This window comes from Pinus tabuliformis, chromosome 1_1 (genome assembly GCF_031772625.1).
Source record: "Pinus tabuliformis cultivar Carrire ecotype Pingquan chromosome 1_1, CPIR1, whole genome shotgun sequence".
Classification (NCBI taxonomy): Eukaryota; Viridiplantae; Streptophyta; class Pinopsida; order Pinales; family Pinaceae; genus Pinus; species Pinus tabuliformis.
The window spans coordinates 692,329,025-692,401,113 of record NC_142297.1 but is presented as its reverse complement, the minus strand read 5'-3'; the positions used below and the strand labels follow the sequence as shown (position 1 = coordinate 692,401,113).

General features: G+C 37.8%; 2 protein-coding genes across 2 annotated transcripts; both read right to left on the bottom strand.

Moving 5' to 3' along the window:
• Nucleotides 1–37,580: 37,580 nt before the first annotated feature.
• LOC149215308 (uncharacterized) lies at nucleotides 37,581–39,322 on the bottom strand. The gene has a single exon (XM_089391073.1). It carries the CDS (start codon nucleotides 39,099–39,101, stop codon nucleotides 37,611–37,613), a length of 1,491 nt encoding a protein of 496 aa, XP_089247199.1. The 5' UTR covers nucleotides 39,102–39,322; the 3' UTR covers nucleotides 37,581–37,610.
• Nucleotides 39,323–39,710: 388 nt separating this feature from the next.
• On the bottom strand, nucleotides 39,711–40,463 carry LOC149215307 (receptor-like protein EIX1). Its single transcript, XM_089389689.1, has one exon. The coding sequence runs from the start codon at nucleotides 40,461–40,463 to the stop codon at nucleotides 39,711–39,713; it is 753 nt and encodes a 250-aa protein (XP_089245815.1).
• Nucleotides 40,464–72,089: the final 31,626 nt, after the last annotated feature.

Here is a 72,089-nt window from a genome sequence, read left to right as displayed (position 1 = left end):
AAATTTCGTAAGAAGTTACAGAAAGAGGACAGACTGTAGTATTCTGTGCATATTTTTCAAATCCGAAGGTCGAAACAGTGACACATGGCACATCGTGCAAGTTCACTCTATTGAAACCTTATATAATCAGGTCATCTTAGGAGATTGGGCATAACTCTTTATTGGAGAATCAAATTTTGATCAGCCTTGTGGGGTTAGAAAGAGGACTCAGAGGGCTACTGCAGGAGATAATTTCAGAACTTTGAGATCTGAAAGTACAGAGTTACAGCGATTTCAAGATCGAGCTCCTGAAATCAAGAAAAGGCTCAAGAAGTGAATGATCACATCAAGAAAGAAGAAATGAATCCAACCATATATTGTAATGCATTGGACAGAATTAGAACTTCTCAAGCTATCACGATAGAAGGACATATCAAGAAGAAAAATGTTCAAGAAGTGAAAGATCACATTGAGCATCAAGAAATGAATCCGACCATATCTTGTAAAGCATTGGAAGAAATTACCACTCCTCAAAATCTCAAGATAGAAGGACATATCACTAAGAAAAAGGTTCAAGCAGTGAAATATCACATTGAGCATCAACAAAAAGTTCTCAAACTTTTAAAGGATAACACCACTTTGGTGGAGAATTGAATGAAACAAAAAGTAAATTAACACCATGGTGAAAAACGTTTTGATGTAGGTGATTGGGTATTTTTACTGCTACATCTCAAGCAAGCTATTTATGAGAAGGAAATGTTGGCAATACTACATGCACATGAGAAATGGTGACCTTACCCAACTCGAAGACACTTCAAGGTAAAAATGGATCATGATAGTCTTAAATGCTTTTTAGAACAAATATTATCTTTAGAAGAACAGAAAAAATGGGTCACAGAAAAGGGAAGAAAAAATTTGATGCAGATGCACTCTCAAGAAAGGATGAGGATGTGAAAGCATTGTCTTGTGCTATTTCGATTATCCAACCAGATTGGATAAACGAAGCAAGGGATGAATGGAAGAAGGATGAAGAAGTGTGGCCACTAATTCAAAAGTTGCAAAATATCTCAATTCAAACAATATTGCCAGAACTTGAAGAGGAAGGAAAAATCATATTGGAACCTGGGGCAGTCACAGAAACAAGAACCCAATAGCTATGAAATCGATCAATTTTAGAGAATCTAATCAAGTGGAAGAACTTACCCGCTGAAGATTCCACATGGGAGGACAAGAATTTTATATAGAAGCATCAAGAACTACTCAAGCGTTGAGGACAACACTTTTTGAAGGAGAGGGGAATGTTAGGCCCCTATACTACTAGTGTTACCCCTTATTGTTATTAGTACAACCCCCTTATTATATTGTTGTACCCATGTAGTGCCCATATCGTTATTATTGTGCCCCATACAAGCCCACTATTGTTATTATTGTGCCCTTACATTATTATTTTTATGTCGACTCTAATTATATTATGACCCCTTAGACTCCTATATAGAGAAAGGAGGTCTTGTCATTTGTATCGTCCAAGAATTGTTCATTTTTGTAATATAAAGGAGGTTGCCCCCTCTAAGCGGCTTATTTATAAGGTGTTGATCTATATTTTCTATCTTTTTGTGAGTTGGTTTCATGACAGATAATAAAGAGACTAAACAACAAAAAATTAATTTTTTTGATGATGAAGAAACTCATGTATTTCTAACGAAAGAAGAGAATGACAGGTTCGATGAATGTTTAGAAGAAAGGGATAGTAAGCAATTGATGTTTGGCTTGGAAATATATCAGCAAGTGTACAATAATGTTGCTGTTGATTTCCAGAGACAATATAACCTCATAGGTAAAAATATATTTGTCATGAAACCTCCTCCAATGAAAGTTGCAATTGAGCATAAACAAACTGGGCCCAAGAAAGGAGAGGAACCTAAGAAAACAATGGAATTAAAGAAAGATACATCTAAGAAGGGTGATGAAATAAAAAAACAAGGAAATTTCAAGGATTTAGAAAACTTTCAGCCTTCTTTCAATTTGGAAAATGAGATAGGAAAGGTTAAAATCTCAATTCCTTTTGTTGAATTGTTGAAGAATATGAAGTATAAAGGAGATATTATAAAGATGATAAAGGGCTCATGAGTTGATCAAACATTGAATATCAATAATCGTGATTCTTTGAATATCCAAGACAATTCAACAACATTCTTATTTGTCCTCATGCTACTGAGATAAATGAAGATGTGTCTCCCTTCTATGTTAGCTTTAAAATTCATGATATGGTTTTACATAATGCAATGCTTGATTCAAAGGATTCCCACAATTTTATGGCCAAGATTATTATGGATAATCTAGGGCTAGATATCACTAGACCTTATAAAGATTTATTTCATTTGATTCAAGAAAGGTGTAGTATTTAGAGCTGATTAAAGATCAAGTTGTGAACTTGACTCAAATTCCAACAAAGAGTATTGTGATGGATGTCGTGGTGGAAGATATACCACTAAGGTTCATAATGTTACTTTCTCGTTCTTGGGCATCCAATGTGGGTGGTAATTTTCAAATGGACATGTCCTATGACTCCATCCCTATTTTTGGAGAAACATGGAGACTTGATAGGGAGTTCAAATGAAATACGTGGCAAGTAGTTGTAACAACCCTAGTAAAAATCCATGTAAAAAAAATATAAGACCACGGTTTATGGGAAACTTATTCCAAGCTGAATGGTGGGAAAAACATACTAGTGGGTGTTCATTCAATTATTATGGCTAAAGGAAATGGCAAAGGCTTTGGAAAGGCATGAGGCATTTATTGGCATTTTAGTTATGAAAATAATGGAAATTAGGAGAAAATGAAGGTGAAATGTCACGAGGTGCATGTGAGGAGAATATTGAAGGAAACTAGTGGAAAATGAAGAAAATAGAGGCCTCATTAATAAAAAATGCTTCTGCGGATAAGTGGGTAGGCTTGGTTAGTGTAAGATTGGTCAATTTAGTTTTGGAGCTCTCTCTCTATTCTCTCTCCTTCTCATTCTTTAACACTTAGAGTTTTCTTCGCGCACTCTTGGAGAGTGTGGCATACTTGGAGTTTTGGATCAAGAAGGAATGGGAAGAGCAAGAAAGGAAAATAGGACATCCGGATCAACAGCTACAATGGGTTTTTCTTGCAGGTACTAAGTTGCATGTATGTTGTACTCATTAGTTTTGGCATGTATGGCACATGCATGTGGATTCTTCGTTATGATCCATCATCGGCATGGATAATTACCTGGATTGACAGTGTATTTTCCTATCTTTGCCATTTCCTGGATAGCCATGGTGTCGTGGGTTCATTTCTTTGTTTTTCTAGTTGGTTCTCATGTTTCCTTAGCTTGGGTTGAGTTACTAGTTCCTAGAAGCCCTGGTTGGAAAAATGCTCTAGAATCCCTGTAATAGCTTGGGTTGAGTTACTACTCCTAGAAGCCTTGGTTGGACAAAAGCTATGGAAGCCCTCATTGGGTTGAGTTAATAGGTCTAAAAGCCCTGGTTGGAAAAACGCTCTGGAAGCCCAGTGGCGGTTGTGGGTTGAGTTACTAGTCTTGGAATCCTTGGTTGGAACAAATTATCTAGGGCCCTAGAAGGCTTAGGTAGAGACCAATTTGATGATGGTTTTATGATGTCCAATTGTGAGGTGGAATCATTGTTTAATGGGTTGAGGTGGTTTGGCCTCTGGAAGCCCTAGATGGTTTTGATTGATTTGTTTTATGAGATCCAACATTCATTCTTCAAATATGGCAGTGGGGTGACTGATTGAAGAGAGATTTGGCTCGGCCATGTCTATGGTTGGGTGGAACATGGTAGTCCCATATGGGGTTGGCTTTTTCATAATTAATATGAGGTCATTTATCCTTGTTATCTCATGATTATTATACCAGTTTATATGTGGATTATATGGTTTTTGTTTCCTTGGTATTTCCGTTGTTATTATGTTGGTTATGAATATGTATTATGACAATGGTTATGTATGGCTCTCCTCATGTTTTTACTTGTAAATGAATGAACAATGTATCTATGACCTAATTGATGAAACTGCAGCTAATGTTATAAGGAAACAATGAATTATAGCGAATCTCAAATAAGTATGAGACCCTTATGCTTAGATATGTTATTTAAACCTGTAGATTGCATTTATGCCAAGTGTTTGACAGAATGTCAGTCCCGGTTGAGGATGGACATGCCTATCCATGGAGTAAGTTTTTGGTTTATTAGCCTTTTCAGCATGTGTTTAATGGATTCCAAAAGTTAATCAAAGTTTTGTGCAGTGGCCGGAATTCTAGGCTTGAAAAGTGCCTTAAATTCCCCGAACTCTAGCACAGGTCTGTTGGAAATAGTCCCTCGATGCAGGCATGCAGGGTTGTGGGATCACCCAGAGCTCTCTGGACACTAGAATGCCCATAGCATGGGAGCATCCAAAGGTTTAATACCTTAAAAACTCAGTGGGACCCAGGGGCTAGTTATCAGAAAGGTTGGGATGGCTCCTAGGGATCCTATTGCTAATGTTGAAGGTTTGTATGATGTGTTTCCATCAATTCTACTTCCTTAACATGACTTAGGAGGTTGAATCATATCATAGTAACTTCTCGTCACATGTTTACCCCTGTTGGCAGGTTACTTTGGTAGATGTGGGAGGAGAGTGTTACAAAGTGGTATCAAAGCATGGTTCACCCCTCGGAATAGATGGGTGGTGTGTTGGTTATACATTCATGTCGGCTGCATATGTGTTGCTCATTCTTGTAGTCCATGTGCTTGTTGCATGTTCATGGTGTTGATCATGGTTGTAGTGATGTTTCCATTTGAAGGTTGATGGTGTTGTTGTGGGATGTGTCGTTATGAGTGTATGGTTGTATATGCATTTGTTATACATGTCGGTGTCTATGTGATTGCATTTTCATGGTGAAGATTGTTTGCATGAGGTCACTGTATGAAATTAGGTCATCATGATGCTATTGGTATGTTATGATGCTAATGTGCTAGTTGATATAGAGAAGGAGATGTAGATCATCAAAGTGAGTTTCTAGTACTAGACATTGGGGTAAAAGAAGATCGTCATACAGGTTTTGCATGTTTGGCATGTAGGTATGTAGGTTAAGGATTGTGTATGTCTTTCATTCTATTGACTCTATGGTTACATATGAGATAGATGCTAGTTTATTAGTATAGTCATATGCACATGTCATATAGTCATGATGATAGTAACCTGTGGTTGTATGCATTACTATTGTTGTTTTATGTTAGATAACTTGATGATTATGTTATATGTTGTTGATGAGAACGTTATGGGTTAACTTGTTGTTGTTATATGATAGTTAGATTATTGATTAGGTTATATGTTGTTAATGAATATGATATATAACTTGTTGTTGTTATATGATAGTTAGTTTGATGATTATGTTATATGTTGTTGATGAGAATGATGTATAACTTGTTGTTGGTATATGCTAGTAACTTGATGATTAGGGTTATTACATTAAGATCTTGATGTTATATGTATCATACTAAGTTGGATTGGTCTATGTGAATGGTTAGGGTTATGACATTCAAGTACGAGTTAATATGGTGTGATATTATGTCATACTAATCTAAACTGACTGTGCAAATCTAATTATTATGTATGAATGATAAATGTTTAAGATATTTCAATGTTGACATGTTAGCTAGTGACTATTATGGATATCATGACCTTATTTGTTGTTGAGTTGATATGTTGTGAAGTTATATCGTGCTCATCTAGATTGATTGTGCAGACAAGATTACCTCCCCTAAGATACATTAAGGTATGAACTTTCTTATGTTGTCTACTTGTAGGTTTTAACCCTGTAAAGAAATTACCTGCATGCGAATTCTTAAACAAAGAAAATAAACAATGCGAGAGCATAACCCATAAAACACATATGCACAAAGATTTTTCCCTGGATCCCAAAACAGGGACTACCAGCTTGATTTTTCATTATGTTCCTTTCAATGTTACAATACATATTTATACATGCCGAAGCATCCAATACCATGGACCGAAAAACTATCGCGTCCAATACCATGTGCGAAAAACATGCACGAAACCATAGGTAGGTTCGCCCAACCTAATATAGGGTCCAAAATTTTTTTTTCCCGGGGCGCTGCCCCGGACCCCGTAGAGGGGGGCTACCCGCCCCCCTCTAACCCCCCGTTTAACTACAATGGTTAGTCGTGGAAAGAATATAACACAACCCAACAATCTCCCACTTGTTGTTTTCTTTCCACAGGGGGCCACAGAAGAGCTTAGTCATTTTTCTAGCCCTGAAACACCCATTGTTTCTCTACACCAAGAGAACTTCTCAGAGCTCACAGATTTTGTCAATGCATCTGCAGTATTCTTCAAAGTGTCCACCTTTACCAGCAACACCTTTTTGTCTTTTATCGTATCCCTCACAAAGTGATACTGAACATCAATGTGCTTTTTCTTTGAATGATAAGCAGGGTTCTTTGCCAAGAAAATTGCACTTTGGCTGTCACAGTCTATTCTTATAGCTCCCTGTACTAACCCCATACTTGAACACAATCTCTGCAACCAAACTGCTTCCTTGCTTGCATGAGTGGCTGCCATGTATTCTGCCTCTGTAGTTGATAGTGCCACTACAGATTGTTTCTTACTCATCCAACTGACTGCACCTCCAAATAGGTTAAACACATACCCACTTGTAGATCTTCTCTGATCCAGATCTCCAGCCCAGTCTGCATCAACAAAACCATGAATATCCAACACTCTGTCCAATCCTGGTCTTCCTTGGTAGCACAAACCATAATCACTAGTGCCACACAAATACCTGAAAACCCGCTTCACTGCTGTCCAGTGCTCCTTCCCAGGTTTTGACATAAACCTGCTCAATACTCCCACTGCATGTGCAATGTCTGGTCTAGTACAGACCATTGCATACATTAGGCTACCGACTGCACTTGCATATGGAACACGGGACATGTCCTCTTCCTCTTCTTGTGTCTTGGGACACTGTTCAGCAGATAACCTCACACCTACAGGAATAGGAACCTTCACCGGTTTACTATCCTGCATATTAAACCTCTGCAGTATTGCCTCGACATACTTCCTCTGGTTTAACCAGAGCTTCCTCTTTGCCCGATCTCTTTTAATTTCCATGCCCAAAATATAGTTTGCAGCACCAAGATCTTTCATGTCAAATTTGGAGGACAATTGGGTCTTCAAATCCTGGATAATTTCTTTGTCATTTCCAACCAGCAACATATCATCCACATACAAGACCAGATAAATAACACGGTCACCAATTAATTTAAAATACACACAATGATCTGCTTTGCTTCTGGTGAAGCCAAGTCCCCGTATAAATGTATCAAATTTCTGATACCACATCCTTGGTGACTGTTTTAACCCATACAGAGATTTCTTTAACTTGCATACCAGTTCTTTCTTACCCTTCACCGCAAAGCCTTCAGGTTGCCTCATGTAGATTTCCTCTTCCAAATCCCCGTGAAGAAATGTTGTCTTCACATCCATCTGTTCTACCTCAAAATCAAAAGCAGCAGAAACAGATAAAAGTAATCTAATAGAAGCTACCTTGGCAACAGGAGAAAAAATATCACCAAAATCAATTCCCGGCACCTGGGAATAACCTTTTGCTACCAACCGAGCTTTGTATTTCTCCACCTTTCCTTCTGCATTAGTCTTCTTCTTGAACAACCATTTGCTGCCAATGGGTTTCCTTCCAGCCGGCAACTCTACCAGATCCCAAGCCTCATTTTTGTGCAAAGATGCCATTTCATCAACCATGGCCTCTTTCCAGAGTTTTCCATCCTCTGAATCCACTGCTTCCTTCACAGTTCTGGGATCATCATCAGTAACAGACAAAGCAAAATTTGAACTGAAAGCAGATGGACTATACCTTTCTGGCTGCCTTCTTTCTCGACCTGATCTTCTCACAGCCGGAGTTTGTGGCTCTTCATCTTCTGATTCCTCCTCTGCTGCAGAGTCTGATTCTTCCTCCTTTGGCTCAAACTCTATCTTCTTAAGTTCCTTTGGTTGGACTTCAGATTGAATAACATCTTTTACCTCTCTGAACACCACATCTCGGCTATACACAACCTTCCGTGTGACTGGGTTCCAAAGCTTATAACCCTTTAAACCATCCTTATACCCAATAAAGATGCACTTTTCAGATTTACTATCCAACTTGGTTCGTTTCTCCTTTGGAACATGTACATATGCATCACATCCAAATACCCTTAGATGTGAAAGAGAGGGTTTCTTACCAGTCCATACTTCTTGTGGAGTCTTATCCTCCAACACTGATGAGGGTGATCCGTTGATCAGGTAACGTGCAGTATCCACCGCCTCTGCCCAGAATTCCTGTCCTAACCCGGCACCACTGAGCATGCTTCTTGCCCTTTCCATCAACGTCTTGTTCATTCTTTCTGCGACTCCATTTTGCTGAGGTGTATATGGAGTAGTCTTCTGCCGTGCTATACCACACTTCTTACAAAATTCTTCAAATTCCTTGCTGCAAAATTCTCCACCATTATCTGTCCTCAGCACCTTTATCTTCTTCTCTGTCTGATTTTCCACCAGAGCCTTAAAATCTTTAAACCTGTCAAAGACTTCAGATTTCTTCTTAAGGAAATATATCCATGTATTCCTTGAGAAGTCATCTATGATTGATACATAGTACACAAACTTACCCAGTGATGGAACCTTCACAGGTCCAAACACATCACTATGCACAAGCTCTAATATCTGTTTTGTCCTCTTACCACCAGAGGGGAAACTCACTCGATTCTGCTTCCCATACACACAATTTTCACAGAAATCAAAATCCAGAGAGCTATCATTCATACCTTCTACCATACCTTTACTATGAAGTATTCGAAGGCCCTTCTCTCCAATATGTCCAAGCCTTTGATGCCACAACATGGTCTTCTCTCCAGAGACCACTAGATTTTCTACTCCATTTTCAGGAACCATAGAACTATTGCACCCATCTACAACACTGCTACCTTGCAGTTTGTACAGAGTTCCAGTCCGAACTCCCCGCATCAATATTAGTGCTCCTCGAACCATCTTGCAGGTATCTTTCTCGAACACCATCTTTACACCTGCATCATCCAACTTGCTTACAGAAATCAGATTTCTGGCCAATGCAGGAATATGTAGAACACCCGGAAGTGTTCTAACCCTTCCACCTTGCAACTTCAACTTTACTTTTCCCCGACCAATGATTCTAGCCTTCCTATCATCTCCTAAGAAGATATCACCACCATCGTATTTCTCATACTCGCAGAACCACTCTCTATGGGGAGTGAAGTGAAAGGATGCACCTGAGTCAATCAACCATGCCTCATGATCTACATGTGTACTTGAAGAAGCCAAGTACACATCCCCACCTTCATCTGAGGTGGTTTTCGCCTCTGCAGAAGGAGCATCATCAGATCCCTTTCCTTTATCAGGAGCTTTAGATTTACAATCCCTTCTGAAGTGCCCTTCCTTTCCGCATTTCCAGCACACCACCTTTGTAGGTTTTCCTGGAGATTTAGATCTCCCTCTAGATTTAGATCTCCCACTCGATGACTTATTTTTGTTTCTGTTCTGGGACCGTCCTCGTACAAACAAGGCATCACCATTCTGGTTGTCCATATTCTTCCGCCTCATCTCCTCTGTCAGCAAGGCTGAGACTATTTCATCAAACTGCAAAGCAGTTGCATTGCTACCTATTGCAATAACCAGACTATCCCACGAATCTGGTAGAGAACACAATAGACTGATGCACTTATCTTCATCTGAAATTTTAATATCAATAGATAATAATTGACTTACCACAGTATTAAATGCATTCAGATGCTCTGTCACCGAGTCTCCATCTTTCATCCTCATGTTATACAGCTTTTTCCGCAGGAACAGTTTATTCACCAGAGACTTAGATTGGTACAAAGTCCCTAACTTGACCCAAAAATCCTTTGCCGTAGCTTCCCCTGATACATTCAACAATACTGAATCTGAGACACACAATCGTATTGTGCTCTTTTCCTTCCGATCCAATTTCTTCCATTCTTCATCGGTCACTCCCGATGGTTTAGTACCCGGATCTACCGCGATCCACTGATCTTTAGATATCATTTTTGGGATTCAACTGCGTTAAGTAAGTCATTCAAACGTATGACCATTTCCATGAGAGGTAGTCGTAACTGACTAATTTCTCATGATTTTTGAATAGTTCACTTAGCACTCATTGCATCCACTGATCTTTATCGACCAACAGATCCTCCATCTTGAGTTTCCACAACTCAAAACTCTGACCATTGAACTTCTCAATCTCGATCTTTCCACTGCTCGCCATCTTCTTTCACCACCAGAATCGATCTCGCAGATCTCCCACTGAACAGGGTCTACCACAGGCCCGAGCGAAACCCCTCAGCAACAAAGGCGTCCCCTTGAAGCCAAAACAGCTCCGATACCATGTAGGTTTTAACCCTGTACAGAAATTACCTGCATACGAATTCTTAAACAAAGAAAATAAACAATGCGTGAGCATAACCCATAAAACACATATGCACAAAGATTTTTCCCTGGATCCCAAAACAGGGACTACCAGCTTGATTTTTCATTATGTTCCTTTCAATGTTACAATACATATTTATACATGCCGAAGCATCCAATACCATGGACCGAAAAACCATCGCGTCCAATACCATGTGCGAAAAACATGCACAAAACCATAGGTAGGTTCGCCCAACCTAATATAGGGTCCAAAAAAATTTTTTCCCGGGGCGCTGCCCCGGACCCCGTAGAGGGGGGCTACCTGCCCCCCTCTAACCCCCCGTTTAACTACGATGGTTAGTCGTGGAAAGAATATAACACAACCCAACAATCTCCCACTTGTTGTTTTCTTTCCACAGGGGGCCACAGAAGAGCTTAGTCATTTTTCCAGCCCTGAAACACCCATTGTTTCTCTACACCAAGAGAACTTCTCAGAGCTCACAGATTTTGTCAATGAATCTGCAGTATTCTTCAAAGTGTCCACCTTTACCAGCAACACCTTTTTGTCTTTTATCGTATCCCTCACAAAGTGATACTGAACATCAATGTGCTTTTTCTTTGAATGATAAGCAGGGTTCTTTGCCAAGAAAATTGCACTTTGGCTGTCACAGTCTATTCTTATAGCTCCCTGTACTAACCCCATACTTGAACACAATCTCTGCAACCAAACTGCTTCCTTGCTTGCATGAGTGGCTGCCATGTATTCTGCCTCTGTAGTTGATAGTGCCACTACAGATTGTTTCTTACTCATCCAACTGACTGCACCTCCAAATAGGTTAAACACATACCCACTTGTAGATCTTCTCTGATCCAGATCTCCAGCCCAGTCTGCATCAACAAAACCATGAATATCCAACACTCTGTCCAATCCTGGTCTTCCTTGGTAGCACAAACCATAATCACTAGTGCCACACAAATACCTGAAAACCCGCTTCACTGCTGTCCAGTGCTCCTTCCCAGGTTTTGACATAAACCTGCTCAATACTCCCACTGCATGTGCAATGTCTGGTCTAGTACAGACCATTGCATACATTAGGCTACCGACTGCACTTGCATATGGAACACGGGACATGTCCTCTTCCTCTTCTTGTGTCTTGGGACACTGTTCAGCAGATAACCTCACACCTACAGGAATAGGAACCTTCACCGGTTTACTATCCTGCATATTAAACCTCTGCAGTATTGCCTCGACATACTTCCTCTAGTTTAACCAGAGCTTCCTCTTTGCCCGATCTCTTTTAATTTCCATGCCCAAAATATAGTTTGCAGCACCAAGATCTTTCATGTCAAATTTGGAGGACAATTGGGTCTTCAAATCCTGGATAATTTCTTTGTCATTTCCAACCAGCAACATATCATCCACATACAAGACCAGATAAATAACACGGTCACCAATTAATTTAAAATACACACAATGATCTGCTTTGCTTCTGGTGAAGCCAAGTCCCCGTATAAATGTATCAAATTTCTGATACCACATCCTTGGTGACTGTTTTAACCCATACAGAGATTTCTTTAACTTGCATACCAGTTCTTTCTTACCCTTCACCGCAAAGCCTTCAGGTTGCCTCATGTAGATTTCCTCTTCCAAATCCCCGTGAAGAAATGCTGTCTTCACATCCATCTGTTCTACCTCAAAATCAAAAGCAGCAGCAACAGATAAAAGTAATCTAATAGAAGCTACCTTGGCAACAGGAGAAAAAATATCACCAAAATCAATTCCCGGCACCTGGGAATAACCTTTTGCTACCAACCGAGCTTTGTATTTCTCCACCTTTCCTTCTGCATTAGTCTTCTTCTTGAACAACCATTTGCTGCCAATGGGTTTCCTTCCAGCCGGCAACTCTACCAGATCCCAAGCCTCATTTTTGTGCAAAGATGCCATTTCATCAACCATGGCCTCTTTCCAGAGTTTTCCATCCTCTGAATCCACTGCTTCCTTCACAGTTCTGGGATCATCATCAGTAACAGACAAAGCAAAATTTGAACTGAAAGCAGATGGACTATACCTTTCTGGCTGCTTTCTTTCTCGACTTGATCTTCTCACAGCTGGAGTTTGTGGCTCTTCATCTTCTGATTCCTCCTCTGCTGCAGAGTCTGATTCTTCCTCCTTTGGCTCAAACTCTATCTTCTTAGGTTCCTTTGGTTGGACTTCAGATTGAATAACATCTTTTACCTCTCTGAACACCACATCTCGGCTATACACAACCTTCCGTGTGACTGGGTTCCAAAGCTTATAACCCTTTAAACCATCCTTATACCCAATAAAGATGCACTTTTCAGATTTACTATCCAACTTGGTTCGTTTCTCCTTTGGAACATGTACATATGCATCACATCCAAATACCCTTAGATGTGAAAGAGAGGGTTTCTTACCAGTCCATACTTCTTGTGGAGTCTTATCCTCCAACACTGATGAGGGTGATCCGTTGATCAGGTAACGTGCAGTATCCACCGCCTCTGCCCAGAATTCCTGTCCTAACCCGGCACCACTGAGCATGCTTCTTGCCCTTTCCATCAACGTCTTGTTCATTCTTTCTGCGACTCCATTTTGCTGAGGTGTATATGGAGTAGTCTTCTGCCGTGCTATACCACACTTCTTACAAAATTCTTCAAATTCCTTGCTGCAAAATTCTCCACCATTATCTGTCCTCAGCACCTTTATCTTCTTCTCTGTCTGATTTTCCACCAGAGCCTTAAAATCTTTAAACCTGTCAAAGACTTCAGATTTCTTCTTAAGGAAATATATCCATGTATTCCTTGAGAAGTCATCTATGAATGATACATAGTACACAAACTTACCCAGTGATGGAACCTTCACAGGTCCAAACACATCACTATGCACAAGCTCTAATATCTGTTTTGTCCTCTTACCACCAGAGGGGAAACTCACTCGATTCTGCTTCCCATACACACAATTTTCACAGAAATCAAAATCAAGAGAGCTATCATTCATACCTTCTACCATACCTTTACTATGAAGTATTCGAAGGCCCTTCTCTCCAATATGTCCAAGCCTTTGATGCCACAACATGGTCTTCTCTCCAGAGACCACTAGATTTTCTACTCCATTTTCAGGAACCATAGAACTATTGCACCCATCTACAACACTGCTACCTTGCAGTTTGTACAGAGTTCCAGTCCGAACTCCCCGCATCAATATTAGTGCTCCTCGAACCATCTTGCAGGTATCTTTCTCGAACACCATCTTTACACCTGCATCATCCAACTTGCTTACAGAAATCAGATTTCTGGCCAATGCAGGAATATGTAGAACACCCGGAAGTGTTCTAACCCTTCCACCTTGCAACTTCAACTTTACTTTTCCCCGACCAATGATTCTAGCCTTCCTATCATCTCCTAAGAAGACATCACCACCATCGTATTTCTCATACTCGCAGAACCACTCTCTATGGGGAGTGAAGTGAAAGGATGCACCTGAGTCAATCAACCATGCCTCATGATCTACATGTGTACTTGAAGAAGCCAAGTACACATCCCCACCTTCATCTGAGGTGGTTTTCGCCTCTGCAGAAGGAGCATCATCAGATCCCTTTCCTTTATCAGGAGCTTTAGATTTACAATCCCTTCTGAAGTGCCCTTCCTTTCCGCATTTCTAGCACACCACCTTTGTAGGTTTTCCTGGAGATTTAGATCTCCCTCTAGATTTAGATCTCCCACTCGATGACTTATTTTTGTTTCTGTTCTGGGACCGTCCTCGTACAGACAAGGCATCACCATTCTGGTTGTCCATATTCTTCCGCCTCATCTCCTCCGTTAGCAAGGCTGAGACTATTTCATCAAACTGCAAAGCAGTTGCATTGCTACCTATTGCAATAACCAGACTATCCCACGAATCTGGTAGAGAACACAATAGACTGATGCACTTATCTTCATCTGAAATTTTAATATCAACAGATAATAATTGACTTACCACAGTATTAAATGCATTCAGATGCTCTGTCACCGAGTCTCCATCTTTCATCCTCATGTTATACAGCTTTTTCCGCAGGAACAGTTTATTCACCAGAGACATAGATTGGTACAAAGTCCCTAACTTGACCCAAAAATCCTTTGCCGTAGCTTCCCCTGATACATTCAACAATACTGAATCTGAGACACACAATCGTATTGTGCTCTTTGCCTTCCGATCCAATTTCTTCCATTCTTCATCGGTCACTCCCGATGGTTTAGTACCCGGATCTACCGCGATCCACTGATCTTTATCGACCAACAGATCCTCCATCTTGAGTTTCCACAACTCAAAACTCTGACCATTGAACTTCTCAATCTCGATCTTTCCACTGCTCGCCATCTTCTTTCACCACCAGAATCGATCTCGCAGATCTCCCACTGAACAGGGTCTACCACAGGCCCGAGCGAAACCCCTCAGCAACAAAGGCGTCCCCTTGAAGCCAAAATAGCTCCGATACCAATTGTAGGTTTTAACCCTGTACAGAAATTACCTGCATACGAATTCTTAAACAAAGAAAATAAACAATGCGAGAGCATAACCCATAAAACACATATGCACAGAGATTTTTCCCTGGATCCCAAAACTGGGACTACCAGCTTGATTTTTCATTATGTTCCTTTCAATGTTACAATACATGTTTATACATGCCGAAGCATCCAATACCATGGACCGAAAAACCATCGCGTCCAATACCATGTGCGAAAAACATGCACAAAACCATAGGTAGGTTCGCCCAACCTAATATAGGGTCCAAAAAAAAAATTTCCCGGGGAGCTGCCCCGGACCCCGTAGAGGGGGGCTACCCACCCCCCTCAAACCCCCCGGAGGTTAGTCGTGGAAAGAATATAACACAACCCAACACTACTTTGTGCTTGATTGTTTGATTATGGCGTCTATTTGGTGTTTGACTGTTTGGTGTCTATTATGTGGTCTAGTTGATTTATTTAACATGGTATGTTTGCAATTTGGTTGAATGTTTGATTAATTGCATAATATGAGTATGTTCCAATGATATTGTTTTAGGATGATTGTACTAATACATATGTGTTGAGATAGTTGATATGTACTTGAGTGTAATAGGTGATAGTTGTAGCATTATGTCTAATGACTATGAATTGACTATGGATTGTGACATGATTGTTAGTCTTAGTAAAGGTTGATTTCAAATTGATAGATATGATTGTCTTGATATTTGGAACGTGTGGTTGACATGTGTGAGGAATTGTAGGAAACATGCTTGGTATTAACATGACAAGGTAATAGTTGATGTGTTTAAATAACTAACAGTTGGGTGATGTGACAATACATAGTAAGCCTCAATTGTAAAAAGGTAAAAAGGTAAAAGAAAGGAATTGAACAATAATTCCTTTGGCTATGTTTGGAAACCCTAGTTCCAAACGAATGAGTGATTTGTATACAAGAAGTATTCTTAACCTTAATCTTGTCTGACATTATGTGGATATGTGCTATAATCATGAACATGTACTTGGCAGGTATATTAGCTAGTCTCTCGTTACAAGTGGATCTGTCAAGGGAATTGGAGTCCCTTGAGAAATGGCGTGTATGTGTTCAGTTTCAAGCAACATGTTTGGCACAACAACGTGAGGTAACTAGTAGGTTGTTATGTTTATTTATGCACTGACAGTTACATGTTTATGGTAGTATGATGCAGGGGATTGCATGGAAAAAGAGATTATGAAATCTTGAAGAAGGCTCAGGTTGAGCTTTCCCTTGGAGGCTTTGGGAACCTTGGGGATGAAGTCATGGTGTTTGTTACTAGTCTTGTGCTTTTAGTCTTTTGGTGAATTTTTGTGCTTGATTGTGACTTTGTTTGTGTCTTGTGCATGACCATGCCACTTTGTTTGTGGTGTCGTATTGTTGTTGGCTTTACATTATTATCTTGTTGTTTTCTTCTTAGTCTTTCCCTTATTTTTTTAAGAGTCTTGGGAATTGGTTAAGGAAGGAGGAATTTAATGTAGCTCGAGGAGAGTTGTGTGGTACCTGACAAGCGTTGTAAGGTTTGGATGAAGCTTAGTGCATGTATAATGGAAATTAAAGACAAGAGTATGAAAACCAATTAGACTAGTTGGATCCATTAGTGTAAATGGATGATGGCAGGGAAGTGATGGGAAAGGTAATCAAGAAAGGTAAAGGAAATGGATTTGAGATGTTGGATGCGTTGGCTATGTGGGAACAATCATTCTCAATGCTATGCGTGGTGTGCACAAAAAAATGAAGTTCTCTTAACTGTGACCTTATGATATCTGGTAATTATGTTGTGATCACGATTGTGTTGATGTTTATATATGTATACATGTATGTGTGTCATTGTCTGACTAGATCATTATTGTTTTATGTTGATGTTAATATGGATATATGTGTATGTATGTATGTCGTTGTCTGACAATATCATGATTGTTTAATACTAATATTTATATGTATATATGTGTATGTATGTATGTTGGTGTCTGACAGGGTCGTTAGGAATCATTCTCGTGGAGGAATGATTGCTTATGCAGGTGAATGACATGAAGAGGTTCCTGGTTTATGAGGAATCAAGTGGCAGAGTAGTCCTGACAAATCTACGAGGTTAGTATCATGTTGTTATGAGTTGATATTATGTGATTATACTATGTCTATCTTATGGACATGCTATACCAAGGGATACATCAGTGAAATGAAAGCACTGTGCATTGCGGAATGCTGGGACAAGCATGGATAAGGTATTGGAAGAAATGTTGCTTGATAGAGACAGTGTGGTTTTGGATGTGTGGTACTAATGTTGTGCATATTTTGTATATGTTGTACATGTTGCATCTGCGAGGTTGTGCGCATGCGGTGCTATGTATATATGGTGTGTGTACATGTTGTTTTTGCAATGTTACTTATAGAGTGGTACAGATAGTGTTGTGCGAATATTACATATGCAGCGTTGAGTATATATGGCGCTATGTACAAGTTGGATATGTAGTGCTATGTACATTTTATACAATGTACATGTTGGATATGCGGTGTTGTATGCATATGGTTGTGTGCACATGTTGGATATGTGGTGTTGTATACATATGATGATATGTACATATTGTATATGCAATGCTATGTACATATGGTGTTTTGTGCATGTTGTACAAGTGGTAATATGTACATATGGTATTTTGTGCATGATCTTACAAGTAGTGTTGTGAGTATGTGATGCCATGTACATGTTGTACATATGGTGTTTTGTGTAGGTGGGGTTGTGTACATGTGCATATGGTGTTGTGTACATGTGGTATCGTATACATGTCATGCATGTGGTGTTGTGTAAGTATGGTTTTGTTTACACGTTGTACAGATGGTATGATGTATATGTGGCATTATGTACACGTTGTGCAAGTGGTGTCGTGTACATGTGATGTTGTGTACAAATTGTGCAGGTGGTGCTTTCTATAGGTAGTACTCTGTACATGTTGTACATATTCTACTGGTGTACATGTGGTATTGTGTGCATGTCATACATGTTATGTTGCATGCATACAATACTATGTACGTGCATTATGTAGTTGTGGTATCGTGACATGTGTACTTGTTGTGTTGTACTCTATGTAGTACATATATTGTGTTGTGTTGTATGCCAGGTGTAGGTACATGTATTGTGTGGTCTTGTACATTGGGTATAGATGATGTATTGCGTTGTAAATCGGGTGTAGGTGTGTGTATCATGTGGTGGCATACATTGGATGTAAGCATATATATTGTGTTTTGTTGTACACTGGATGTATACGTATGTGTGGTATGTCAGGTGTAGGTGCATGTATTTCATGGTGGTGTATGTCATGTGTGGTTGTATGTGTGTGATGCACACTATGTGTATGTGCACATGGTTTAGGAGAAGGCACTGGATGTTTTTCTAGTGTGCAACCTATCTAGTGTGCGTATGAAATAAGGACAAAGGTAGAAGCTAAGGATTGATTAAAGGATAAGTATTAGTATTTTAGTTTAGTTTTATTATGCATGAGATTTATGATTCTGGTCTATGCTGATTACATGTGATCTATGATTCTGGTTTATGATGATTGCATGTGATTTATGATTTTGATCTATGATGGTTATGTTTTGAGCTACCTTGATGTGGTATGTTTATACATGATGATTTGGTCAAAGATGCTAGTTTGACTTGTTGTGATAGGATGCATTTAGGATTGCAAGTGTACCTTATTAATGAGCTACCAATGAGGTACGATTTGAATTTATTTTAAATCTAATGGAAATTATTGGATTGGTACAAGAAGCATAGAAATTTTCGGTTGGGTGGTTGAAGTCGACTGCAATAACTAACAACAACAATGAAAGGAATTGGAAGAAGCAACAATATGTTGGTAAATAATTTAGTAGCAAGGTCATTGTGGGACACTGGTACCCAATAGTGTCCATTTATTTCCATGAGCATGCTATGATTGGTACGATGGTTTGATGCAGTGACATGCCTTGTTTTTTGTATCTTCTAATGCGAGGAAGCCTTTGCCAAGGGATGGACTACCTGAGATGGGGGTGCCAGCGGAACATGGAAGGTGCATGATTGCATGGAAAGGGGGTGAATAGATTGCCCAAGGGATATTGTAGCATAGAAGGGAAGGTCGGGGATTGATTTGTTTTTGTTCATTAGCATTACCAAATGGAATCAGATGCACATTTGGAGTGTGACATGGAACAGTGAGCCAGTAACTATTCACTGAGAGGAAAAGTGGCACAAGATTATAGCACTGGACATTGGATGCAGATTTGACTTTGATAGTGGATTATGGAATTCTTGGGAAGGAGGTGAATCCTGGTATTATTTTGAGGGTGGATGTGTGATCCTCTGGATTCCCTTGTTGCGGATGTAGGCATTGTATCCTTTTATTTCCTGGTTGATAAAATGTGCATATGTGTATATTATTGTAAATACTATATTGAGATGGATTTATAAAGCTCCATAGACAATATGATTATTTGATGGGTGAAGCAAATGTGTATGTGTACATGTGGTTATTTTTAATACCGCAATGAGTTGTGTTATAAAGCTCCAGTAAACGTTATGTTTGTCATGTTTTAGCAGAAAGTCATTGTAAATACTAAAACAAGTTGTGTTATAAAGCTCCATGGGTAGTATGTTTTGTTTTCAATAGCCTTGTTGGTTATAGGTGTCATCAAACACCGAGGAGGGTGTTCCCCCAAGGGGGAGGGTTCTGTAATAACCCTGGTAAAAAATCCATGTAAACAAAATATAATACCACGGTTGATGGGACACTTATTATAACCTGAATAGTGGGCGAAACATCCTAGTGGGTGTTCATTCGGTTATTATGGCTAAAGGAAATTGGAAAAGGAAACGAGAATGGATTTGGAAAGGCATGAGGCATTGACATTTTATTTATGAAAATAATGGAAATTAGGAGAAAAGGAAAGTGAAAGGTCATAGGTTGCATGTGAGGAGGAAATTGAAGGAAAATAATGGAAAATGAATAAAATAGAGGCCTCATTAATAAAAATTCTTTTGGGGATCAGTCGGTAGGCTTGGTTAGTGTAAACTTGGTCAGTTTAGTTTTGTTGCTCTCTTTATTCTCTCTCTTTCTCATTCTTGGACACTTAGAGTTTTCTTGGAGCACTCTTGGAGAGTGTGGCATACTTGGAGTTTTGGAGCAAGAAGGAAAGGGAAGAGAAGGAAAGCACAAGAGGACATTAGGATTAGCATCTACAACATGTTTTTATTCCAGGTATCAATTTGCATGTATGTTTTCCTCACTAGTTTTGGAATGCATGGCACATGCATGTGGATTCTTGGTTATGATCTATCATTGGCATGGAGTATTTCCTAGATTGACAGTGCATTTTCCTAGTCTTGTCATTTCCTAGATAGAAATGGTGTTGTGGGTTCATTTCTTTATTTTTTTGGTCAGTTCTCGTGTTTCCTTAGCTTGGGTTGAGTTACTAGTTCCTGGAAGCCTTGGTTGGACAAATGCTCTAGAAGCCATGTAACATCTTGGGTTGAGTTACTAGTCCTGGAAGCCTTCGTTGGACAAACAATCTGGAAGCCCTTGGTGGGTTGAGTTACTAGTCCTAGAAGATTTCGTTGGACAAACGCTTTGGAAGCCCGTCGCCAGTTGTGGCTTGAGTTACTAGTCCTGGAAGCCTTGGTTTGAACAAAAGCTCTAGAGACCTGGAAGGTTTGGGTAGAGACAAATCTTATGATAGTTTTGTGATTTCCGGCCATGAGGTGGAATCATTGTTTAATGGGTTGAGGTGGCTTGACCTCTAGAAGCCCTGGATGTTTATGATTGATGTGTTTTATGATATCCCACATTCATGCTTGGAATATGACATGAGGGTGACTAGTTAAAGAGAGATTTGGCTTAGCCATGTCTACGGTCAAGTGGAACATGGTAGTCCCATACCGAGTTGTCTTTTGCATCATTAATATGAGGTTATTTCTCATTGTTATCTCATGAGTATTATAATGGTTTATATGTGGATTGTATGGTTGTTATTTCCTTGGTATTTATGTTGTTATTATGTTGGTTATGAATAAGTATTATGACAATGGCTATGTATGGCTATCATCATGTTTTTACTTGTAAATGAATGAAAAATGTATCTATGACTTAATGGATGAAACTTAAGCTAAAGTGATAAGGAAACAATTCCTTATAGTGAATCTTAGATAAGTATGAGACCCATACGCTCAAATATGTTATTTAAACCTGTAGATTGCATTGATGCCAAGTGTTTGATAGAATGTTAGTCTCGGTTGGGGATAGTAAGGCCTAGTCCTAGAGTTAGTTTTTGGTTTATTAGTATTGTAATCATGTGTTTAATGGATTCCAAAAGTTATAGAAAGTTCTGGGAAGTGGTCGAAATTCTAGGCTTGAAAAGTGCCTTAACTTCCCCAGACTCTGGCACAAGTTTGCTAGAAATAGTCCCTGGATGTGGGCATACAAGCTTCTGGGAGAATCCAGAGTTCTCTAGACACTCGCATGCCCATAGCATGGGAGTGTCCAGAGGTTTAATACCTTAAAAACTCAGTGGGACCGAGGACCTGGTTAGCAGAAAGGTTGGGATGGTTCCTAGGTATCCTATTGTTGATGTTGAAGGTCTGTATGGTGTGTTTCCATTAGTTCGACTTCCTTAACATGACTTAGGAGGTCAAATCATATCATAATAACTTCTCATCACATGTTTACCCCGATTGGTCAGTTACTTGGGGTAGATGTGGGAGGAGGGTGATGCAGTAGTAACACTGAACCATAAAATCATCCTATTTATGTTGTAGATATTGATTTGCGATAAAAAAATTTATATAATGATTTAAATTTGGAGGAAGAAAATCAATAGTAAGTGGAAGATCAAGTTCATATAGAAAATGAGCAAGTAGCTGACATACATGAGACATGGAGAATGCGTTTTGATGGGTCTGTTTGCAAAGAGGGATTAGGAGTTGGTACATGGATCATTACACCAGATGGAGATTTCAAGTTATATTTTGAATTCTCTAATAACTTAATTGAATATGAGGCTTTACTCATCGATTTGAACATACTCAAGGAGAAAAGAGCTAAAAGGATCCACATTTTTGGGGACTTAGAGCTAATTATAAATCGAGTTAAAGGCATATATCAGACAAACAACCCAAGGATGAGAGCTTACATAAATGAAGTTTAGGACTTATTTGATCATTTCTTTGTTGAACCCAAAATTTCAGTAGTTTCTAGACAAGAAAATTCTATTACTGATTCACTAGCTAATACAAGTATGTTCAAAAATTCCTATTTATCCAAGTAAGAAATATCAGATAGAAATGAGATATAGACCTTCCATTCCAAACAACCTTTAACACTAGTAGGTATTTGAAGATGATCAACTTAAAAATCTTTTTTATAAGTGATAGATAAATTTCCTTATAGTCCTATTTATGAAGATAGAGATTTAGATAACCAGGCTGATACATATGATTTTTTAAATGTTATAGTGACCCGAAAATAATTTAGCTAAGCAATAATTTTTTTCCTAGTGGATTAGTGCCCTTGGAAAAATTATTTGACAACAATGATGTGGTTGTTAAACTAAAGATGAAGCCTGATAGTAATGAATTACATGACTGTAATTTAGGCACATAAAAAGACCCAAAAGTTGTCAAAATTTTCAATTCTTTAAATGAGGAGTAAAGGGAGAAATATGCTACTTTATCGAAAGAATTGTCTAATGTCTTTGCATGGAAATATGAATATTTAAGTGTTTATGAAAAAAGTATAATTCAACACACTATACCCTTAAAGGAAAATAAAAATCCTTTCAAGAAAAAAAAGAGAAGAATAAATCCAAAGTTGTTGCCATTAATAGAGAAAGAGCTGAAAACATTGTTGGATGGTAAAATTATAATTTCTCTGTGATTTTCAAAATGGATTGTTAACCTTGTACGAGTGAGGAAAAAGAATGGGTATATTCGACTATGTGTGGACTTTAGAAATCTAAAGAAAGTGTCATTAAAGGATAATTAGTCACTGCCTAAGATGGAGCACATTTTGCAAAGCGTTGTTGGTTCAAAGAGGATTTCAATATTATATGGTTTCTCAGGGTACAATCAGATATTGGTGCATCCGAAAGACCAAGAAAAGACAACCTTCACTATGCCATGGGGAATGTTCATGTACTCTAAAATTCGTTTTGGATTAATGAACGCGGGAGCTACATTTCAAATGGAAATGGACATATCCTTTGTAGGGGAAAGGAAAGAGTTTATGGTATTCTATCTAGATGATATCAGAGTATATTGAGTATTTGATTTGAAGCACTTAAAACATCTTACCCAAGTATTTTTGAAATGCAGAAAATTTGGTATTTCACTGAATCCCAAAAAATCCCATTTTTCTATGAAAGAGGGTAAGTTATTGGGTCATATAGTATCTAAATATGGCATCCAAATTGATACAAAGAAGGTTGAAGCAATACAAAAGCCTGAGTTACCCAAAATTAAAAAGGAGGTTCAGTCATTTTTGGGCAGAGTAAATTGTTTGTGGAGATTCATTAAAAAATTTGTTGAAATCTTAATGGTAATTAACAACATGTTAAATAAGAATAGTGAAGTCAAGTGGACACTTGTAGCCAAGCAATCTTTTGAAGAAATCAAATCAGAAATAACTAAAGCCCCATTCTTATCAACCCATATTTCTCAAAATAATTCGCAGTCTTTTCATTGGCTTCAAAACACACTATTTTAGGAATCCTGTTGCAGAAAATAAGGATAATTAGGAACATCCCATTTCATTTGTTAGTAGAACTTTAAGAGATGCAGAGTTAAAATACAACATTATGTAAAAACAAGCCTTTGCATTGGTAAAAGAACTAACATATTTCAGGGTACATGCTATTCACTCTCATGTAATAGCATTTTCTCCCAACGTTGTTGTAAAGGACGTCCTAAGTCAGCTTCACAACGATGGTCAAAGAGGCAAGTGGATAGCACTATTATAGGAGTATGACCTAGAGATTTAACCAAGAAATTTAATCAAAGTTCAAGGTCTAGAAAAACTGATGATTGAAACCAATTGTGACACTTTGGGCATAATGTTTCCTCAATCTTTTCCAATGATTCAGAAGAAAGGTTAGTTCTTAAGGTATCTAATGAACTTAGAAATTTCCCCCAGTATAATGACATAATATATGTTCTGTAAAATTTGGAAGCCCCACCAGGGATGAATGAAACTGGAGCACGGTCATTGAAGCTTAAAAGTGCCAAGTTCTATTGTTTTGATGGCTACTTATTTTGGAAATATCCAGCAGGGATCCTTTTGAATTGCCTCATTGAAACTAAATACAAAAGATGGTAGAAAATTTTCATCAAGGAGTGTGGAGGGAATCACTACTGGAAAGCCAAAATAAATAAAATCCTTAGAGCAGGTTATTATTGGCCAAATCTTTTTTCATACGTACATAAACAAGTAGTAGCATGTTCAAGTGTCAATTTTTTTAAGCAAAAACAAAACTGTTATCATTACCTCTGAAGCTAATATCAGTACAAACTCGTTTTCAACAATGGGGGTTGGAATTTATTGGATAAATTCATCCACATTCTTGATGACAACATAAATGGATATTAATTGCTAAATGTTACTTCAATAAATGGATTAAAGCTATACCAACAAGACAAACTACTAATAATGTGGTGATTCTGTTTTTAGAGAGTATATTTTAAATAGTTGGTTTCCCTAGTGGGATAATAACAGATAATGTTTAGTCTTTTAAATCTCATAAAATCGTCAAATTTTGTGAGAATTAGCATGTTACCTTAGGTCATTCAACAACCTGTTAACCCCAACACAATGGACTGGTTGAATCATCTAATAAAAGTTTAGTCATAATCATTAAGAAACTGTTAGAAGAAAACTAAAAGGCTTGTCATACCAAGTTGAAGTTCGCATTGTGGGAAGATAGGATCAACATCAAAAATTCCATTGGCACATCACCATTCTAGTTAGTCTTTGGAACATAAGTATTTTCCCCAGTTTCCTTGAGTATAGTCATGATGGGATTATTGCAGAAACATGATGCAGAAACTGATGATTTTCAAAGGAGGACTAATCAAATTAATAAAGTTTAGGAGCTAAGAGAGAAAGTATATAATAATTCTCAATTGTTCCAGGACAAAATCAAGCATATCCATGATAAAAAGGTCAAGGAGGATGATTTTAAGATTGAAGATTTAGTCTTGAAGTGGGATGTCAGTTTTGAGGAAAAGGGGAAGCACGGGAAGTTCGATCATTTATGGAAGGGGCCATATAGAATTGTTTCTTTTAGAGGTAAGAATTCTTTCATTTTGGAAGATATAAATGGAGTTATGTTGAGTGGAGGTCCAGTAAATGAATGCTTCCTAAAACATTTCTTGGTTTGAGAAATATCAGTTTTCATAGTTCATTGTACATATCCGCGTTCAGAAAAGTTTACAGGATTGGATGGTAACTTTGAAGGATTTGAAGCCCAAGGTGAATGCCATAAGATTATGATTAGTGGTTGTGACAATTTAAATAAATTTTAGTTTCATTTTTTCAGTTAACCAATCAATAGTGTTTATTTTTTAGAATAAAACATATTGATATTTTTAAGATTCTTCGTAGGATATTGTCAAAGTTTTTCAATTCAATGGGTCAGGCATAGGGTCTATGTGTTCTTTACTTCCTCATGGGGAGAAAATATCCCCATTGAAGCCAACTGTTAGCCCCAAGTTTATACTTCCCTAAAGGTTCATAGGTTATCCTTTTCAGTCAATTATGCAAGGGGTGTAAGGGCCTATAATATTTTTTGTGTAAATTTCTATATAAGCCTAAGGACATGTCAAAACAAGTAATTTCATCTAACACTAAGTTTTCCCTAAAATTTTTGCAACGAAATAAGCATATTAGAAGCCTTCAATTGGAGCTATGAAATATTTTCATAGCACTGCACTACGAAATATTTTCGTAGCACTCACAGAAAAAAATTAAACTTATGTTTTCAAGTTGCCAACCTTTTCATTTCAAATGCCTAAGTGGTTTTTCACAAATTTCTATCCCTTTTTATCCTTGATGTGACATTTAGCAGCATTTTGAAGTCCAATAAATAAGTCTAAGATAAAACCCTAAAAACATCGAGTTTTCCCTAAACAGTAATTTCTAGCAAACCCACAAAATCATTCGCAACATATAGGAAGGTTGTGGAAGGGTTTACAATGTCTACCCAGGGGGATTCAAGGTTTTGGAAAGGTTTACAATGTCCATTCAAGTATATTCCAGGTTGTGGAAGGGTTTACAACGTTCTGCTAGGGGGATTCAAGGTTGAGGAAGGATTTACAATGTCAGATCATTTGCATGATGACAAGATCAAGCCATGTGAAACATTTTGATCTAGAGGAATATATTTTTAGGTTTATCTAGAAATGTTGTCATTGTTCCGAAATGAAGGCTAGGAATCAATCTTTCATCGCTTCAATGGACATAACCTGAGTTGGTATCATGACTTTATATATTCTTTTGATGGAAGAATATCCTGAACAAGAACCCGACAGTTTCTAGTCACTGAAGAATCCATTTTAGAGGTCGAGGGTTTGCCTACTGAGGGAGAAATATGATTTAAAAAGCATAGACTACATAATGTTGATTTGAACTTATGCAGGAATGCAAAAAAAAACATAAATACGCATATACACAAAGACACAGTAGAAATAAAACTTCATTTCATTAATATTAAAGAACTGAAATATGCTTACATATAGAAATAAAAATAAACTAGCTCAGACGATGGTAGCTTATCTTTGAGAAGAGATGTGGTGGCTACATGCTTCTAAATTGTGTTACAATGAGGCTCAAAGGCATATTTATTATTTAGAAACAATGGAAAACCATAAACATCCAAAAATGTAAACCTAAGAGATGAAGCGCCAAAACTGTGGGCCCCGTTTGGGTAAATTGGTACATCAAATTCTCGGGGTCGTAACTTTGGCATATGATCTCCGTTTGGCTATCATAATACCTCATTTCGAAGATCTTGGAGAGGAGGCTAAATGAAAAGGAAGTAGTCTAATTTGGGACCTTTCTGGTCTCTCTATTTTCCCTGAAAACATCTTTCAGTCCCTCAAAACGGCTTCAAAAGTTTAGGAACCAAAAAGTTGCCAAAAATAGTAAGTTGTGCTACAATTAAGGAAATTGAAAAGAAACAAAGGTGGGGGTCCAAGTTGAATAGGATGGTGGCCACCAATATCCATGCAGTGTTGAGTGTCTCCATGAGATGGGGAAACTTCTGTTGAACTTGGTCCTTGGTGAGCCACTTGCCTTGGTGCAGGAGTTGGCCAGCTTTGACAACCCGATATAGTTGGATATTCTGCCGGCGAGTGTTCTTGATATGCATGTCCATAATCCAATCAGTTGTGGCCTATTCCATGCAAACTAGGTTTAAATTTGTTGGTGTGTTGTTGTTCTGCAATGTCTGATGTGTCTAGTAATGGTGTAAAGTATGGTCGAAGGTGGTCCACGTTGAACACTAGGTGCAAGTCAAGGAATCGTGGAATGTTGAGCTTGAAAGCATTATCTCCTGCAACCTTAGTGATGGTGTAAGGGCCATATCGTAGTGGGAAAATATTGCGGTGGGGCCCAACGAGGTGCTCCTTCTGCAAATGTAACCAAACTTTGTCGCCGACCTAGAACTTGTTTGGTACCTGATGTTGATCATGACATTGCTTGTACTTAGCATTGACTTTGTCCAATATGTCATGGACCTGCTGGCGAATGTTTTGAATGCAATCAATGAAGCTTTTAACCATGTCAGCTTCAAACTAGACAAGGGACGAATCTGCCTGAGTAGCTGCAAATGGTATGGCCACATCAATGGGACATAGTGGCTGGAATCCCAACCCCACCTGAAAGGGGCTATGGCTAGTTGAGCTATGGAGAGCTCTATTGTAGCTATCTTGGACATAGGGGAGGCTTTCATCCCATGTTTGTGGATGCTTCGAGTTGTACATACTCATAATGTTTATGATCATCTTGTTGAAAACCTCTATTTGGCCATTAGTTTAGAGGTGGAAAGTCATGGAATTAGTGAGCTTGGTATCCAACATCGACCAGAGACTTGACCAAAATGCACTTAGGAACCTGCTATCTCAATCTAATATAATGGACTATGGGATCCAAAAATGTACCCACACTTATTCAAATAAGATCTTAGCAATGGCTTCTGTTGTGATACTCTTCTTGCAGGATGCCCGAATGGCCATCTTAGAGAATCTATCGACGACCACAAAAACACAGTCATTTCCATGCTTAATAGAAGGATGGTCTGACATGTAATCCATGGATATGGATTCCCAAGGTTGACTATGAGTAGGCAGAGGAGTATATAAGCCTTGCTTCTTGATGTTACGTTTGGCAAGGCGCATGCAGTGTGGGATCTGATGTACTTCCCAACATCTCGTCAAAGGTTCAGCCAATAAAAATATTTCTACAACACTACCATTGATTTCTCTGCCTCAAAATGTCCAGTGACTTGAATGTAGTGTGCCTCCCAAATAATCTTAGCATGCTCACTTGAAGGAACACGGATGTGTCCCAAGTGGCATAACAGTGCATCCTGGAGGTAAAAATTTAAAACTTTCTTACCTTCAAGGAGTGTCTGGATGTGCTGCCAAATTCTGGATCGCTCTTGTAAATATCTGGCCACCCCACAGTCTCGTTCCCACAACAGTTGAGCACAGTGGTCAGCACCATGATTGATGGTTGGCTAAGGAAGTCTGCAACATTGTCTGTCATGCCCTTCTTTTACTTAATGTTCAAATGGAATTGTTGCATGTATGTGGAAAATTTACGATGGCGGTCATTCTACAACTTCCCTTGTGTTTGTATGAACTACAGGGTTTGGTGTTTTTTCTGGATGATCGTTTCCTTCCCCATAATGTAATGCTTACATTTTCGAAAAGCCTACATAATGGAATACATTTCTTTTTCATAAGTGGGATACTTTCAGACTGTGTCTGAAAGTGTCTCACTGTAATATTCCACTGGATTCCTCTTCTTAGTAAGAAATACACCAATAGCATAGTCAGAGGCATCTGTCTCAATCTCAAATGGTTGTTGTAGGTCTGGTAATGTGAGCACTGGTGTAGAGCAGAGGTGATGCTTCTAGGAAAATGCCTTATGTTGGGATTCATACCAAAAGAAATTTGCTTTCGCTCTGCCCTTGGTGACTTGACATAAAGGCCAAGTGATATGAGAAAACCCCAACATGAACCTGCGATAGAAATTGGCAAGACCTGTAATGTTATGGAACTCTGTTACAGTGGTTGGGGTTGGCCAATCCTGAATGACTTGTATCTTGTTTGGGTTCACATGCACACCATGCTCATCAATGATGTACCCCAAATATTGAACCTATGTCATGCCAAAATTGCATTTCTCCAAATTGGAACATAGCGTGTGTTTTCACAGGGTTTGAAGGACCTGTCGAATATGGTGGAGGTTCTCTTCCAACAAACATAAACAATGGCCCAATATAATTCCTTAAAACTTTATTTTAAAGCAAAGACTTCAAACACACTTTTCCTGACTTTAGAAACAGAGGTTCTCTCCGGGCTTGGCTCCTTCGACGATGTGTGGAACCCATACACTTCATCCATTCTAGTGATTCACCATTTATACTTTCCACACTGCTCAAATTAACGGCAACCACAATAGTGGTCACCTTACACTACTCAAGAACAACAATCAACAATTGCAAATTGCTCCACAAGACAAACTCCACTGCACTGCAATCTTTCTATCACAGCCTCTACTAGGCACAAACCCACATAGTCAACACCATCCAGCACCGAATGCTCCAACACTAGCTTTCATCTACGGGTTCATACTCAGCCTTGACATGCACAGGAGGTCAACAGGCTGGTTGAAAACTGCACTCTTTCACACTCCTGAATTTGCGGCTCTATAGTGCCTCGCAATAGTTTAACAAAGATGCTACCACACTCCACAATATTTCTCTGGTCAACGCTCAGCTTAATATGCCAACAACAATCACAAAGAGCTTCACACCAAATTTCAATGCTGCACACACTAATAAATACTCCACACTCCTTTCACCGAGCCCTCACGTCTCTGGGCTCACACGTTCATAGCTTTGGCTCTTAGTCAAACAACAACCACAATCGAAACCCTCGGTTCCAATACCATGACAGACACTATGAATACTGTATCAAAGAGTTTGTCGATTGCATTACAAAACAAATAAATTTATACAAAACCCAACCGGTAAATCTACAGAAGTTTTACGGACGGTCACTAACTTTCTATCTAATTTCGCCCGTTGAGAATTGGATAATCCAACACTCCCCGTTAATGGCGGTGTAGAAGGATAATTCAACGCTCTCCATGTGTTTCGTGGCATGTGCTTAACACTAGCGATGTGTCTGTTTACTAACACCTGCGGGTTTTGGTGTAACGGAAATCGTGACTCCAATAAGTGGTATCAGAGCCAAATGTCTCGAGTTCGAAACACACCTGGCTCGCGTTGGGGGGGAGATTGTTGGGAATTGGATAATCCAACGTTTTCCATTAATGGCGGTGTAGAAGGATAATTCAACGCTCCCCGTGTGTTTCATGGCATGTGCTTAACACTAGCGATGTGTCTGTTTACTAACACCTGCGGGTTTTTGTGTAATTACAATTGTGACTCCAACACCGCTGACTATCACCATCGTATCAGAGCTAGGGTCGAATATCCACTGTGTAAGCCACTTAGTGCCTTATTACGTCTGGAGCTGTTGAAAGATCTGTCCAGGAAATAGCTAAGGAACGTTGGAACTAAAAGGTCGTGGATCTATGTTGAAACGTGTTGCTGGAGTTTGAAACATGGAGATCCGTGGAGTTTGGAGTTGAAACGTGGTGTTCGTAAGTTTTTTTTCACATCAAGCTTGCACATATACGTCAAGTTTTTTCTCATACCCACATATGTGTGTGTGAAATGTGAAAAGGTTAAAACATTATATATGTTTTTATATTTATTATGAAACATATATAATTATATGTTGGAACTTTGAAAAGTATATTTTAAAAGGAGCATGAATTTTGAAAATGGTATTTTAAAAGGAGAAAGGTCACTATTACTAAATTTTAAAGAGTAATAATTAAAGTTTTATTTTTAAGTGGAGTTTTTGTGTTTTGGGGCGTGAATTTGATTGAAAATGGAGACAGCAGTTACAAATATGGAGAAGTTGAGCGGGGCTAATTTTGCCCTATGGAAATCACAGATGGAAGATATACTGATTTTAAAGGATCAGTATTTGTCGATTGAAGGCACAACAAAGAAACCCTCATCGATGACAAATGAAGAGTGGAATAAGCTAGATAGAAAGGCAATTGCAACAATCCTCCAATATTTAGCAAAGAATGTTTATTTCAATGTGTCTGGAGAACAGACGGCTGAAGGATTATGGAAGAAGCTCCATGATCTATATGAGAAGAACACAACATCAAACAAAGTGTTCTTGATGAAGAAGCTTTATAATCTCAAAATGAAGGAGGGTGCTTCAGTTGCTGAGCACTTGAATGCATTTAATATTATTACTAATCAACTTGCATTTGTTAAAATCATTTTAGATGATGAAATTAGAGCCATATTGCTGATGTGTTCTATGTCAGACAGTTGGGAAAATTTAATTGTAGCTATGAACACTTCAGCAACTACAAGGACCCTAAAGTTTGATGATGTCAGCAGTAGTTTAATGAATGAGGAGCTGTGACGCAAGTCAATTGCGGAAAACCAGGGAGGAGAGGCTCTAGCTCTAGATGATCGTGGTAAGAGAATGGATCAAGGCCAGCAAGGGCAATCAAGATCGAGAGGCCAATCAAAATCAAGGAGGGGAAGAATCATCTGATTTCATTGTGGCAAACCCGGGCACATGAAGAAAGAATGTCGATTTTGGAAGAAAGGACAAAAGGATCAGAGACCGTCTAGTACAAATCACAAGTGATCTAGCACAAATGAAGGTGAGACTACTACTGTAGCCACAGATGGTGATGTGTTGTTTACTATTTCAGTAGAGGATGCATGTGTATATACATCTAGTAGTAGCTTTGACTGGATCTTTGACTCTATGGAATCTCACCATGTAACCCCATGCAAAGATAGTTTTGTTTCATATAATCCTAGTGATTATGGTAGAGTGCATTTGGGAAATAATTATTTTTGCAGTATGGTTGGAGTGGGAGATGTCCAGATCAAGATGAAAGAAGGACAAGATATATTGTTGAAACAAGTCAAGCATGTACCAGAAATTCGCATGATTTTAATCTATATGGGACGACTGGATGATGAAGGCTATTCCACAAGCTTTAGAAAAAGGAGGTTGGAAAATTAGCAAAGGAGCATTGGTCGTGGCCAAAGGACCCAAGACATGAACATTATACACATTGAAGAAACTAATAGGAAAATCAGATTTGGTTGTTGTCACAAAAGAAGGAAATTCAGCAGATTTGTGGCATAAGCATTTGGGTCACATGAGTGAGAAGGGTTTAAAAATCCTTGTTGGTAAAAATTTATTGCCAAGTTTGAAATCCTACAATCTTGATCTTTGTGAGCATTTTATATATGGTAGACAAAGAAGGGTTTCATTCCTTAGAGGTGGCCATGACATAAAGAAAAATTTGTTAGAATTGGTACACTCAGATGTGTTTGGGCCTGTTAACATCAAATCATTAGGAGGATCATCATATTTTGTAACATTTATAGATGATGCATCCAGGAACGTTTGGGCATATCCTATGAAAAATAAAAGTGAAGTGTTTGGAATATTTAAAAAATTCCATGTTGCTATTGAAAGAGAGACTAACAAATTGCTGAAGTGTTTAAGAACAGATAATGGTGGAGACTTATGCTCAAATGCATTTAAGGAATATTGTAACAGGTTTGGCATAAAGCATGAGAAGATTGTGCCTGGTACTCCTCAACAGAATGGTGTCGTAGAAAGGATGAATCGCACCATTATGGAAAAGGTGCGAAGTATGTTGCCAATTCTAGTTCAGAGAAGAATTTTTGGGCTGAAGCAGTCAGGACCGCTTGCTACCTCATAAATAGATCTCCAACTACAACCTTGGATGGAGGTATCCCTAAAGAAGTTTGGACTGGTAAGAATTTGAATTATTCTCACTTGAAAATATTTGGATGTGAAGCATTCGTACATATTCCCAAATAAAATAGAACTAAGCTAGATGAAAAATCTATGAAATGCATATTTCTGGGATATGCAGAAGAAGATGTTTGTTATTGTCTATGGGATCCACTCAAACATAAAATTATTAGAAGTAGGGATGTTATATTTAATGAGTCAGAAATGTTCAAGAGGACTGTAGGTGAGTTGGAGGTCAAGAAGGTTATTGATAGGTTTGAAGAGCAGCAGGAAAAATACCATCAATACAAGAAAATGAACAACAAATTCAGGAGCATGAAGAACAACAAGTGGAAAATGATGAACAACAACAAGAAGGAATCTTGCAGGAACCTTTACAGGAGATTCAATCTGATAATGCACAACCACAGTTGGTTCGCAGATCTTCTAGGCCCCATAAGCCTTCACAAAGGTATCCTCCTTCAAACTATATTTTGTTAACTGATGAAGGTGAATCTAATTGCTTTTAAGAAGCTTGTAAAGTCAAGCACAATAAAGAATAGAAGAAAGAAATGGAAGAAGAAATGAACTCTTTGTAGGAAATAAAACTTGGGAGTTGGTAAACCTCCCAAAAGGTAGAAAGGCTCTACAAAAAAAATGTGTGTACAAGAGTAAGCATGAAGGTGATGAAAAGAAGGAGAGGTATAAAGCAAGGTTGGTGGTGAAAGGTTTTGCCCAAAAAGAAGGTATTGACTTCAATGAAATGTTCTCACCTGTTGTTAAAATGTCATCCATTGGAGTCATTCTTGGTCTAGTTGTTGTTTGAGACCTAGAATGTGAATAGTTAGATGTAGAAACTGCATTCCTTCATGGTGAATTGAAGGAAGAAATTTATATGGAGCAGCCAGAAGGCTTCATAGAAAAAGGCAAAGAAGGCCTTGTTTGTAGGTTGAAAAAGAGTCTCTATGGGTTGAACAGGCACCTCGACATTCATTCATGTTGGAACATGGTTTTCAAAGGTTGGAAGCTGACCATTGTTTCTATATCAAGAGGTATGATCCAGGAAAGTATATCATATTATTGTTATATGTGGATGACATGTTGATTGTTGGGCATGATAAGAATAAGATCAATAGGTTGAAGAAATATTTGGGTAGCAAATTTGCAATGAAGGATTTTGGACCAACACAACAGATATTGGGCATGCGGATTATGCGTGACAGGAAAAAAAAAGGTTGTGGTTGTCACAAGAAAAATATATCAAGAAGGTGCTTGACAAGTTTAATATGAAGGATGCCAAGCCAGTTGGTACACCCCTTGCAGACCACTTCAAGCTGAATACTGAATTATGTCCTAGTAATGACAAAGAGAAAGAAGAAATGAGCAATATTCCTTATGCTTCAGCAGTTGGCAGTTTGATGTATGCCATGGTATGCACACGACCAGACATTGCATATTCAGTGGGAGTAGTGAGTAGGTTCCTTGCCAATCCAGGCAAACAACATTGGCAAGCAGTAAAATGGATTTTAAGGTATCTCAAGAGTACTAGTCATTATTGTTTATGTTTTGGTCATGATAAAACTGTGCTTGAAGGATTTACAGATGCGGATATGGCTGGAGATATGGACACCAGAAAGTCCACCACAGGTTATTTGTATGCATTTGCGAGTGCAACAGTATCTTGGGTGTCAGGCTACAAAGAATAGTAGCCCTCTCTACAACAGAAGCATAGTACATAGCTGCAACAGAAGCTTGTAAAGAGATGTTTTGGATGCAGTGATTCCTAGGAGAGATAGGAATAAAGCAGGACAAGTATGTGTTATATTGTGATAGTCAGAGTGCCATTCACTTGGCGAAAAACCCAACATTTCATTCAAAAACCAAGCACATTGACTTAAAGTACCGTTGGATCCAGCATGTGTTGGAAGAAGAACAATTATCCTTGGAAAAGATCCATACAGATAAGAACCCTGCTGATATGCTTACTAAGATTCTACTACGAAATAAACATGAGTTATGTGGAGGCATGGTAGGACTCAATGTGACTTGATGACTCTTATTTGGCTTCAAGTGGGAGAATGTTAAGTGTGAAGCCAAATTCATGCAGGATTCTGGATTCTTCTACACCGCCAATAGTTTCTAGAATCACATGCAAGATTCTTCTTCTACACCGCTAATAGTTTCTAGAATCACATGCAAGATTCTAGATCCTTCTACACCGCTAGTAGTTTCTAGAATCACATGCAGGATTCTAGATCCTTTTACATTGCCATTAGTTTCTAGATCTCCATTCAGGATTCTAGATCCTTCTTCAGCCTCTATAAATTTGTAATTTCTCTGGCCAAGGAAAGCAAGCAAGCCAAGGCCCAAGCCTGTTATGTAATGCTAAGTGATTTCTGTTATCCAGTGATTGTTTTATCTATTCGTTTTTTCTGACTGAGTAATCTTGTTGTTTCTCCATTTGTCTGTCTCTGTGAATTATTCTCTGCTATTGCCGTGTCTCTATGAATTATTCTCTCCTATTGCCATCTAAGTCTCTCAGTCTGAATCCAACACAAACGTGATTATTATTCTAATAGTGCATGCTATTACTTCAACTCACTTAACTAGCATCCAAAAATACCTTAAACGTTAGGCTTTCAAACATACGAGTAATTTCTACGATAAAGGGAATTTGAAAGAGTACTAAATGATAATGAAGACGCTGTTACAAAACTATGGCAGGTTGTTAACATGCCAGCGGCCACTATCCAACACTACTTCCATCCAAACCTAAATATGATTCACACAAAGACTTCAGACCATAAATATCAATGGATGGTAATAAGCGAAGAACATACAAATAAATGGAAATTTTCACTTCAACTCACTTAACTAGCCTCCAAAAAGACATTAAACGTTACGCTTTCAAACATACCAGTAATTTTTATGATGAAGGGAATTTGAAAGAGTACTAAATGATAATGAGGAAGCTATTACAAAACTATGGCACGTTTCTAACATGCCAGCAGCCACTATCCAACACCACTTCCATCCAAAACCTAAATATGATTCAAACAAAGACTTCAAACCATAAACATCAATGGATGGTAATAAGCGAAGAACATACAAATAAATGAAAATATTTATGCAAACATTGAAATCATATATTCCTTCAACAAATCTATCATTTGCACAATAGATTTGAAGATATGCTGTACTACTTTAGAAATAGCATTGGCCAAAATGTTCTTGTAACAGTGATTGTTGAATTCGAAAGCTCCAACTGGTTAAATAAAATACATAGAGAGACTAATCCACGACTCCTATGCTCATGCTAAGCAGCATAGCCTTAGAGGGAACTCCACGGGATTCATCAACGTTGAAGCCCGGAGATTAGATCTAAATTTCATTTTCGAGAAAAACGAAACAGAAAAGGTGGCCATAATCATATTGTTTTAATCTTCGCAGCAAATGCAGAAAGCCAGCTTGTACAATTTAGCAAAATAACTGTTTTAATCTTAGCAACAAAAGCAGAAAGCCAGGTTGTACAATTTAGCTAAATAACTGTTTTAATTTTCACAACTGGCTATAATTTTTGATATAGTTAAAAACAGAAAAACATTTCATTTTAGAATATGAGGCTTTCAGAGACAATATGGAAAGTTATACAGATAAGTTGGCAGCTAACTCTTGGGATAATTTATTTAGCGAGGAGTTTGTCCAGAAGCTGGGAGCATTTATTTTGAAGTTTCCCAGAAAAAAGGCGCCGAATACATCAAGCAGATGAAGAAGCAATCTGTCCCATATACTATCTTTACCCTGATAAACTTTAAAATAATTTATTTCTTTCTTTCTTTCTTCAAAACAATCACAACTTTATGGGTTTTTAACTTTATGGGTTTTTAGATATGAAAGTGGATAATTTTTAACAAATTTACAACCCAACATTGAGCAATGAACCAAAAAATCTATCCATTTACATGAACGTTCCTCGTCGTTTGAAACTATACAATTTACATGAACGTTCCTCCTCGTGTGAAACTATAAAAACGAAATAATAGCACTCGAATTTTATTCAAAAAACTACTCTGCAACCGTTGAATTTAAATTGATGGCAAATTTCGACATATTTTGAAATCTATTGATTTACATTTATTTGCATGAAAGTTTTTAGCAGTTTGAAACTATAAAAACTAAATAAATGCACTTCAATCTTATGTGCAAGGACTGCTTTACAACTCTTAAAGTTAAATTGATGGCAGATTTCCAAATATTTTGGAATATGATAAATAAAATTAAGATAAAATTAACTTTACCCTTATTCATGAACTCCTAGAAAATTTCCGAAATCTACACTACAGGGTTATTCATATATTCTATAAAATTTCCGAAATCTACACTATAGAGTTATTCATATATTCTATAAAATTTCCGAAATGTACGATAGAGAATATATGTAAAAACAGCTAACAGCAACTCCTGTCATATGCCAGACGCTTCCATTAAACAGTTTATAAACCTGTCAGCAACATGAAAGTATTGCATGGCCAATCGTCTGCTCAGAGCTAATGCTCCGATCACACTGCCAAACCCAATTGCGATTCCAAAACCCATTCCAGCTTCCCACGATTCCCACCAACGAACAAGAGTCTGCTCATGACTATGGTCAGGCTCACCTGATGCTTGATCGCTGCAGTTTCTCTTAAGCGGAGAACCGCACAGCTCCGGGTTACCAGAGAACGAGGTTACCCCAAATGTGTCCAAATGTCGTATATATGGAATCCTTCCTGATAGGTTGTTATTTGATAGGTTAAAAGCGCCAAGGAAGCTAAGGTTTGCAAGTGTAGCAGGTATTCTTCCCTCTAACTGGTTGCATGACATATCTAAACTTTCTAAATTTACCATTCTCCCAATTTCTTCTGGAATGTTTCCCGTAAGATGATTATGGGACAGATTCAAAGTCTGCAGACCCCGCAGATCTCCAATTTCCACGGGGATGTCACCAGAAAGGATGTTTGCCGAGAGATCCAGAGAAGTCACAGACGTGAGGAAGTATTTGTACTCCATTTCCTGACCCTTGTCAATCACGTGAACTATATCTTCATAGTACTGTCCATACCTCAGCTCAGGCTGCGCGGGTCTGTACTCGGGGAAATTTTTGTCGATCATTACTGATATGTTTGAAAGATGTGGCGGTATCGTACCTGACAGACGGTTCATTCCTAGATCAAGAATTTGGAGCTGCTGAAGGCATCCAATTTGGATGGGTATTCTACCTTCCAAATTGTTTGATCTGAGAACAAGTATGCGGAGTTCAGAAAGATCCACAATCCATTCGGGCACTTTGCCTGAGAGCTTGTTTCTGCTCAAATCCAAAATTTGTAATTTTTTACAATTTTGCAGAGACTCGGGAATATTTCCACTTAAACTGTTACTATTGATGTGCAGTACCTGAAGTTTCTTCAATTTTTCCAGTTCCTTCGGTATCGGTCCATGGAATTTATTACGTGCTAGATTCAATACCTTGAGAAAAGAGCAGTCACCTAATTGGGAGGGCAGGTTGCCAGATAACATGTTGACCGAAAGATCCAAGGCCTCTAGATGCTCTGTTTGCTCACAAATGCAAGAAGGAATTTGACCCTCTAGTTTATTTGAGGCTAAAGATAAGAAATTTGAAGCATGCAACATCGTGCAGAATTCTTGGGGGACTGAACCAGTAATGTTATTAACTGACAGATCAAGTTCCCAAGGAAAGGCAGCCACCGAACTTGATAGATGGCGAAGGCTGCCATTCAATTGATTACCTGCCAGCCCCACCTCCTTCAATGAGGTCGACGAGTTATACAACTGAGATGGTATTGGCCCTTCCAACTGATTGGACGCAAGGTCTATTTGCTCAAGCATGGGAAGATTCCACAACCATGAAGGAATTTGTCCCTTGAGGCCGTTCCTAGATAGAGCCAATGTCGTCATAGAATTTTGAGCCCTCAGGAAAAGAGGAAAGCTCTGTACTTCACAATAAGATAATCTCAACACATCTAACTGAAATGGTGGGTTCCAGTTGGAGGTGATATTGAAGGACAATTTGTTCTTGTACAGGTCAAGATGTTTTAGATTCTTCAGACTGTGAAAGTGTGTCTCTGAGATCGGTCCGCTCAAACTGTTGTGAGAAAGACTAATATTGGTCAGTTTGGACAACCATCATAGGGAGATAGGGATTGATCCCGATAAAAGGTTGTAGCCCAGGTCTAGTACAGTAAGCGAGCGGAGAAGGCCTAATGAAGATGGAATCTTTCCCTTCAATTTGTTGTGTTTCAGATCTAGCTGAGCCAAGGCCGATAGTTTTCCTATAGCAGATGTCAAGGATCCCTTCAACTATTGTTTTGCATATGGAAAAGGGTCAGGGTCTTCCACTGGCCCTGAAAAATCTGAGAAACATTGCCAGATATTCTATTGTTGTCCAAGTAAATTCTTTTTAGGCGAGGCATCTGAGAGAGTTCAAACGGAAGAGATTCGTTGAGACTTGAATTGGACATCTTCAAGGAAATCAAACTAGTCATATTGCTTAACCAACTGGGGAATTCACTTGTGAAATGGGTTGCTATCAAGATGTAGAATTTCTATGGATGTAAGGTTTTGCAGCGAAGGGGGAATGGCACCCGTCAGGCCACAGTTCGACAATGAAAGGTTCCTGAGCTGAGAAAGGCGACCTACTGACCGTCCCCATGCGGAAGACATCGCTGAGAGGTCGACTCTGTCAAGGGAAAGGTGTTTCAAGGCTGTGAGATTTGTAAGCCATGAGTGGTCGGGACTTTCCAGCGTAAAAGCAGAGGAAGAGAGATCGAGTACTGTCAAGCTAGAGAGGTTTCCCAGCTGCCGCGGAATGGTGCCTGAAAATCCCGCTTTAGAGAGGTTAAGGTATGTTAATTTCTTCAACAGGCCCAGCTCTTGGGGAATAGGTTGGTCCTTAAAATTATTGGAGCTGACATTCAAACTCTCCAAATCCCTTAATTGAGAAAGAGAGAATAGTGCAGGACGGAACTCACCATTCAGACTGCAATTATGCACATCCACACCAACCACATGACCGGTCCGTCCGTCGCAAGACACGCCATCCCACTCGCAACAGTTAATTGAAGCAATATTCCATGAAGCCAATCGTCCAACAGAATCATGTAGATGGTTTTTAAAATTCAAAAGAGATTGAATTTCTTGATTCAAACAGCCAGTGTCGCAGTAAACAGACTTCAATATAACCAGGAAAATTATGCAACAAATGAACACCTGGGTAACAAACTTAACAAGCTCTTTCGCATGATACCTGTCAGACGCCATTCTTGTTTCAAGGGTCTGCTTCTGCAGTGTTGCAGGCTGCCTATTTTCGACATCATAATCATTTTTTCTGGGCGCCGGGATGATGGGTCCTAAACTATCTGCTTTAACGACACTAATTAAGATTTTACGCTTTTATCCTTCGCGAAAAGCCGAACGCTTTTATTCTTCACGACTCTTTTATTGTTCACGAAAAAGGATATTAAAAAAAAATTGGCTTATTTATAAAAATAATAACAATCTTATAAATTAAGTCAGCCATATAAATTACATAAAGTTCACATAAACATTATTATATAATAAATATCAAAATTTTTACTTTTAAATAGTTTAGTCTAAAGAGTATAGCTAAGAAAATAATGGAAATTGTATTGTACTGAACCCATTTCAACATTCACAATACAATTCAAATACTGGAGCATTCTGATTTTTTGAATTTCTTTTCCCCTTATTCCCACAAGAAATATGTCATACAAGCGAATTTGTGACATCCATAGACAACTCCCTAGACTCTTAAACATTCATATAGAAATCACTATATAATAAACATCAAAACATTTACTTTAAAACACCTTTGGCATTGCTAAAATAAAATAAAAATCATAAAATCTAACTAAATTATAATATTATTTCAATTTAAATTATTATTATTAATTATAAAAAGAATTAATATATTACTGTAAAACATATATATATGGCTAACAAACATTCATATAAGCAATACTATATAATAAACATTAAAACATTTACGTTAACTTACATTTCAGATTCCTAAAATAAAATAAAAATCATAAAATCTAATTAAATTATGTGATTCATATCATTAGTTTCAATCTCACTTCTTGACCCTTGTGAGCATCACCAATGAGTGCTAAGTGGACTATTAAAAAATCATGAGAAATTTAAGTGATCGTTGAGGCTATGTGATTCATTTCACTAGTTTCAATCCCACTTCTTCAACCTTGTGAGCAGAGCATGACCAATAAGTGCTAAGTGGACTATTAAAAAATCATGAGAAATTAGTTAGTTACGACTACCTCTCATGGAAATGGTCATAGATGAATGACTTACTTAAAGCAGGAAATGGTCATAGATGAATGACTTACTTAACGCTTTGTGGGAAAGGGAAAACTAAGAACAAATGAAGAATTGATTCTTCAACATTTCTACATAGAGTGCACCACCCTGGCCCTTATTTTAGGCTCTTTTGGAGATTATCCCAAGTTGGCACTTTGTTTATAATGATACACCACATTAAAATCAGCATCTCAGCTAGGAATGTAAGGTTCCATAAGGGCTTCCATCACTATTCAAGGTTGATCACCCTTAATCTATCCTCAATATGATGACTATAACCTATTTTGTAGTGTAAATCCTAAATGGACTGTGTACCCAACATAACGTATATTCTCTGTCTCTAAGTCTAATATGCAACCTCTTTAGCACATCGATATAATCAACCCATATGCCAACATGATCATCACGAAGATTTAGTTGAGTTGTTGATTTCCAACGTGCTGACGAGAAGATATTTTGTGTTTCGTCCCTTATTTGGTGCAGATGAATGAAACCCTGGCCATTTAGAAGAGTCACAGTTTCATTCAAAAGTTTGAAGATTTATGAACAGCCTGTCCAAGGGTCTAGCCCAATTCTCATTTTTTCTCTATTTCCCACTATCCACGGTAGGTTGCTTACAATGATATTAAAAGATTCATTGACTGCTTTCCAGATTACTAATGAATTTGGTATCATTTTACCTTGTCTTCTAATCCAATCATCAAATGAGAGGGGGAAGATATATTTCCTTGTGACCACTCTTATCTATAGGCTATATGTAGATAGGAGCCTCTAACTAACATGAACAAAAAGAGTCTTTGCAAACATAAGAATGTCCTTAAGGCCCCATTCTCCCTAAGATTTTGGGAGGGCCACCATTTTCCAGGCTAACCAATAATGGACATATTCTTCCTTTGATCTAACCCATAAGAATCTACCACATAGTTTTCATATTTAGGCTAAAATTTCTTTTGGGAACCATGCGAGGGCCATCCAATAAACTGGTATGGCCTCCAACACGAATTTAATAAGGACTAATCTTCCACCTCTCGTCAACCACTTGAAGCTCTAGTGTTGAAGTATTTTTTCCACCTTGGCTAGTAACCCCAACCAATCATTTTTTTGGTAAGGTTATGGTTTTAAAAGGAAACCTAGGCACTTGAGATTATCCCTTTGGGGATGATTCTAAAGGGAATTTTTTTTGCACCCTTCTCACCTTGAATTGAGACAACCCTGTCACTGATAGTATTGATTTCTGAACATTTATTACCATACATGTGGCTTTCTAAAAAAGAGTGAGTGCTCATTTTATGGATACCAAGTCCTATCTAAAGCCATTGCAAAAAATTAAAATGTCATCAACAAAAAGTAAGTGGGTGGTGAATAATTTTAATGCCACTTTGATTCCATTTATCTCTCGTCGCCTTTTTTCTCCTAGCAGAAGTATGCTTAGCCCTTCAACTTCCAATAGAAATTAGAGGGGGGACAAGGGACAACCCTGTATCTGACCTCTCTAGCCATCAAAAAAGTGGGAGGTTGAACCATTTATTAAGACAACAAAGGAGAAATTAGTTATATACCCCATAACCCAATTAATAAATGGCACATTAAATCCTAGATGAGTAAGACTCATGCAAATGAAAATCTAGTTGATCCGGTCATAAGCTTTAGACAGGTCTGATTTTTCCATTACCCACTTTAGCTTTCACATTTTGATACTGTACAATCCTTCTTGGGCCACCCCATTGGCTTCATGGATCTGCTTGCCTTCAAGGAACCAAAACTGTTCTCTTGACATGTTTCTGGACATGACCAGTCTGAGGGGCATTACTATTATCTTGGCTATGATTTTATATATGCAATTTCATAGGGAGACAGGTATGTATTCATCGAATGATTTAGGCTCATCTACGTTTGGGATAAGTGCCATGAAGGTAGAGTTAAAGGGGTCATAGATTCTCCTTGTCTTGTGGGAATCCTCTACAACTTGCAAGAGTTCATCCATGAGAAACTAAGAAAATCCTAGATAGAATTACACCATCCATCCATCTAGCATGGGGCTTTTTTCCTTCTACAACCCTTCGAGAATTGTCTCCAACTCCCCTTTTGAGATAGGCTCCATCAACTGTTTATTTTCATCCTCCTCCACAAACCTAGGAAAATAATAGGTTACTTGGATTACCTCTGCAATGGAAGCTTCCTTTCAGGCCTTGAATAAATTTTGAAAAAAGCCTTACCGAGTGACGCAAGTTCACCAAAATATTTTTCCTTTCTCCCATCAAGATATGGCATTTCCCAGTTTGTATTTGCATTCTTTTGAATTTTGGCATAGTCATGAAGGAACCTAATATTTTCGTCCCCACCTTTTAATCACATTGCCCTGCTCTTTTGCCTCCGTTGTTCCTCTTTATCAGCCAATGATTTCCCCTTGGAGATTTGCAGTTGCATGATCCTTTACTTGATTTCCACAGAATCATATCCTCCTCCTGTAGGTGATTCTAGCCTCTCCAGTTCTTGTTCAATTGATATGAGATATGCTTCATCTCTAGTCTTCTTCTAAATAGTCCATTCAATGGAGGAATTTTTTTTCCTTTTTAGATTTTTTACGAAGTGATAGGTTGGGGAAATTCCCATATCATCTTTGAAAGGAATCCATTTTTTTTTTATGATTTGATTATAACCTTCATCATCCAACCATGAGGGGCCGAATTTGAATGGACTGCCAGGTTTTCTGTTCCCCCCTTTAGTTCTAAAAAAAGTAGATGGTCGTTAGAAGACCCCCCTATACCAATCTATTGTTGGAGTAGAGGTATATTATTAACGCAAGTTCTAGCAAGGAGGAATTTTTCTAGTCTCTTGGAAACCCTATCTTCTCGAGTATGCTTGTTCTTCCATGCAAGTTTGAGTTTGATTAAGTTAAAATCAATAAGGCGTTTGTCCGTGAAATTGAGACTAAATAATTTTTCCATTGGGTCTAGGAGAGCTTGGGGACCCCATATTATAGAGGCCCCTAGGTAAAAATTTATGTCCCCCCTCAAGAATTAGGTTATCCTCCATAAAAGATTTGGCCATCAGTCTGTCCCAAAAATCACCTCTATTGTGACAACGCCTATAAATGTTTATTAATCTCAGGTCCATATTCATGTCAGTTGAGTAGATGTTTATCCCTAGGATATTCTTTGAGCCCAAAGTGCTTGAGATTTTGATATATTTCACATTTATTCCCATAGCTAATCCCATAGATCAACCTCTCACATCTAGTGAGAAAAAGTACCAGCCTAGGAACATCTTAACCAAAGCTTCAATTTTTAGTCGCCCTGCTCCATAGTTTCCTGAAGCATGATGATATCAGACCCAAAGGATGAAACAAACCCTGTCAATGCTAGTTTTCTTCGGGAATTAGTTAAACCCATGCAATTAAGAGAGAGAGAGAAACCATGAGGGAACTGGGGTTGGGATCTGCATTGCTCTAAGCACCCCTTCGAGGGATTTATGTTTCCCTTCATCAATATCTAATTGAGATTTTATTCGTGCCTTGGAGAGATGTGATTTTCTACCTTTGGATTTCACATTCCCTAGAATGGTCGGGAGAGGGCCCAAGCCTCCCATACAAGCAGATGGGCCCTCTTTTGGAACCTTGGGTCTTATGTTCTAGGGAGGGTATATAATAGGGTGAGGGCCAAACACAGTTGCGGAGGTTGAGGGGGTAGGATTTGATGAGGCAAATATGATAATGTCATCAATAGGCCTAAGAGACGAAACCATTAAGGATGATATACAAGTGCTTAAAACAACAGGCCTAGAAGGACCAGGCACTAATACCATATGAGAATTGATATTCAAATAATAATTTGAACAGGGAGAGAAAGGTTTAGGAATACCTAAAGGAGGAGAGGATTTGTCTTCACGTGTGGCTGACTCACGCAATCCCTATTGGTTCTTTTATTTGCCTTCCGCCCTTGAACCACTTCTCAACACCATCTTTTCTCCCTGTTGAGCCTAAGATTCCTTAAATTCATGTTAAGTTGGGGCCTTCTGACCAATCTCTCACGATCCTGACTTCCGACTACTTTCATGTTTTATCTCAAACTAAGAGCTTGATTTATTGATGCCCATAACAACTAGAGGGAAATTGTGAGCCAAATGTTCCCGAGTAAGACCTTGAAGATAGAAGAAGGGTAAATCCTTGTAGTCAACTTGTTGGCTATAATTGCATCCTTTGAAATTTAGCATGATGTTGGGCAACAACCCCTCTTTGACATCCAACTTTTCAAGGATTCTAGAAACAGTTATGGTGATGGATGTATTAAAAGAGATATCAGCCTCCTGGAAAACCCCCAATTTATTCTTGATTGCATGAAACACATATTTTGTCCAAAGCTAAGGGGAAAGAGTTGGTAATATTACCCAAATTGGTACCTCTTCCACATGCTCCCTCCTCACGTCAAAGAGAGGGTTCCATCATTTTAACAGGACTGTTGACCCAAATTTCAACATGAACCAACCACTTGTAAGGATAATTACCTCGGCTTCTCTCCCTGGAGTATCATCCCATGAAGCATGTAGCCACCCATCTATTTGTTTTTCTTTAAAGTGTCTTCTCAATGCCCTCCCAACCAGAATGTGCTTTGCCACCTCCATGGATGAATCTAGTTGTATATCTTTCCCTAACACTAGGTGCTTGTCATCCGAATTGGTTTGTATGAACTTCCTTTTTTGTCAGCTTCACTCCTGCCTTAATACCTTCCCCTTCCTCAGTTCCAATGACCCTATCCACCACCTGTCGAAAAGGCTTGCGCCTTGCATGGCCCAGATCTGGATATTATGGCCTCCTCGAATTGATATTATGAGGATCAACTAACCCTTTCTCTATGAAAACTTCCCACGAAACTAATCCTATATTTTGTTTATGCTCTTTTGAGGTGTCCTCCCTCAACACCTCAAAAATAGGCACATTTTACCCTCTCAAATTATATAAATATTCTTCGGGACATACCCTAACCCAAAACCTGATGGGTTTCCTACCGACCCTCTTAGTAGAGCCTCCTCCCTAAGGCCAAAATTGACATTACAAGATAGGTGTACGACATACAAATTGCTAAATCTTTTAATTAAAATTGATAAATATTATATTAATTTTAAATTAAAACTGATAAATAATATATTAAAAAACATTATAACATAACTAAAAAATAAGCTTATAAAATTTAGAGTTTTCACCATCCACAAAGAAAAGTTTTCAAAGATCTTGCGATATTCCATCCAAAGTGTCCGTGAAGATGTACTTCTTCCAAAAAAAACACATATTCTATTTTATTTAAGAAACATAGAAATTAACAAAGAATGCCAAACAGTTATAGCTTCCTCTCAACCTTCCTTCAACAAAGAGGACTATGTCATTCTGTTTCTCTATCATTTTTCTGTTGGTGCACTGTTTCATTGTTTATTTTCCTTAAAATCTTGTTAGAGTGAGTTAATTGATATGTTATGATTTGAGATAGTTGATATTTTATGATGTGAAGCTATGTAATGAGAACTATTATTGAGCTTGATGATAATATTTTGTAGTATTTTATATTTTATTACTAGAGATTATTTATTTCTTATGTTAAATTGAGATATTTATTTCTTATGTTAAATTGAGATACCACTATTGTATTGTTTCATTTTGTGAGATACAATGTTGTTAATTTTCATGCACTTTGGAAGCTATTAAGAAGTGGGGTTTTATTGCATTAGATAGGCTTTTGAAAAGAGCTGGACGAATCTTTTATTTCATTCTTTACGGATCAAGAAATCCAACCCAGTACAAACCTCCAACCAACAAAAAGAAAATCCAACTCCATAAACAAAACCCAGTAGAAATTTGCAACCGAAATTTAAAAGGCGAACACACGGAAACCCAAATAAAATTGGATACTCATTTTTTGGGCTAGTAGAAAACAAAGAGCCACCTTGCAAATTTGAAAATAGATGAGAATTAAAATACCATAGATAAATGCCAAGAAAGGAGAAATTCGCTAGAAAAGAAGGTTACGTAGATATCACCCTTTAATGTGGGGAAATTATAGAAATGAATTCTAGGAACTAGAAAACAAGAAATCCATGCCTGAGAACCTTTTTCTGATCAAATTCAAAATTTCTTATTTTTACAATTTTGCAGAGACTCGGGAATAATTCCACTTAACCTGTTACTATTGATCTGCAGTACCTGAAGTTTCTTCAATTTTTCGATCTGCAGTACCTGAAGTTTCTTCAATTTTTCCAGTTCCATCTGTATCTATCCATGGAATTTATTATGTGATAGATTCAATACCTTGAGAAAAGAGCAGTCACCTAAATGGGATGGCAGTTCGCCAGATAACAGGTTGTCCGAAAGATCCAGAGCTTCCGGATGCTCTATTTGCTCACAAATGCAAGCAGGAATTCCTAGTTTATTCGATGCTAAAGATAAGAAATTCGAAGCATGTAACATCCTGCAGAATTCTTGGGGGACTGAACCAGTAATGTTATTAATTGACAGATCAAGTTCCCAAGGAAAGACAGCCACAGTACTTGATAGATTGGCAAGGCTGTCATTCAACTGATTACCTCGCAGCTCCAACTCCTTCAATGAAGTCGACTAGTTATACAGCTGAGGTGGTATTGGCCCTTCCAACTGATTGTGCGAAAGGTCTATTTCCTCAACCATGGGAAGATTCCACAACCATGAAGACATTTGTCCCTTGAGGGCGTTATTAGAGAGAGCCAATGTCTTCATGCAATTTTGAGCCCTCAGGAAAAGAGGAAAGCTATGTACTTCACAATAAGATAATCTCAGCGCATCTAACTGAAACGGTGGGTTCCAGTTGGAGGTAATATTGAAGGAGAATTTGTTCTTCTACAGGTGAAGATATTTTAGATTCTTCAGACTCTGAAAGTGTGACTCTAAAATTGGTTCGTTCAAACTGTTGTGAGAAAGCCTAAAGTGAATTTAAAGTTATTGTGAAAGTGTGACTCTGATATTGGTTCGTTCAAACTGTTGTGAGAAAGGCTAAAGTGAATTTAAAGTTATTGTTGAGGGGATTTTATATTTCGATTCATAGCCTTCTTGCTGCCAATACCAGGTTGTTTTTGCCTTGGTAAATAGTTCGCTGCTGCTCTCTTTTATATTTTGACTCATAGCCTTGTTATGCTGCTGATACACTACATGCGCAATATCGGAGCCATGTAATCATATATTCCAAGACTGCGGTCTTATATGTAATTCTCTTTTATATTTCGATTCATAACCTTCTTGCTGCCAATACCAGGTTGTTTTTGCCTTGGTAATTAGATCGCTGATGCTCTCTTATATATTTTGACTCATAGCCTTTTCATGCTGCTGATACTCTACATGCGCAATATCGGAGCTATGTAACCATATATTCCAAGACTACGGTCTTATATGTAACATGATCCATATCTCAATATATAATATGCCGATTTTTTCCTACTGAGAAAAAAGAATTTAAAGTTATTGTTGATTTGATAAGATAAAATTGACTTCACTCTTATTCATAAATTCTGCAATATCTCCTAAAATCTAAATAAAATTTAAAGTTAGTGTGAAAGTGTGACTCTGAGATTGATTCGTTCAAACTGTTATGAGAAAGACTAAAGTGAATTTAAAGTTATTGTTGATTTGATAAGATAAAACTGACTTCACTCTTATTCATAAATTCTACAATATCTCCTAAAATCTAAATAAAATCTAAAATATTTTGCAAAATCTAAATCAAAATGGCTAGCGGCAACTCCTGTTTTATGGCCGACGCTTCCATTAAACAGTGCATAAACCTGTCGGTGACATGAAAGTATTGCATGGTCAATCGTCTGCTCAAAGAAGTGGAGAACCGCACAGCCCCGGGTTACCAGTGAACGAGGGTACTCCAAACGTGTCCAATTGTCCTACGTATCGAATCCTTCCTTGAACTTTTGTGTTTTTACGAAATTGAGGCAGATCAGAGGGTTTTGTAGTTTGGGAAAACTTAAATCTCTCACCATTACCAAATCTAACAAAGTTAAATAGTTGTCCTTTTTTAATCGTTGATATCGTTCGAGTTGTTGAGGATTCTAGAGAGTGACAAGATAGAAAGCATAGGAGGGTTGGGTCAGTACTTAGAGAATTATGGTATTGGAACTGTTTTTATTCTTTATTTCTTAACATGGTATCGGAGCTTAGGCTGCGTAAAACTCCATGGAATTAGCAGAAAGATGATCGGCGAAATCACACAAGACTCCAGAGTAAACAGTAGAGCCCAAAAAGTCGAGGAGTAGAAGAAGCCTCTGTTTTGAATAAACTAATTGGGTGAAGCCTGTTCTGTGAAGAAGACGAAACAAATCATTACCTCTCTCAGAAGATAGATCAGTCCGGGAAAACCTTTTTTTAAGGTTCAATTAAAAAATTCTGAGTGATCAACCTATAAAATCTCGAAAAAAAACGCTAACACACACAACCAAATTAATGAAAACTCCAGTAAGTCGGTCGAAGAATCTTGTCGTTTCCAAGCCGCGAAGGCCTCAACAAGTGCGTTAGTTAAATTCCCATGCCAGCACCACAGGATGCATTAAAAAGGAGAAACATCGATTGAAAGCACGAAGAGAAAAGTCAATCGCACTAAGAAGCAGGAGAAGCGGTAGATGTGTTACCTCGTGGCAGCAGTGGTTGTCATCGCCGTAAAACACAACAAGGTAGAAAAGTCTTTCGTTCTCTTTCTTAAAGAAACAACAAGATGAAAGGAGTGCTTTTAAAGGAAATTTGAAAGTTGTTTCAAATTTTTTTTATGAGGCTTTATGTTATTTGAAAAAAAAAAGGTTCCATTAAAAAGCTCTCGTTCAAGATTGTTAAAAAGGGTTTATTCAAAAGTTTTTAATTTGAGGGCTTTGTTCTTACGTAAAGTTTTATATAAAATTTAAAAAAACCAAGACATTAAAAAGGTTTTTTTAAAGGGGGTGTTGTGAACTAAAACTTGAGCATAAACAAGCATGGTTTATATTTGAAAAATATTTTTAATCAAAAGGGTGGGTCTCGTTTGGATTTTTTTTTAAAAAGATATTAGTGAATTTTTTTAAATAAGTTGAGAAGAGAAGCCATTATAGAGACATAATTATAGGCAGTTGTTATGTGTAAGTTGATTTTTTTGTTGTGCGGTAATCAACCAACGTTTAAATGGGAAAAGCCAAGAGGCTAAGAAAGTTGAAAAAATAGCTAAAGATGTGTGAAGTTTTTTTGGAAAGAATTAAAAGTAAAAAGGCAAAAGAACAACTTTGCATTGGAATGCATAAAAGAATCTGTAGATGACAATATTCTTCCCTTATTTTAGATGTCAAGATAGCCAAGGAGGCCTGGGATACCCTTGAAAGGAGTTTTGGTGTAAGGGGGAGCATTGAAGTTGAAGATGAAAGTGGATCTATAGCAGCAAATCTACAATGAGATGAAAATTTTGTTGAATTCCACTGTGCTCAACCACAAGTGGATGGTGCCTGTGAAGAATTTGCAGAAGAAGCAGAGAATGAGCACATACATGCTCGTGAATCCCACTATGCACATTTGCAAGTGGATGAAGATTTGGTGAATCCAACAAGAGAGCGTGTTGATGACTTTGAAGTTTTCATTGGAGTAGCCAAAGCTATGCTGAATCTAGCAATTCATTTTTCTTATGTAAATTTTGATGAAGAATTATTCACTAAAGATGAATGGTTGCAAGTAATGCAATAGAAACATCATATTGACATGATGCAATTCGATGAGAGAAACCCACTTGAGTCTGAAAACCAAGTGGAAGACTTGTTTGCAGCAACACAGGGTAGTAAAGAAGTCGAAGAGACAAAGAAGGAAGCGCAACATAAGAAAGCTCTTATTGCAAAGAAGTAAGAAAAAAATCAATGTGGTTTTGTAAATATTTTGAATTTTAACATTGATTTCTAGTGTGCAAGTACACAATTAAATTTCCTTGAAGCATGGCTTGCAACACCATGTCTAGAAGATGTTTGCATAGAATTTGCAAAAATGAATGTTGAAAACAACATGCATGATCAACAAATCAATGAAATTTTCAGGTATTAGAGTTTTGAAGAGATAACATTTTATTCTCATCTTATGTTGCAGTAGATTAATGATGAAAAGCGCACTACAGAAGAGAATATGTGGCAACATCCCACATACAAGCTGTTTTCTGAAGAAGTCCTAAACATGCTTAGACAACCTAAAAGATGGAGGATCTGCACTAACAAATGAAGAAACTAAGGTTTGAAGGACACAACAAAAATAAAAAGTTGAAACAATTTAGAGGCTACAAGATCTGGAAGAAAAGAAAAAGAAAAAGAAATGGAAATTGTAAATTTTTTTCGGAAGAAAAGAAGAAGAAAAAAAATTGTAAGCCTCGCTGAGACATAGACCAACAGAGATCTTAACTGAATTTTTATGTTGTTGTAATTAAGGGGGGCGTTGAAGAACCTAATTCCAACCATCTACTAGGTGTCAAAACTGTCCATCCAAGTGTCCTCCTTCAATTAAAGAAAAAGAAATGGAAATTGTAAAAAAAAATTGGATGAAAAGAAAAAGAAAAAGAAATTGTAAGCCTTGCTGAGACATAAACCAACAAAGATCTTAATTGAATTTTTATGTTGTTGTAATTAAGGGGGAGTGTTCACCCGGATGCAGGTGATTATCAAGATCATTAAGATGATGAGACAGTCAGGCGGCGGAAGGGCTGGCCACATGGCCACCTGCGTCTTCCCCCATGCCAACCTGAGACGCATTCAAGGCACCTTGCAGGTGCCATTAAATGAATGCTTTGGCAGAGACAGAACCACAACAATCATAGGAATGGAACCTGCTGACCATTATGTAATTTCTCCCCCCCTGATCCATTGTGTTTGCCCTCCGCAAGCCGCAGAGCCCTGTCCACACACTGTAACAGGTAGCCGATGCTGGTTGCCAAGTTGCATTGACCTAGGCAAAAAATTTCATTATTCCCACACCAGACTCTACAACCTAGCTCAGGACCAGATTTCCTTTGTCCATTCTCCGTGCAGTTACTCCACTATCCCCTTTGCTGTTATCCCAGATTTCAATGCTACCATGGTCCGACATCGAATGAGAAGCAGGAGAGGCAGAACTCGCGGGGGGAGCGTCCGCCCTCCTGCAACGCCTAGCCCCAACTCTGTCTCCACTGCATCTTCAGCAGACAATCCCAATTCACATAGCTCCTTCTCTAGGCATTACACAGTCACCCGCAGCGGAAGGGGAAGAGCTAGGCTCCAAGGCATAAGAAGGGGAGATGCGGCAGTTCACACTGCCAATTTTCCCCTACCTCTGCATCCAGCTCCCCATACCACACAATTCCGGTTTCGAAGCACCCTGAATCGTCCCGTAATCATAGCCACCATTATAATCACTTTCACTGAAGAAATTGACCCCCCAGCACGTCTGCCTGAGCACAGTGATGAGCCAAACAGGGCAGAACCAAGCAATAGGAGCATTTGCTACCCTAGCAAACAGCAAGCAGACGAAGATAGAGCCACCCTGCATGGTAAAGCGTTGGCTAGCAACCAGCAAGCTGTGAAAGACAAGCTTGGTGACACGCAGGCCTCAGGCAGTCGATGGGGTGACAAGTCTGGAACGTGTGTGGGCGCAGGTAGCATTGAGGGAGTCCATCCAGCACATGGTAGTGGCATGTCAGACGAGGACGACGATTCAGACAATTATGTGTGTCCAACTGTGGAAGAACTGGCCCCGGACAATCTCTAGTCTCGACACTTGGCAATTAGGTGTTGCTTTTTGCCAGGTGGATGTTTTTTCTTGATGGCTAGGCAATTTCGGTTAAGTTTGTGTGTTTTTTGGTTACGACTCTGTAATGTCTAAAATGTTTTATTGATTTTTGGTCAAAACTGATAACCCCTATGTGGGCTCCTTTGATTTCTTGGACTGGTTTCCCCTCTATTGGGGCAGTCAACGATAGACAGTCTTATTGTGTGATGAATGATGTTCAGTACTTTTGAGGCCAGGCCTCTCTGTAACTACTTTTTTTGTATTATATTAATAGAACAATCTTACTTAGAAAGAAAAAATTAAGGGGGAGTGTTGGACAACCTAATTCCAACCATCTACTAGGTGTCAAAACCGTCCATCCAAGTGTCCTCGTTCAGTTAAAGAAAAAGAAATGGAAATTGTAAATTTTTTTGGAAGAAAAGAAAAAGAAAAAGAAATTGTAAGCCTCACTGAGACATAGACCAATAGACATCTTAATTGAAATTTTATGTTGTTGTAATTAAGGGAGAGTGTTGGAGAACCTAATTCCAACCATCTACTAGGTGTCAAATCCGTCCATCCAAGTGTCCTTATTCATCTAGGTGTCCTCGTTCAGTTTCAGTTAGTCTAGTTTAATTCAGTGTTACTGCAATCATTTGTTACTAATGTCTCCAATATAATTTTATTTAACTGATTTGTAATATTCAAAAAATGAATCGTCTTCTCCACATTTGCATTCTTCATTTTTTAACATAAAACACCTAATCTCCTTAAATGAGCTTAATGTTTGGGGATGGCTCCCAAACTAAAGTGGATTAAAGGAGTGTTAGAAGTATCAATCCTAGTTCATGGCCAAGTGAATTTACTCGAGCTTTTTGTATAATTCTTTGGAAAAATCAATGTAATGGAGAGTACCATCTCCAATATTAAATAGATGCGTCCATCTCGGAAAAACAACCTTTAAAAGTTTATCTTATTTTCCATTTAAGAATTTATATATAAAATAATTTGTGATGGTCAAATCTAACATTGATTTAGTTTCATGTAAATTGTTATTGATGGTTTAACGATATTGTTTTAAACATAATTTTTATTTAATTCAATGTCTAACATGGATTTAGTTTCATGTAAATTGTTGTTGATTGTACAAAGATATCGTTTTAAACATAATTTTTGAATTGATTTAGTTTCATGTGAATTTTTATCGATTGTATAACAATGTTGCTTTTAACATAATTTTCATAGTTTATGTTGATATTTATATTTAATTACAATTATGAAATTACTATAATTCTTTAAATAATTTTATTTGGAAGATTAAATTATTATATATAAATTATTTTGAATAATATTTAAATATTAATGTATTTTAAAATATTTATTATTATACTAAGAATTTAATTTTAGAGTTTATTTTAAGTTATATATCAAATTAATATATGAGTTGTTTTTTCCAAAAGATATATATAGTTTTTAGGTAATAATATACTTATATTTTATATATTTAATTTATAATTAAAATAAAATATTTAATTTATAATTAAAATAAAATAAAATACGTGTATTGTTTAATGTGTGTATGTATATATGTGTAATTAGTAAACATTCATTTTTATGGTGATTTAGCAAAAAGTCCTCACATTTAATTCGATGATTTTTTAGTCAGTTTTTGTTCTTTGTCTAGAAACACAATCATGTTTGTCTAGTAAACAATAGACATCATCCAAGAAAGTCCATGGATCTGATGGTTAAATATGTGCATCATTGTGGGATTACCATGAATGTGGATGGGAGAACCCCCGCTCTTTGCCATAGTATTTAGCCTCAATGAGAATTGAACCTGGATGGCCATAGATTTACTCTACCTACTTTACAATCAAAGCATGCGCTCATGTGCTTAGAAATTGAAGGACATGGGTGTATTTTGATCCACATATCTATGCATAGGTAAAAATATGAATTAATATAATATCTCTGAGTACATCCACATATTCAATCACTACCTTTAAGTGAACTGATCGCTCCATGAACATTCCTTTTGGGAATTGAAACTTTCTCATTGGTGAAAAAATCCTTGCTCTTCCCTAATAGATCTAACAAAAAAAATTAAGGACATGGAAGTAGCCTTTGGTCCACTTATGTGTGCATGGGTCAAATGACCATTTAATATAATCTCCATGAGTGAAACCACATGTTCGGTTGTCACCCAAGGTGACTCTATGGATCAAGAAAAGCCCTCAGGAGAATTGAAACTTTCTGAGTGGTGAAAACTTCTTTCTTCTCACTAATGGATCCAATAAAAATTCAGGGGACATGGGAGTGGGCTATGATCCACTTATGTGTGTACAACTCATGATTCAATATAATTTATTCGAAATCAAGCATACATTTGGCCACTACCTCAAGGTGAACTGTGGCTCTAGGAAAATTCCTAATGGGAATTAAACCTTCCCCATTACTGAAATGGCCCTTGTTCCCCACCAATGGAACTAATTCTTTTGGGGAAATAAAATTGAAGGACATGGAAAGGAGTTTTGATTCAATTATGTCAATTAAATTAAGGATTCTTGGGTGGAATTTGATCCACTTATCTGTCCACAAGTCATGAAACCATTTAACATAAACTCTATGGATTTAACCATATGTTCCATTGAATTTTGTAGCTATGGTCAGTCTTCATAATTAATATTTTGGCCCTTGAATTATGTAAGACATTTTCTTCATGTCATTTTATTTTAGCCTTTAAAATGTATATAAAGAAAAATGTAAGAAATGTTCTTCATGTCATTTTCAAAAGAAACATTTTGAATTTCTAAATTTGAATTTTTTGCTCCAAATATAGTCAAGTCGTCCAACCATGAGATCAAATTGGCCTAGTTGAAGAGACACCCATTCGATATCTAGAATCACTATATATATGTCATTCGACCTCCTTCTCTTGGGAAATTTGGATATCTCACAAAAATATGTTTTCTACTCATCTAGATGAAGAGGACTAAGAAGAATAAGGTCGCAATTCTCTAGCAGTTGAATGAGTTTTTCTCTCTCCTGTTTGTCCTCACATGTGTGGCATGGCATCCTTCCCTCTTTGTAGTTTAGCATGTGTGGAATTTCTAGGCATCTATCGACAGCGGGTATGAATTTTCCGATGCAGATTAGTTTATCATTGTATTTGAATTAGATGTATCTCTTATTTAAATGAAGAATTTCTCTAAGGAAAATGTTGTTGGGTTTTCCCCATGTGGGTTTTCCTATGGTAAAATGTTTGGGTTTCTTATTTAGCTCTCTCTTTATGATCCTAGTGACAATTTTCTTCCATTGTTGAAGATCTTCTATGTAATTGCTTAATGATGAATGTCAATACAATAGGATAAAATGAACATCATTAGAAGTACTTATCATCTAGAATACATATGAAAATCCACATGGTCAACAAATCTAGTTTTGTAGTGACAGATTGAAACCGAATTTGCCTGAACAATGCTTTATTTATCTGATATATGTGGAAATTTCTAAGTAATACATTATTTGAGAACATAATATAAATTAATCATTTGAATTTATTTATAATTTTTTTTAAATAAATGAGTAAATAGATTTAAAATCTTCAATAAAATATATTAATTTAAATTTTAAAATTTCTATTATCGAAAATAATAAATAAATAAATTGACTAACATTTAATTTTTAAAATACTAAATTAAAAATTAAATTTACTTATTTATTTATTACACCCATAGGCATATCTATTTCAACTCAGTGTGGATACAGGCTTGCAATTTTTTTTTCTTTAAACTGGATGGATAGGATTGGATTGCAAATGAATATTCTTCATTTGAGAAGTAGTTGGATGGTTGTGATTTTATGAACCCTTCTCCTCTTGTGCGTTACCATGCATTAGAAATATTTTTTAAAGAGGAATTCGAATTTTTCCAATATTTCACCTATGTTAAGAATGCCCTTTGCATTTCAGATCTCAATGTTTTCACTTGGACTCAACATTGTTGGGCTTGTGAAACATCCTCCCACATGGGCTTCACCATTCTCAACTGCTTTAACCAAGTTGTTGCAGAGATCTGTATGTTGTTGGATGTTTTATTTACAAGGACCTAGACTTCACTAGGCTTGTGAAATGTCCTCCCACATGGGCTTCACCATTCTCAACTGCTTTAACCAAGTTGTTGCAGAGATCTGTATGTTGTTGGATGTTTTATTTACAAGCTTTGACGATTGGAGAATCAGTTAAGGGGTTCCCTTCAATAATTATAAGATCTATGGGTTCATTCCAAAGTCTGTGATTTTCCGGTAACGAATTTTTTTGCATTAAAGCTCTGGTGATTAAAGAATCAAATGGTGAGGTGTTCCCTTCAGTAAATATATGATCTATAGGTTTAGTCGTTCTGGTGTGTACAAACACGTTTGAACATCATATTTTGTACTCTGATCATTTGATGGCATTGGAATATGGTGGGGTTGAAGTTATCTGTGTTGCTTCCTCTACCATTAATAATAGAGTCTATCAAACCACACATACCAAGGTAAGTTCCTAAAATAATTAGAGACAACACTTTTCTTCCCTATATTCTTTGTAAAAATACGGCCATGTTTTTATATGACTTTTCCTCAATATTGCATGTGTATGATCTTAATATTTTTAATGGCGACACCCTATACCTCAAGCATTGGCACTTGGTAAGGACTTATGACAAACAAGATTATGTGCATGTTGAATTGCGTTCACAAACAGGTACATCATTGAATTTTGTTCACAGACAAACAATTGACACTCAAGAATAATGTTATGCGCTACATTGGTAATTTTTGTTTTAAGGTTTCGCAAGATTATATAATGCAAATGGTACAAAGTGACAAACTAGTTTGATTACTTAAAAAGATTTTTCTTATAAAACTATACAATTAGTCAAATTTGGCATATTGCCAAGCAATATGCAAATTAATTTTATAATATTTAGTTTGTAGACTATATATATATGACTTATTTATTGATATATTAAATTTATTTAATATACTAATGTGTTAGTGCATGACCACATTCCTAATAAATATATATTAATATAGACTTATAAAATATATTAACCACATTGTTAATTAAATATTTAACTCACCGTTATTTTTGAGTTTCGTTTTCTCATAAATTGTAATAAAATAAAAATATAGTTTTTAAATCGTAGAATCATTATTTGCTCACTTGTTGTCACAAATGGAAGTTTGGAGTGTTTTATGAACGCACAAAATCGTTCAAAAAATAAAGCATGACATGACATGGTATAAACAACCATTTACTGGGTAATGGGTGCTCCGTTTTCTGCTCCGTTTCCCGGCGTTGTCGTCTTTATCTTTGAGGTGAGACCCGCAGGGTATCGAATTTCTTAGTGTAGTGCCACAAACTTAGACGCAACGCCGTCCTCACCCGTAACAAATTGTACTAGATTAAATGAAAAGTTCGTGGTAGATTTCAAGTGGATATCGACAGACGAAAGGCCGCTGTACAACCTCTATTTGAAAAACGCCTTCGGCTTAAATATGCATGAAAAAATAGGCGTAAATATGCGTAAATTTTCAATAAAAAGCATGAAAATTCTGCGAGAGGCATGTAATTAAGTAATCAAAATAAATTATTTGTAATAAAGAAAATGCAGCTAATAAAAAATGTCTAAGTTGTGAACTGAATCTTCCACGCATCGTGACCATGAATACCCACATCATAGAGTTGGGCATAAAGATTTGTTTTCTTTCGCTGTACCAACTGGTGAGCGCATCTTTGAAGACACGGACATTCTGCTTGATGTTATTGTAGTTCCTAGTCTTCCATTCAAATCCAAATTCCAGTGGAAAAATACCTAACAACCCACCTGCGCCTTTGCCATCCGTCCCTTTTCCACGTAAGCTTTAAAAAATACCTCGATACTACAAGATTAGGCTACTCTCTACATACACACAACTACGTCACATTAGTTTCAAAGTGTCAACTCCAAAGTGGTAATATGGAATCATAGTTATCAAATTCGGCCGAATCGGCCGGAAGAATTGGGAAATTTGGCGGTTCGGTTTGGTTCGATTCGGTCAATAATTCACTAAAATTCAATTCGGTACGAATGGTCGACAAATAAATTTTTTAAATATTGTTGCAATTTGTAATTTTCATTGCCGGTTATCCTCCATCACGACCAAAGCATATTTGTAGTTACAAGAGGTTACTAAACAAGAAAGAAAATGAAACTGAATACAACCACAAAAGTAAAAACTCAAGATTTACGTGGTAAAACCCTGACAGGGTGTCAATGAAACATCCATGAGGTAATGGATTGGAATTTCTATTCAATCAATAAATGATTCTCCATTACAGTAGTTCGTGCATTCATCAGTTTTATATGAACCTCCTCAGTTACATAACTGTTGTTTCGGTATAAAACTAACTTGTCAATAACTAATACAATTTTACCCAAATTTACATTAATTAGTTGTCAATTTCCAACAAACTCTACCTTGACAACAATTTTCTTAATCCCTTGCCCATGCCCATTCATCATCTATTCTGCAAGCCAAGAGAAGTTAAACACCATCGCAGCTTCTCTACTGTAACTGCCTTTGTGAATATGTTTGCACAATTTTCCCATGTATGGACCTTTTGAAGAGCTACTTTTCCGCCACCAATCACATGTCTCAAAAAATGATACCTTACATCAATGTGCTTGGTTCTACTGTGATAAGCAGGATTTGTAGCCAAGTGAATAGCACTCTGACTGTCACAAAGTACATTCACTTTCTCCTGTGTCCTTCCAATCTCATCAAGTAGACCCTTTAACTAGATTGTTTCTTTACTGGCATCTGAAGCAACTATATATTCTACTTTGGTAGTGAACAACGCAACTGTTTCTTGAAGCTTTGATATCCAACTAATTGCTCCACCTGCAAGAGTAAAGACATAACCTATAGTAGATCTTCTTTTGTCCAAATCACCTGCATAATCAACATCTACATATCCACAAACTGATCCTTCACTACCATTAAAGATGATGCAATGGTCACTTGTGCTTCTTAGATATCAAAGCACCCATTTCACTACTCGCCAATGTTCTTCACTTGGATTTGCCATGAACCAGCTGACAACTCCAACTGCATGTGAAATGTCAGGTCTTGTAGATACCATCGCATACATTAAGTTGCCTACAACATTTGCATATGGTACATGAGACATATATTACTTTTCTTCATCAGTTCTAGGACTCAAAACCGAAGAAAGCTTAAAATGGGAAGCTAATAGAACATTAACAGGTTTCACATTGTTCATATAGAACTTTTCAAGTACTTTCTCCACATACTTCTGTTGTGATAACCAAAGCTTACCATTTTTCTTGTCTCTGTGTATCTCCATGCCCAAGATAAGTTTTGCTACGCCAAGATCCTTCATATCAAACGTCCTAGAGAGCTGAGCCTTTAACCTATTGATCTCTTACATGTTTTTGCTTACAATAAGCATATCGTCAACATACAAAGCTAAGACAATGAATATGCCATTGAAACTCTTGAAGTATACACAATGATCATACTCACTTCTAATAAAGTTCTGGCTCACCATGAAGGAGTCAAACTTCTTGTACCATTGTCTGGGAGGCTGCCTCAGACCATACAATGATTTCCTGAGCTTGCAAACTAATCTTTTGTTGTGACCTTGTACAAAACCTTCTAGTTGTTCCATATATAACTCTTCATTCAAATCACCATGTAGAAAAATTGTTTTAACATCTAACTATTCTAACTCAAGGTTAAGTAATGCAGTAAGTGCCAACATAGTGCGAATAGAAACAAGTTTTACAACTAGTGAAAAAATCTCATGAAAGTCGATACCCTCAACCTGAGAATACCTTTTTGCTACCAGTCTCCCCTTATACCTTTCGATACTTCCATCAACTTTCTGTTTGAGTTTGAAGACCCATTTGCATCTAACAACACTTCTCCCTTCAGGAAGTTCTACAAGATCCCAGGTATTGTTCTTGGCTAAGGAATCCATTTCTTCTTCCATAGTCGTTTTCCATTTTTTGCTATCCGTATCATCTACTGCTTCCTGATAACAAGAAGGTTCCCATCTTCAGTAATCAAATCAAAAGATGAAGCAGAATCTTCATACCTTTTGGGAGTTTTTCTTTCCCTTGTAGACCTTCTTAGAGTGACTGGTTGCTGAACTGGTTCAGAAACTTCAACAGCATCCTTTGTATCTTCAACACCTTTTTCTCTAAAAGTCTCTTCTTCCTTTTGACTGTGACCGAAAGGTCTAGCCTCCAACTGAATTTGTTGATTTGGCGATACCTGTTCCTATTCAATTCTTTCAACATTTGATTTTAAAAAAGAAGATTCATCAAATGTTACATCTCTATTGATGACTATCTTCCGCGATGTAGGATCCCACAACTTGTATCCTTTTACCACATAGTCATACCCAAAAAAGACATAACATTTCGATTTTGGATCTAATTTTGAATGCTGATTTTTAGGAATAAGAGCATAAGCATCACAGCCAAATATCCTTAAATGTGAATAATCACAACACTGACCTGACCAAACTTCTTCAGGAATTTTACATTTAATTGCTACTGAAGGTGATTTGTTAACTAAATAACAAGCAGTGGATAGTACTTCCGCCCACTCCTTTTGCAGGTTAGCATTGTTGATCATGCTTCTAACTCTTTCCATAAGAGTCTGATTCATATGTCTAGCAACACCACTTTGCTAAGGAGTATAAACAACAGTTTTGTGTCTAACAATTCCTTCATCCTTACAGTATTGTTCAAATTCTATTGAAGTAAATTCACCACCATTGTCAGTTCTTAAACATTTAATTGATTTGTCTGTTCTTTTCTCTATCGTTGCTTTAAATTGTTTAAATATATTGGATACATCAGCTTTCTTTTTCAGCATAAAGTCCCAAACTTTATGGGAGAAATCATCAATAAACATTAAAAAATATAGAGCACCTCCATATGATACAACAGGAGATGGTCCCCACAGATCAGAATGAATATAGTCTAAAATATCTTTACTATTATGATTTCCATTTTTAAATCTCTGTGTACACTATTTTCCATACACACAATGTTTACAGAAATCCAACTTCAAATATTTCAGATCAGGAAGTGATTTACGTTTCATCAGTACTTGAAGACCTTTCTCGCTCATGTGACCCAATTGTTGATGACATAGGCGAGTACATTCTTCTTCTTTTTTGACACAATCGTTGCTTCACTGACCTGAGTACTTCTTTTGAGTCTGTAAAGATTTCCAACCTTTTCTGCTTTCATAACAACTAGGGTGCCTGTAGAGACTTTCAACACTCAATTATGACCTGTAAACTTATAACCATCCGAATCCAACACTCCCAAAGAAATCAAATTTTTCTTCAATTCAAGTACATGTATAACACTAGTTAATGTTCTAACTGTGTTATCATACATTTTAATCTTGATATTTCCCATCCCAATAGTCTGACATGATACATTATTACCCATAAACATAGAACTACCATTTACATCTTCATATGAAGTAAACCAATTTCTGTGTGGACACATGTGATGAGAAGCACCAGAGTCTAACAACGAACTTTCAAAACCCTGAGAGACATTACATACAGGTAAATTTTCATCTATCATACATATTTCTTCAGCAGATAAAACTTCATCTGTCATACATGAATCAACTTGATTTGCTTCCTTCTTCGGTTTATCAGACTCTTTTCGTTTCCAATAGTCTTTCTTAAGGTGTCCAATTTTGTTGCAATGCCAACATTTTTCCTTATACTTCTTTCCCTTTGATTTAGATCTAGAAGATCCCCTTGTTTTTTCTCCTCTTTACTTTGACCATCCTCTAGCTATCATGGCTTCTGGTGCAGCTGTTTCAGTGCTGGATTTCCTTCGTACTTCTTCAGACAAGAGGGCTCCCACAACTGATTCAAATTTGAAAGAATCAGAGGTGCTCAAACTGATTAAAGTTGCGAAGTGGTCCCATGACTCAAGAAGACAACACAAGAAGGCTATAGCTTTGTCTTCTCCCTGAATTTTAACTTCCATATCTGATAATTGGCATATAAGTGTATTAAAAATATTTAAATGATCTACAACTTTTGAACCCTCCTTCTTTCGAAGACTGTACAATTGTCTTTTCAAATAAATTTTATTGGTTAACAACTTTGTCATATATCGTTTTCGCAGTTTTTCCCATAAGCCTGAAGCTATCCTCTTTTCAACAATGTTGAAGAGAACTTCATCCACCAGGCATAACCTGATGGTACTGAGAGCTGGGGCATCCAAGTCCTCCTAGTCCAAATCTTTCACGCTAAAAGGTTTCTTATTTGCCTTGTCCAAAGCTTTGTACAACCCTTGTTGCACCAACAAATCCCTATCTTTCAGTTTCCAAAGAGCAGAGTTGTTCTTGCCGGTGAATTTCTCCACCTCGAACTTTGCATTCATCATCTTGGCCATTTCTATCCTCCTAGGGTTTCAGCCTTTCAACTAGGGTTTCCTTTGAATAATAATAATAATAATTTTGATTGTCGTCTTCCAACAAAGGGTTTTCCATTTTTTTTTTATTTTTTTTTTCTACTTCAATTTTCTGGAAAAATTTTGCAAACTCCCCAACGAAAATTTCAGAATTTTACTTTCCCAATTTTTTTTTTTCAAAATGACTTAGAAAACCTAGAACATCTTTTTGAAAATTCCTTTTGTTTAATTTCAGTTTCCTGAAAGAAAAATCTTTGTTCTTCGATTTAAAGAAACCCTTTAACAAACCCTGAATTTAGTCAAAAAAATTTGCAAAAAAAAATACCCGACCTTCCAAGATGATCAGGCAAAGGGTCCTCTTCGATGGGCAGTTTTCACGCAGCTTTCACCAGCATCTTCCTTCTTGCAAATTGGTTTACATGCAGACTCCAGTTCTGGACAGGGCGCTGGTTACACGAAGCTCCTCGACAGTTTGCAATAGGAAGCAAACAGAAATGGGCCTCCATGTAGGTTTTGGACAGGGGCGCGTAGGTTCTGGACAGGGTCGCGTAGAAACTGGACAGGGCCTCTTCACTCCACGTAATGACGGCTCTTCCTCTGGTCCACGACGGGCAGGTTTTCACACAACGTCTCAGCAGTCAGGCAGAGGGTCCATGCAGTTCTCAGAGGGGCCTTTGGCTTCCTCGACGGATGTTGCCACACGCACACAACTCTTCTACTCTGGCGGCAGGAGCTTCCTTAACAGATGTGGCAACTCTGGCTTCACTGCAAACGCCTCCAAAGAAGCCACAAGATCACGCAGGTTCTTTCACCACTCCTCTAAAAAAAATCACGTAGGTTCTTTCACCACGCCTCCAAACTCAACTCAACTGCTCTGATACCATTTGTAGTTAGAAGAAGTTACTAAACAAGAAAGAAAATGAAACTGAATACAACCACAAAAGTAAAAACTCAAGATTTACGTAGTAAAACCCTGACAGGGTGTCAATGAAACATCCACGGGGTAAGGGATTGGAATTTCTATTCAATCAATAAATGATTCTCCATTACAATAGTTCATGCATTCATCAGTTTTATATGACCTCCTCAATTACATAACTGTTGTTTTGGTATAAAACTAACTTGTCAATAACTAATACAATTTTACCCAAATTTACATTAATTAGTTGTCAATTTCCAAGAATGTTCCTGTTCGTAAGCCAAACCTTTATGGTCGGGATCGTAGTGCTAGAAGAACAGTCTACCGAAGCCTTCCCCTTCTCAAAAAATTTATGGTCTTCTATCACGACCAGTGTTCGATTCATTTGGTGTCTGGTGATTTGAACACTGCAAGTCCTCTGAAATTCCCCCTCCCTTGTGTTTAATAGATTAGAGAGAATGAAACATAACAACGGACCCATCATTGTGGATTTTTTATTATTCCTTGTAGGTAGGCATTTAAGGATATGCAATGGCCCAAACATAATTTAGACCGCTGGACAATGTATGGGGTTAGACAAAGGATATTCAATGGTGAATCATAATTTCGAGTCAGATAATATTGAAGAATGAAGAGACAAAGGAATTCAAAAAAGATGTCATCTTCAAAGTGAAATGAAATAAAGAAGGGGTAAGAAGTATTTTAATAAAAAAAAATAGAAAACATATTGTAAAAATGAAATAGAGTAACTTGGTATTTAAATTTTTATGTATATAAAAAGGCATCTTCATACTACTTAGAATTTTCTGGAATGGCAATTTTTAAAGTATTTTTTCTTACCTTTTAAAATCTCAGTACATGCCTTTCATATAATATTATTGATTTTCATATAATATTATTGATTGTGAATAATATTTTACTATTTATTTGTAATAAGATTGGCTGAAATCCAACTTCTTGTTTCTTTATGGGAAATAGATTATGTAATGTTTAGATATTTTTGCATAACCAAGATTTAGATTGTTTTGCTCAAAATATTTTTAATTTATTTTTATTCAATTAGTTATCAGGAAATCACTTTATATAATGTATTATTAAGAAATAATTTCATTAATTATTATTTATTAATTAACCAACTAAAAATTTTAAAGTCTAAGATCTGTTATTCTTTTTTATTCATGTAGAAAGAGTGTTTTCTCCCCATTTCGTTTTATTCACTTCCATACACCTCCATTGATAATTAGTTCTTTTACAAAAGTTTATTCTTTTTTGTACATTTAGAAAGAGTGCTTTCTCTACATTTCATTTTATTCACTTCCATTCGCCTCTATTGATGATTAGTTTTTTTACAAAAGTTTAAGACTTGTTATTCTTTTTTGATTAGTTATTTTACAAAAGTTTAAGACCTGTTATTCTTTTTTGTTCATGTAGAAAGAGTGCTTTCTCCTTCACTTCCCTTCGCCTCCATTAATGATTAGTTCTTTTACAAATCTTAATGTCTAATTTTATTTACAACTTCCATAATGTGATTGAAAACAATTAATTTGAAGAGTATGAGTTTTTTGAATATTGTTAATTTTTATTTTTTTAAATTTATTGAAAAATTAATTTTTTTAGTAGTGGTAGGATGAATATTCCCGAATTTTTTCCGTATCGAATTGAATCCAAATTCGAATTCGAAATTGGTAATTATATATGGAACGGGTATCACGTTGTATGCCATATCCTCTGCCCAAGTTTCCACCGAATGGTTGATGTACTCCTTTTCTATGTTGGGAGACGTTTTTCATCAGCACTTGTGAATACCTAATGTTAAACCCCCGCCTCGCACGTTAACATGATAAGCCCCTCGATTTCATCTTTGAAAGGCGCATTCTTGGTTGTAGTTTCCTCTATCGCGCATCTTTGCAAAGGCGCATTCTGCTTATCTCCAGTGCATTGTCCCGCCGTTATTATTTCTACATATTAGTTCATCCATTATACATAAATATACCAATAGCAAAGGAAAACCTGACAACAAAACTCCCATCGCAATTTGGCTGGTTTTCATCCTCCAAAGTCACTACATGTTCTGCTTGGATTTCATATTCTGACTATGATGTGTTCATAAACCATAGTGGCCTGGGTGTTGAGAACACTTTCACTATGTCTGTATTTTTTATTCCGTCTAGAATGTGTTCATAAACCATAGTGGTCCCAATGTTAAGAATACGTTCATAAACCATAGTGGTCTCGATGCTAATGTTAAGAATACGTTAGCTAGTCGTTTTTACATACACCTTATTTGTTAGAATAATCATGATGCCCAACCCCTATTATTATGATGGCTAGTCGTTGGCAAGTGGTGGAGTCGATAGGAGTAGTTGAACAAATAATGGCAGATTGTTGTAGAATCTATGGCTATGTGGTATATAAATTGTCATGTGTTGAATGAAATTTTCAAGCTCTCTTGGAGAGTCTTCCAGTTCCATCAACTGGTATTAGAGCCATGGTAGTGAGGAATTGGAGAAAGCAAGTCAGTGTGTGTTGACTGTATACCTCGGGTTACAGTGTGTTGCGTATTTGCTGGAGGAGGTGTAGCCCACATTATCAGCTATGAGAGAGCCTGTTGTGCACCGACATTGGCAATGTTGTTTGGAGAAAAGCTGAACGAGAATTTCTATTGCAAATTTGGTGGTTCGAAAGTGGCTCGGCAAACATCGAGGGTTATCAAATTTTATCAGTTGTTGTAGTTCTGCCACCCAAAAATATGCACTTGTAGAGGCTAATTGACCAAGGGAATCAAGATATAAAGAAACTGTCTCCCTGTTGGGCCTTATTTGGTGCAGTGAGCGTGGATCTGTGTATTGTAAGGGCTCATTGGTGTGGTTGTGTGCAACCCTGGAGCACGTGAATGATGTGTAAGTGTGATTCAGGGTTACCCCCGCTTACACCCACAGTATGCATGTCAAATGCATAAGCACATTTGTCCCAAGAATTTAACTCACAAACGAGTCAAATCATCATTTAGAATATGGTTAAGGCCCCTTTCTTAATTTTTGCAGAATAATTTATAGACTAACCAAGTCGAACCTTTAATCCATCCTTTCCTTTCTATTGGGACTCATTCACCCTCATAAACCTTAGTTTAAACCTTAAGCCGCATATAATCAAACTCCACACTTTGCTTTGTTATATTGGAGTTAACCACAAAACTCTCTATCACATTTTATTTCTATTATAATTCTTTTATAATAGAAATACACATAAACATTCATAAACTTACCTTTTCGCCCTTTTCCTCAGTCCTTACACATTACCAATGCGAATTAATCTCTGTCGTTGATCTTCTTCCTGATCCGACGGCTGATGTCTTTTCCTGATCACCAATGAGCCCGACGCTTTGTGACCATTGATCTAGATCCGCTTGATCTGACGATCCAAAACGATTTCGGGTGAGACACAAGCACGGAGAATATCCGCCCGATAAAGCGGTTTTCTCTCTCCACTCTCGTGCTATGTGTCAAGCGATGAATGGAATCAGGTGATTACCCTTCAATACCACTTACCATTTTTTCTCTGCCCGATAATCCGCTTATAATTTTAAATCCGCCTTCCTTCATTAACTAACGCCCGAGCTTGTTAGCGCCCGATGACCGTAGATCTTCTACCATCGATGGCTGCGACGGCTTCTCTGGATTCCTCTTCCACTACTTCTTAAATCAATATCTGTCGTTCATTTCTTGACACCAGCTACACCAGTCTACACGATTTAATCTTGGCCGCTCATTTCCTTCGACCTCGTCCATTGATCTCCGAGATCCAACGGTCCCTGTGCATCGAGGACTTGCTTCTTCGTTCGTCCCTTTACTTTGAATTTAGTTCATTTCTTCAGTGTTTTCCCTGTGGTTTCATGTTTTCTTCAAAGGTTTCGTACTTCCACTTCCGCTACTCAACTCACTCCTGTGAATTCTCACATCGCAATGTCTCTAGAGCTTCACTTTAATCCTTCAACTGGATTCAAAGACCCACTATGATTCCTTTGAATCATTCTCCTCCTCAGTGTATTTCTACAGAACTCTGCCTGCAACCTCTGTTACAGAACCTACGAATTCACATATAATTCATTCATTAAATACTCGTTTCACACACTTAGACAGTTATGAAATAAACCTTTGTATATATAAGTACAAACAACTGATTACATATTGAGACTCTATCTCTCAGGCCTGATCTTCAATATCAGTGGCCTCTGGTTTACAGTCTTCCTGTAGGCTTATAGTCACACCCTAGCTAGCACTATCTAACTAGTTAACTATCTACTGTCTAACCATCTAACTCTTGTTTATGCCTTTTAGGTTTACATTTATACCAAAAAGGTTCTGTTGAATAATTCTGGTTCAAATCCTTAATCTACTGAACTGACTCCTAAATGTCCTCTAAGTCCACTTCTAACTCCAGTTAATCCCTAAAAATCCTCTCTAGTTCCTCGAATCATGAAACTACCTTAAGAGTTATAATTGACTTTTAACTCTCTCGTCATTGTTAACCACTCATGTTCCCCTTCATTCGAGATTATCTACAAACATCCTCACAACATCTAATTAATTCTTATTCTAATCACTTAAACATTAATGATTACATACATAGGAATCCAACTTCCTTGAAAATACAAGACCCCCTATGTCTACTAGAATACAATTAATTGTTTGAGCTGAATGCTCCTGCATCAAAGTGCAGTTGAGAGACTGTTGTTAAATGCGGCTGAAGAAATTGCGAAGTCTCATCATCCCAAACGTAAGGTTGACCAAGTGCTCCTCTCATCCTTCACGCCCATCTGAAGTTTGGTGCTGCTGAGGTTATGGTACGTGATGAGATCGAGGAGCCCGATGAAGAGGTGAAATCACCGGTGACCCATAAGGGCACGTCATTGGTTCTCCATTTGGAGATGGGTGACGTCGATGTGGCATTTAAACTAGCGGTGAGGCAAGGGCAACTGTTCCTGAAGAGGTTGCGGAGCGTCCTTGGGGTCAACAATATGAAAAGGTGAAGGATCCCTATGGTTTTGTATGGAGTCTCACTACTACCATTAAAGAATATGTCTAAGGTGAGGACACCGATGGATTATCCACTTCGTCATTGACTGGGCCGCAGTATTGTTCAAGGATTAGTCATGAAGGATCTCGGTGGATTAGGTTGAAAGGCCTACACTTGGAACTGTGCCAAGGGTGTCTCGAGCGACCTCCTTGAGAATGTGTCGAAGATCGGTCAGATCTGCGAAAGGATGTTGTTGCCCAAGTTCTTGGTGTCATGGAGTAAGGCATGAACACCCATTTTTTGGGAATTTTGCAGCTTGAAGATCTGACTGTTAATAATTTGTGGTCGAAGATTCTGAGAAGCATGCGAGCCGTGCCGTCATCTGTTGTGGAATAGAGTTGTTGCTTGCAGAATTTCAGAGAAGGAGAGGCAGGGCCTCTTGTAGTTGAGAGTTGTAGTCTGAAGTGTGTAAAGTCGTGGAGTGTGCCCCTGGTGTACCGAGGACAATCGCAACCTGAGGTAGCTGCAACTGTTGATCGTTGTGTATGGTGTGATGGAGAGCTCGGAAGATCAAGCCAGCTTGGAAGTTTATTTTAGTATCTATTAAGGTCATAGAGAAATCACTGCAGACAATAACTTGTTGGTGGTGCCCGGTGTTCGAAAGGAGTCATGAATCTAGGAAGAGGTGTGGAGGAGCTGCCTTGAGAAGCAGCAAGCAAGCTTGTAGAATTTGCAGCTCATGGACAATCATGTGGTAAAATGCGTTGTGAAGTATTTCAGTGACCCTGAAAAGTTCGATCCATCAAGATTTGAGGGAGAGGGATGACCTCCCTACATGTTTGTCTCATTTGAAGGTAGCCCGTGAATGTGCATGAAATGGCCATTGGGGCCGTTTCTTCACAGAATCTATTGAATAAGAGGCACTGTTAAAAGGAGCATGTGAATTTTGGCATGGTGACCGTGGTGTGATGGTGTGGCTGCTAGGATCTAGCAAAGATCTGCTGGGTGAAGAGTGACGAGGAGAGCCAAGGGCTGTGGACGTCGCTGAGGGTGAATCGAGTCACCTAGAGGAGAAGAAATTCATTACAGGAGAAGTTCCCTGTTGGAGTCTTGTCTGATAGGAGGAGGCGTAAACTTGAGCCAGCGTGAAGCAAAGTAAAGAGTTGTGTCGTTGTCCTATTGTGTATAGAGCAACATGGAGTGCATAGTGTGTAGTAGAGACGCCTGAGTAGATCGAGCCACAGAAAGAGGTCATTTTTCTTGGCCGATTATCGTAGTTGGATTTGCTACAGGAAGAATCTGAGTCTCCTGTGTGTAGCCCAGTGTTGTCCGGAAGAGGGCATAAGAGTGAGCCTAGGAGCTTAGAGACAGTGTGCAAAGTTGTGGGCTCTGTGATGTGAAGAGCCAGAGGAGCGCTCGGTGGTTGTGAAGGGAAGGTGGAGTATGTCGTGTCATTGATGCTGTTGGAAAGTGTTGTTTCCAGTGGAGTGTTTGTTGAAGAGGGTTGTGCTGCCCGTGACGTCTGTGTGGTGCAAAGAGTGATCCAGTGGAGCATTGGCAGATGAGAGTGTTTGCAACCGAGTGTCAACTGATGAAAATTGTGTCGACCATGACGCTTGTGTGGCATAGATCCATTGGAGTGTTGGCAGATAGGAGTGTGTGCAAGCCACACTCTGCTAAAGAAGGTTGTGTCGACCGTGACGCCTAAGTAGCGCAGATAGTATCCAGTAGAGTGTTCGCAGATAGGAGTATCCGCAACCGAGTGTCCACTGATGTCGACCATGATGCCTGTGTGGTGCAGAGAGTATCCAGTGGAGTGTTTGCAGATAGGAGTGTCTGCAATCGATTGTCCATTGATGAAGACTGTGATGCGTGTGTGGCGTAGATCGCAGAGAATATCCAATGGAGTGTTGACAGATAAGAATGTCTGCAACATCGTGTCCACTGAAGAGATTTGTGCTCTGTGAAATCAACAACAAAATATGAAAGCCCCCTTATCAAAAAAAAATTATGCTCTGTTGTAAGACCTCACTGAAACTGAGACTAGCAGGCACCTTAAAGTTTAGGTCGTCATGATTAAGGGGAGGTTTGTTAGAATAATCACGTCGCTTGATGTTTGTTCCCATGACAGCTAGTTGGAGGCAAGCAACGAAGTCGACAGGAATAGTTGAAGAAATAATAGTAAATTGTTGTAAAATCTATAACTGTCTGGTGTATAAATTGTTACGTGTTGAATAAAATGTTCAAGCTCTCTTGGAGGGTCTTCGGAATTCCATCAACTGATGTTCATAAACCATTGTGGTCTGGGTGTTTAGAAAACTTTCACTATACTTTTTATTCCGACTAGAATGTGT

What these genes read in the sequence shown, in the direction of transcription:
- LOC149215307 (XM_089389689.1), bottom strand. Translation starts at nt 40,463, where the DNA reads ATGGCGTCTGACAGGTATCATGCGAAAGAGCTTGTTAAGTTTGTTACC.
- LOC149215308 (XM_089391073.1), bottom strand. Translation starts at nt 39,101, where the DNA reads ATGACGACATTGGCTCTATCTAGGAACGGCCTCAAGGGACAAATTCCT.